The sequence below is a fragment of the Ptychodera flava genome, assembly GCF_041260155.1.
Source record: "Ptychodera flava strain L36383 chromosome 3 unlocalized genomic scaffold, AS_Pfla_20210202 Scaffold_25__1_contigs__length_14229661_pilon, whole genome shotgun sequence".
NCBI classification, from domain to species: Eukaryota; Metazoa; Hemichordata; class Enteropneusta; family Ptychoderidae; genus Ptychodera; species Ptychodera flava.
The window spans coordinates 13,598,548-13,670,636 of NW_027248279.1; the positions used below are offsets into that span (position 1 = coordinate 13,598,548).

The 72,089-nt window shown below is 37.6% G+C and overlaps 3 protein-coding genes and 2 long non-coding RNA genes across 5 annotated transcripts; 1 reads left to right on the forward strand and 4 right to left on the reverse strand.

Annotated features, from left to right (window-relative positions):
* Positions 1-15,841: 15,841 nt before the first annotated feature.
* Positions 15,842-26,162, reverse strand: LOC139125486 (uncharacterized). Its single transcript, XR_011550245.1, has 3 exons — positions 25,383-26,162; positions 24,572-24,652; positions 15,842-16,379 (listed from the first exon to the last, which is right to left on the reverse strand). It is a non-coding gene; the product is annotated as an uncharacterized lncRNA (long non-coding RNA).
* A 2,110-nt stretch (positions 26,163-28,272) lies between these two features.
* Positions 28,273-32,879, reverse strand: LOC139125487 (uncharacterized). Its single transcript, XM_070691552.1, has 4 exons — positions 32,711-32,879; positions 32,480-32,560; positions 30,541-31,833; positions 28,273-29,721 (listed from the first exon to the last, which is right to left on the reverse strand). The coding sequence occupies exons 3-4, from the start codon at positions 31,502-31,504 to the stop codon at positions 29,561-29,563; spliced, it is 1,125 nt and encodes a 374-aa protein (XP_070547653.1). The 5' UTR covers positions 31,505-31,833; positions 32,480-32,560; positions 32,711-32,879; the 3' UTR covers positions 28,273-29,560.
* Positions 32,880-33,049: 170 nt separating this feature from the next.
* Positions 33,050-38,193, reverse strand: LOC139125451 (uncharacterized). Its single transcript, XM_070691533.1, has 3 exons — positions 38,126-38,193; positions 36,272-36,351; positions 33,050-34,331 (listed from the first exon to the last, which is right to left on the reverse strand). Exons 1-3 carry the CDS (start codon positions 38,191-38,193, stop codon positions 33,145-33,147), a joined length of 1,335 nt encoding a protein of 444 aa, XP_070547634.1. The 3' UTR covers positions 33,050-33,144.
* Positions 38,194-43,894: 5,701 nt separating this feature from the next.
* On the forward strand, positions 43,895-44,294 carry LOC139125215 (uncharacterized). Its single transcript, XR_011550159.1, has 2 exons — positions 43,895-44,080; positions 44,257-44,294. It is a non-coding gene; the product is annotated as an uncharacterized lncRNA (long non-coding RNA).
* An 18,755-nt stretch (positions 44,295-63,049) lies between these two features.
* On the reverse strand, positions 63,050-63,421 carry LOC139125452 (uncharacterized). Its single transcript, XM_070691534.1, has one exon. The coding sequence runs from the start codon at positions 63,419-63,421 to the stop codon at positions 63,050-63,052; it is 372 nt and encodes a 123-aa protein (XP_070547635.1).
* Positions 63,422-72,089: the final 8,668 nt, after the last annotated feature.

The following is a 72,089-nucleotide window of genomic DNA, read 5'->3' on the forward strand; positions in this document are numbered from 1 at the left end:
GTAAAGATACTTTCATGTTATCCCTCTGAAGTTCTACCCTTATCTTCGCAACCGTCATGCTGCAAACAATTTTATAGTTTCTGCAATACGGTCATCCGTAGGGGCATCAAGAATACCAATGTTTGCGCTTGACACCCATGCAAAGCACTTTGAACAGTTTAATTGCAGTACAATTACGTATACCCAATATTTAATTGGATTGTTGTTGTTTTTATAATTAAACATATATACACCTTGCTCCTCCAAAAGCAATCTTTTTCACTAGTTCTAATCCACTACTTGACATAAAAGTTCTATACTGATGGGCATGTGCATTTTTCCTTGTGTCTCGGAATGAAACCAAAAGTACATTGCAGACTAACCTGTACTGTTTTGATAACTTGTACAAGCTTTTATTGGACTATGAAAAGAAACATACCAACAACCAAAAATGTATGCAGACAAAGAGCTACAACTGCTAGGTGCCCATGTTTTGTCTTGTTGTGGTGCAGTGGGCTACATGCTAGCCATTTGAGCCGCAACACACTAAAACAGCTTCTAAAAATAACGAGCGTAACAATTGGCACGTGCACATATATAACTTAGACAAGAAAAAACGAAAACAATAAAATATTGATGAACATGTAATATACGCATAAACATTTTCAGATTTATACATATCTCTTTTTTAATACTCTGTTGTCGTTGATTTCGCAAAAGCTTTATTGTACTTTATGATCAAGATCCCAATTGGGATACGACTTCAATAAAGGCTTACTTTACTTCACTTAACTTTATATATATAATATATCTGGTGGTTTCACTAGGGTGAAATAAATAAAGAACGGTATAGTGAACATAGATCCAAGGTGTCAAACGGATTTCGTTACTTTGGTTGGCTGAAAAATGATTCAGTCAAATCATTTTTCACTTTAACATATAGTCAAGGCTAACCAGTTTCTTCAGATGTGCATGAATTCATTCCTAATGGATGTACAGGTGACCCTCCATAGGTCCACAGGAAGTTACAGGCGCTCTTTAACTGAACTGGCTGTGACATTTGTATTTTATGGCAGTACAGTATAGCAAGCAACTGCCAATATAAATGGCCCTGCTAATAACAAAAGCGATGAAGATGATGTTGTGCCACAATCTTACCAAATCTTACAGTTCTGGTCGTAAACTTGTAAATGTGTATTTTGGTACATTGTTATAGATAAGTATATAAAACGTGTCACCAAATAATAAATGGTACGTAAAAAGTACATGTAATGGAAAAGTGTGTTCATCGATACCTAAAATGCGGCCTAAAGATTAAGAATCACTCTTAAAGATGATCAATGATAATATAAGTTAAGGCTACATGCATGTTTGCAACTCTTTTGGGGGCATCGATGATGCTTTGACTTCACTTTTGATATATGTTTGATTGTACAGTTATATGCAATTGACCCTTCAAATGTATCAAAAGACACAAAAGTTGGTCTTGTGAGCTACTCAGTAAATAGAGACATGATGTAATATTTTGACACCATTATTAGCATTATCAGATAAACTCTCTCTTTTTGTAGTGTTCTTGGAAGCTTTTTTCAGGTCAGATAAATGGAGATTCAAATTCTGCAACTTGATAAAACATGACAATACTCATCGAAATAGGTCTTAAGCATGCTTGATTGGTAAAGATGCCACTCACAACTTACTAATATTGGTGTTTGTAAGGCAATAAAACTACTCAAAGTGCTCTGAATTGTGTCAAACGCAAGAAGTGGGTATTTCTGCTGCCTATGAACACAGAGTAATATCAGACAGAGTGGCAACAGCTATTGTTTAAGGCGTGAAGCGGTTATGTAAGCAATCCATGTTTGCCTCGCCTCACGAAGCTCTTGGCTCTCTTTTCCGAAGAGTGCCGACCATGCACCCTTCGGTAATTTTCGGATTTTCACCAATTGTTAAGCGAAAGTATGTTCGACAAAGCTTGTGTTGTTGTTGTCGTGTGGTGCTGATCGGAATTGATGTGCTGGCGAAAACGGGAGTGTTTTGAGCTTCAGGAAAGTGGGTTTTACCGTTTTAAAAATTCCTCTAATATTTTTATGAATATATAATGAGTGTGTTTGAACCAAATTTGAAAGTCTTTTATCGATACTGTCTGGTTTTACTCAATGGTTTACGGTCAGTCATACCGTCTTTTACACGTGCGCCAAGAAATGACATGTTTATGAAACTGCTGGCGTGTTATGTTTTGATTGGCGTGAGGCAGTGTTTCTGGCCTGAGAGCTCACAAAGTAACTATGGTTGCTACGCGACTGGCAGTACGATGCCATCTCGTCGTATGTTTCGCATAATCTCGTGTAATTATCAACCACAAACCAAGCCTCCAAAATGTTTAACACCTTTTAAGCTCATTTTAATATGAAAAGCCAATAGTCTACCGAGACGACCATGGAACAAAAGGCATGCAAGTGTTGCCACTCTGTTTATGTTACTCTGTGCTATGAATGACACTATAGTAGAAAACTAGATACTTGTTTGCAGCATGATGATTGTAAAGCTTAAGGTACAACGTCTGACGGATGACATTAAAACTGGTTGTCAAAAGTGGCAAAAGACAAGTATCTTCATTGTCAAATCAGAAAACCATGCCTGTAATGATAAAGGTATTAATAGAAGGCCTCTGCTACACTTGCGGTCATCTGAGTGACAAAGTTGATGCAAAGATAAACAAGACAGATGACTCAGGTTGGCTCAAAGACGACCAAACAAGTCACTTTTATGAAGTGCGAATGCATTCTCAGCAAATTCGACTCGCATAATTGAAGCTCATTTATTGTGGTTGATTGACAAATGATAAAATGACCATTGATGTTGTATGGAAAGATACAGTTCATTATTGTTTAATTTAAATGATGGTTTGACAATTTTGTGGATGGAAATGTGAATTCCATGACCTCTAAAACAGACCAAAACACACACAACTTTGTGTCAAATATGCTGGATATAATTAAGATACGGTGTAATGTTTTACGAAACCATTATAGCGACAATGTGGGATAAAATTAAATCCTTCCATTATAAGTGAGATTTTTTCCAGTTCAGAAAACAAGCAATAAAAACCCTGAGACCAATAAAACCTGACCAAACACAACAAAATAGATCTCAAGAATGCTCGGGGATTCAGATACGACTCAATGTTTTTGTGGCATCCATTTGTGTGGCCATAGTTGATATTAAGTGGTCATTTTGGCTTCCAATGAAATATTTCACATTTAATATAACGAAAGAAACTTATCCTTCAGCCTTGAACCCCTACTATATTAGTCTCTAGGATGCAATTTCAGCTAAGATATACCTTGATATATATCGTGGAAACAAGTTTAGCAGCCATCTTGGATTGTAAGCATCAATTTCAGATTTTCATGGTTGATTTTATAGCAAATATAACAAAAGACCTGTAAAACATGCCGAAAGACACCAAAATCAGTGGCATAGTTTATTGAGATATGACTCCTTACACACTGAAACAGGTATTTGGATTTTTATGCAAATTGTTATGCAAATTAAGGGTTGTTCATGTCAGCCAATGAAAGATATGAATTGTTTGACCCAATATACCTGGCAAAGGAGACCAAAATGACTCCAACAGCTTCTCATTGAGCTGAGATATGATATTTTACCTGTTTTTGGATGTCGTTTTGGCAGCCATCTTGGCTTTTTATGCAAATTAAGGGTTTTACATATAAGGCAATGAAAGATATGAGTTCCTTAACCCCATTTACCTGGCAAAGGAGACCACAATGACTCCAATAACTTCTTATGGAGCTGAGATATGGCATTTTACATGTTTTAGGGGGGATTTTGGCAGCCATCTTGGATTTTTATGCAAATTAAGAGTTGCACATGTTGGAAATGAAAGAAATGAATTCCTTGGCCCTGTTTACCTGGCAAATGACACAAAATCACTTTGATAACATGTCATAGAGCTGAGATGTTACCATTTACATGTTTTGGCGGCCATCTTGGCGGCCATCTTGAATATATTAAAATGCCCAAGGGTGCCAGGGTGGCATCATGCAGATTCTGATTCAGTAGGCTTTGAAGATACAGAAACCACCTAGAAACATTGTGGGGCCGCAATTTTTGGGTTTTGTGTTTCGGCACCAGACTAGTTAATAAGAGCCCTTTGTTGGTCCTCTCAGCCAGGAATGCCATCCAACTTTCTTTGGGAATATCTGATTCCATTGTTAAGTTCTCATAAATTTTGCACTTTTTTGCTGCCATCCCTTCTACCCCTCTCATTGCAGGGGATCATCAAACAAAATATGCACTGATGTACATCCTCTTTCGAAGGTGTGGAATAATCGACCTACTTATAAGATACATGGCATAGTGATTTAATTTCAGGTGATGGCTCCTTATTGGTGCGCACTGAATCTTAAACATGCCCTCTAGCAAAACAAGGTCAGGCTTCCAGTTTGATTCAAGGCATGGTACAAGTGATGTTTGATTTCTCATATCTTTTCATGTATATTTTTGTGGCATTTGATTTTGTGCCTTGGTGGTGCATAGGCCCATCAGCCTCACATATTGCTCTAGGTAATGCAATAGATTGTAAAAATTCAGATATTGGTTCACCTTGCTTGATGAAATGTGCAATTTGACGTCTTACACTTGTATTTATTAATTTTTGTCAGCATCATTAGAACGAACTTTCCTTTTAATTTGTGACTTTGTGTGAATGTCCGTAGTCTCCTTTTTCTCACTGGAGGGTCTGTACTGGGTACACCCAGTATACGGTGTGTATATAGTCTTTTAAAGACTGCTCTCCTACTTGATAAAATGTTGTGAGGTCCTCAAATGTTGCACCAGTGGCCAAGTCATCACTGAATAGTTTTACCAGCCCCCTTGAATCACATAATTAGTCAAATGCTCTGCTAGTCACAATTTTTGCCAAATATTTTCGACAAAGGGCATCATTATTTTCCTTCACACTTTTCTGTTCATCCCTGTACCTTACAGGATTGTATTCAAAACTGGTGGCAGTAACTCTTTTTGTAGATTTTGTAGACAAGAAGCCCTGTGGGGGAGGTAAACTGCCATAGTGTCAAGAAATTCAGGGAAGGCTTGTGGACTGTGGATTTAACACTCAGGTTAATCATTTGCTCATGAGCTTCATCTAGAGCTATCTCCCCTCCATGACGAGCCCGTTATGCTAGCAGTGAAACCCCCTGATTTCAAGTATGAAAGCACACTGGTTGGCGTGGTTAGTAAGTCGAGTAGATGTTTGGGAATTAGTCTAAGATAAGTTGGGCGATCATAGGCATGAAACAATGGAGCCAGGGATTTCAGTGCTGCCATTCTCAAATCCAGTCTGAACTTCTGACTCCTAAATACATGCAGATATATGACATGCCATGTTGGTGAACAAAATCAGACCAAAATTTGAAAGTTGCATCTACTTGACTTCTATTGTGTATGAATTGCATGAATTCCCATGTAAATTAGATACAGTATTGTGCATGGATTTTATTAATGATTGTATGCTTTCCTATATCATTGTTTCCGTATGTAGTTTCTCCAATTTTTCTGTTGTTTCCCATACATCTTGCATTATCTTTTTACAATCGATGTAAAGTCAGATACTGATTCTTTACACTTCATATAGGCATCTATTTGATAGCGATAAAATTCTTCCCATGTGTTCAATATAAATTGGTGACATCTCTTAAAATGTTGGCATTGTATCAGAGAATTTCGAACACCCTCAGTGTGAGAAGCTTTGGCAACCTCCTTCAGCCCAGCCTCAAGATATAATTTAAACAACACAGGTTGTGTATTTTTAGGATGTGCCAGTCACCTGGAAAAGGTAACAGCCAATGTAACTCGTCTTTATACTCATATTTTACCTTATGAAGGTTCTCAAACGTTTTGCCTTCCCCCACAACAACAAGATACTTAAGCTGTTTCCTATTTGAAAAATAGTGTGTAATTTTTCAACCACATGTTTGACTGTATCCAACTTGTCACATGGCTCGTTCAGAACTCCTAAATATACACATTTGATTTCTCTGGCAATTCACTGCCTTGTTTTGAAAGGTATCCCCTAAAGTTTGGCAGCAACAGGTCACTATCAAATTCCTTAATAGAATTTTTTTGAAGTACAGAAAACTTTCTTTCTTAATGTGTTCCAATGCTGAAATTTCCACTGAATTCAATTGAAAGTCCTCCAATTTTACACCAGTATGAACTGGGAAACCAGAGGACATGGAGACCTCTGGGAGGAGACCATCAGTCTCAGACTGGAGACTGACAGACTGAATATCAGAATATGTTGTTTTCCTTCTTTTTGGTTTGGGTGCCTCTGAATCCGACTCTGCAGCTGGAAACAGTTTTACACCAAACACATCTTTCATTTTCCAATTCAAACAGTCAGGGCCATGTATTCTGATGTTTGTTGTGTACCATGGCTGGAATATATCATCTGGTGTGTTGATATCTATGAGGTCAAAGTCATCAAAATTTCTTTCACTGGCCAAGAGTAAACTTTACGCATCATAGCTAAACTGCCTTGTATTTTGACCTAAAAGTGTGTATTAAACTGTTTACCTTGTCACAAAAAAGAATAGTGCACTTAAATACAAAGGACAGGCAGACAATTTCAGCAAAGTCACCTTCCGTTTTTCCAGTTTTCACCTGCTGTGCACGTGATTCTATATCAAACTGATTATCCTCCATTGAGATCAGACTTTCCTCTTCTCTCACAGGAATTGTGTACTCAAAGTAATTACGGTAACACACCCTGAAGACATGAGTTGTTGGCCAAGTGTTGCTCTTATTTCATGAATCAGTTTAGTTTCTAATTCTTTCACACTATCCTGAGGACTGCCATCCTTGTTTTCATATGTATTTTTAACCTGTGCACACCCATGTAGGGCAACACATCGGAAAAGACTGTGTTCATCTTTGCCCGAAATAAGTTCTTTAAAATCGCTATACACGTACTCTTTTTTATCTACCTGATCCCCTCACATAGTCTTCAACAGTGTTTTTAATTTTTCCAGGATTTGGCTCAACTGCTTGATTTATGGTGGCATGTGTACCCCTTTTTTTCAGGGAGGATGCTATGCCAGCATACGGTTGACCAGTGTCAAGGTTATCTAAACTGGCAACAGAAAAGTTACTCGTCGATTGAAGAACTAAATTTCCAGGAATTTTTCTTCAACATGTTATCTCTAGACTGTTTTTAACAGACAAAAGCAAATGCATTCAGAAAGGTGGCAAGTTTTCTAAAACCACTACAAGCATATGCTGTATCTGACAGAAGGCGGTGCAGTAGAAATATGCACTGGCTATTTGAGATAAATATAAGATGACATAAGTTATACGCTGTTTGCAAGAAACGTTTATGTTTAGATATTGAACACTCTTTACAGAATCCCATGTGATGCTCTGTCTACTTGAACGGTTTCTGTCTCATTTCATCTCTGTCACTCTTATTTTAGTGACAATGAATATAAAATTCCATAGAATGGGATCAATGTCTTTCATAACTGCTTGCAAGTTGAGGTTTGAAAGATCATAGCCTTCATACTTTTTGATAAAGTCCTCAGCTTGTACATGCAGCCTGTCATGTATTTCATGAATGACTGTTTCCAAGAGACTGACATAACTTGGAGAATTTGTGTAGTCACCTCATGCAATTGAGCCTCCATTTTGTTAAAATTATCTTCCAAGTTTAAGATTTTACTTTGAATTCGAAGTTGGAAGTAATATTTGTGGAGCATTGCCATGACGTTGCTCCTATTTCTCACAATAGAGTTCCATATTTAGTGCTCACTTTCCCATTGGTTCCCAATGTTGATTACTTGATATGTTGACCAAGCACTTTGTTGAGCTCAGGTTTAATATATGTATTTGATTTTGAGGTAAAATAACTCAAAGGCATTGTATGCTTCATTTGTTTGCAATATAAGTCTGAGGCAAGTTTAGCAAACAGATCATTGACCTCTTGCAACAACAACGGTTCTCTTTCTAGTAATTTTTCCCCAACAAAAAGGGATACTTTTGTGAGCAACAACTCTTCCAAATCCCCATTTATGTCAAATTGTGAAGTCTTTCTCTCAGTTGGGCAAGCGTGGTTTGTAAATCTGAATCTAGGACAAACTGCCACTGTCCTTTAGTTTTTGTTGTGTGATAAAAACGCATGTAGCATTTTTTGCAAAGAGGACTACTGTCATCCAAAAAAAGATTTGGATAATCACCACTTTTTTTTGAAATAATTCATGATTTGGTGGATGCATGACGTTAATATTCTTCTTTGCACAATCTGACACCACACATTTTTGTTCATGCCTATATATCCATTTGGCATAATGACTACGGCACAAATATGTTTTGTGTGGGATATCAGAGGCAGGTGTACTGACATGCAGGTTAAATAAAGCAATATATGCCTGTTTGTCATCCACATTGGCAAGATGAATGCTCTCTTCACTGCATAATGAGCACACTTTACTTGTACCCTCAATATTATCTCTTGGCTCGCCATCACTTTTTCCTTTGAAAATCTCTGTCCAGACCATTTCTACAAGTGTTGCAAAGGCAAATTGACTGTGGTATACCGTGTTTACTATCAGCCCATGTTTTAAAATCTACTGATTTAGATATTATGTGATACCATCTTGGTGTGTCTGCTACACCACATTTCTGACAGGGCCCACAGGTAGTTCTGTCTGGATGGGCTTGTTTGCTCAATGGTAACACTCCACCATGACCACTAATGTGGACGTGAACATGAACCATCTTTAAAAATGGTATCTCAGGGTATAAGGGTCTGTCTTGATAAAATAGCTTAAAGCTATGCATTGGAAGCTCAAGCATGTAAGATATCTTTTTTCTGTAATTCTTGGCTGCAGTTTGTATTTGTTACCAAGTAATATTCATGGTAGTCAAAGTGGACAGTAACACTGATGCCTGGACAAAATGACACGTCTTTGTTTTTGCTGCTGGGCTAAATAATAGAGCTAGAGGTGTGATTTTTGGTATATTGGGATAACTATCGGATACAATTTATTTGACAAAATATCACATGACCTGGATGACCTTTGACCCCAAATATACACATATGTCCATAACTCAGTTACCACAAGGGCTACGCCCGTCATATTTGGTAGGATGGGAGACCTTATGACGCCACATCCTTCACCTAATTACATTTGCATATATCTAATTTTTGGCAAGCCAATAGAGCTGGATGTCTGATTTTTGGTATATAGCGATTACTATGGGATACAATTTTTTTGACAAAATGTCACATGACCTCGATGACCTTTGACCTCAAATATACGTATTTGTCCATAACTCGGTAACCACAAGGGCTACACCCTTCATATTTTGTATGATGGGAGACTTTATAGTTCCATATCCTGTACCTAAATATTAATGCACATATCTAATTTTGGGCAAGCTGATAGAGCTAGAGGTCTGACTTTTGGTATATAGGGATAACTATGACATTTAATTCCTTTAATAAAATGTCAAATAACCTCGGTGACCTTTGACCTCGATTTCACAAAAACTACTATAGCCTTCCATATTTTTGCACATGTATTTCTCTATTGCCCTGTTGACCCAGATGTCTCGAAACCTGGTCATTGCTGCTTTGCAGATATATTTTCAAATGAAATTGTCATTCCCTAAAATATGCAAATGAGCATTATGAGAAAATGGTAAAAAATTTATAACAACCTCTGTTCGGATTGCCTTGAAAATTACTATGCAAGTATCTTGGGGGATCTCATACAGTATTATGCATTTTGTGAAGACTATTAATTTTCTAGGAATGAATTTGTTGATGATTTTCTTCTTACTTTATAATTTGTTTAAATTATGACAAAATTAACATTTAAGTTGACATTTTTGACGTTTTTTTGGTCCAAAATTTCTCTGAAATTTTCTTTAGTCCAAAGTGGTTGTGTTTTTGATTTGGTTATAATTGCCTCGACATTTCGAAGTCACATGCAGGTTTTTTTTGGGTGACTATGATATTACCTCGAAATTTCTAAGTCATATGCAGGTTTTTTTCGGGTGACTATGATATTACCTCGAAATTTCTAAGTCATATGCAGGTTTTTTCGGGTGGCTATGATAATACCTCAAAATTTCTAAGTTTAAAGCTGGTATGTTTAGGGCAGTTATGCTTATGCCTCAAAATTTCTCGGCCACAAGCAGGTATGTTTGAGGCGGTAATGATACAGCTTCAAAATTTCTCAGTATATAGCAGGCGTCTTTTACGTACGCCCACATCATACCTAGCCATGGAGGTAGAAACGGGGTAGGACTACTCACAAATCAACAACACACCAGTTTACACAGTGGTTTGTCTTCGGTTTGACAATGGTATGTTGTAATCATTGGGGTGTTGTCCAGGTACTGTATTGGTAGACCTTAGGTGTACTCCAGTGCCTCTGGATCTGGTATAGTCATACAAAATCTGGTATTTTCATGCATAAATGGAGACCTCCAGATGTCTAGGTTGATGACGATTGGGCTATAAAACATTAAATTCTGGCTCCAAGTTCCTATAGTGCTGAAATATTACATCTGCCCCCCCAAAAAAAACAACAAACAACACAAACAAACCAGGGCTGGTCATTTAGGAGTCATGAAGAAGTATCATAAAATTTTCTGTCACTTTTATTGGACTAATCTAAGGCAGGATGTAGCACATTTCTGTAAAACTTGTCACACATGTCATATGGTAGGAAAGCCAAATCGGACAATTCCAAAGACCTCTTCACAGCCAATTACTGCATTTCAAGAACAATTCAGTAGGATAGTAACAGACTGTGTTAAGCCCCTATCAAAAACAAGATCAGGAAATGCGTGCATGTTGACAATAATGATTACATCTACTTGGTTCCTGAAGCCATACCACTGAGTAATGTAAAGGCAAAGACTATAGTAAGAGGTTTAGTCAATTATTTCACTTTATTCGAGCTCCCTAAATGTGTCCATTCCGATCAAGGCTCAACTTTATGTCTGGAATTTTTCAACAAGTCACAGATCAGCTAGGCATTAAACAGCATAGGTCATCCCCTCTGTCACCCAGAAATTCAGGGTGCTCTCGAGCGATTTCATCAAACTTGAAAAATATGATTAGAACCTACTGTTTGACACAAAGAAGCAGCGGGATGAAGGAATTCATTTTCTGCTCTTGCTGTTAGACAGTCAATTCAAGAGTTCTTGGTTTCAGCCCATTTGAGTTTGTATTTGGACATACAGTCCGTAGCCTGCTTAAGCTTTTTTAAACCCTTGACACCTATGGCCGCCGGATATTTCCGGCGCCATATTGAATTACCATATACCTTGAGTGCCGGAAATATCCGGCACAGTTAAATAGGAGTATTTGCTTCGTTTTTGTCGCTAAAGATCCCGTAATTTCGGCCCTGCACGCAGCGCAACTAAGATTGATGTATTCCGATCTGGCCTGAATGTAATTGCGCCCCCGTACGTCCGAATATGGCCAAAATCCGGAAGCAAATGTCGTGACCCATGACCTCGACCCTGAAAGGTCAGGCTGATCACTGAAGCGTCGCGCTGATTGTTTACAGTTTTCAGAAGTACGGACGATCGCGAAGATGTTTATGGGTTTTTTTTAATGAAATGAAATGTTTATTTATTGAAAACAAATGATTTATATGTAAATATGTTCTATTAACAGCAATATTCGTGAATGAAACTAGAGGAAATACAGTTTTTACTATAAACCAGTGAAATTTTATAGCAGTCATATTATCAATATGACTGGTCACATGACTGGTCATGTGTTTGGTCATGTGATATGTTGTTTCCTAAAATGTATTTTTAAATATTGTGAAATATTTTTTGATAAATCATAACCATTTTAGATGCATGTTTCTGCAAGGAAGACTTAAAGCAGGTGTTTACAAATATAAAATGTGTTGATTTTCAAATACAGAATCATGTCAGATACTGATGTTTATGGTTTATTTACTCTGCCTTTTGTAAGAAAAATCTTCAATAGTACATCTATAAATGAAGTAAAGGGTTGTTATTATTACATATATGAAAAGACAATGCCATGAAAATTGCAACTGTTTTCAAATTTGCATCATTTTATGGATTCATAACACGTCCTGATGCTTCAAATATTCATATTCTCTGCCAACTCTGGTCACATGACGTGTCATGTGATCAGTCACGTGACCTGGAAATACAAACTTTATGTATGAAAAAGTGGAACATTTCATGCTGATTCAGAAAATATATGGTTTATTGGTACTTACTTAATTTTTACTCTAAGCAGTGTTCATGCTATGACCACACCCCAGATTTTATCAATATTTACATAAGGGACCTGGTATATAGGAATACATTGGCCTTGGTGTCAAGGGTTAAAGAGAAACTTCTATCAGATGATCTGATCGTCTGAAAATTTTTCAATATGTGTCAGATTTTCGTATAAAACTCTCTAAGGCAAGTGAGTTAGCCAGAGAAAACCTGGAGTCATCTTAGCAGTCAATAAAAATCAAATACGATAAAACACATCGAAACGGAGCTTGAACCAGGTCAAAAAGTTCTTGTTCTTCTTCCAGTTCCTGGCAAACCTCTCCATGCTTGTTACTTTGGTCTTTATCTAATTGATACGAAATTAAGCGATTAAATTACATTATAATAACACCTGACAGGCAAAAAAAAGACAGTTATGCCACATAAATATGTTTAAGCCATATTAGGAAACGAATAATCCTACTGTTATTTAATCTGTCAGTGCAGTCAGTTTAAACTATTATGAAGATAGCGATAGTGCAACTGACTTGAGTGAAAATACTCTAAATTCAAAGCGGACCTCGGTCAAACTAAAGAATTCAGAAATCCTAGAGAATCTTGAGTTTGCAAAGTTGGCACACCTCTAGCCAATACAATAGCAACAGGTGAAAGAACTGATCTATGAATATAAACCCTGTTTCAAGATGTTCCAAAGAAGACAAACGTCATCTATCACGACATTGATGTGGGGACAGTAAGCCTGTAAAACAACATCCATACAGACTGAATCAAATGAAAGTGAATTATCTCCAGGAAGAGGTCAAATACCTGTTGGATAATGACTTTATTGAACCAAGTAGAAGTAACTGGAGTTCGCCGTGGGTACTTGTGCCAAAATTAGACCTAGTTACCGTTTGAGCATGGACTACAGGAAAGTGAACACTCTATCAAAGACAGACACCTTTCCAATCCAGAGGATAGATGATTGCATAGATCGAGTGAGAGAAGCCAAGTATGAGACCAAATTTGATATACTAAAGGGATTTTGAAAGTCCCTCCGATGGATCGTGCTCGCGAAATATCCGCCTTTGTTACACCAGATTGTTTCAGTACAAGGTAATTCCATTTGGAATGAAGAACTCACTCGCAACATTCCAACGGATGATTAACAATGTCATATCCGAACTAGAAGAATGTGAAGCTAACATTGACGATGTTGTCCAGTACAGTGACACCTGGGAGGAACACATTAGACTCAGTAACTCTGTTACTGTAACTTGTAACTCAGTTCTTTGAAAGACTGAGCAAAGAAATGTTGACTGTCAACCTTGCCAAATCTGAGTTTGGTTTGCCGAGGGTGACATACCTTGGACAAACTGTAGGACAGGGTGAGGTAAAACCTGTTGATGCCAAATCAGTGCCATTTCAAGTTTTCCCATACCAAACTGCAAACGACAACTGATGCGCTTTCTCGGTATGGCTGGTTACTACAGAAAATTCTGTCCAAATTTCTCCACAATTACTGAGCCTTTGACTAACTAACTTAAAAAAAGTAAAGTTTGTTTGGTCAGAATGCCAACAGGCATTTGACACACTTATAGACATACTTCAAAGAGCTCAGTTCTTGTCTGCACCAGATTTCAGTATGCCATTCAAATAAGCTGTAGATGCTAGTGATACAGCTTCTGGTGCTGTTTATTGCAAGAGCATAGTCATGGATAGATCATCCTGTTTGCTACTTTTCGCACAAATTTAACAAATCCCAGAGAAACTACTCTACAATTGAAAAGATTGCTGAGATGCTGAGATTGCTGAGATGGAGGTTAATGTTACAGGAGTTTTTCCTTCATATTAGGCATAACAAGGGCAGAGAAAATTGATTGCAGACTGTCTCTCTCGTATTTAGAGTTAATTGTTGTTGTCAATTTAAAATCAAATTTGTAAAAGAAAGATTTTCTTTAAAAAAATTTCTTTTTTGAAGATGGGATGTGTTATGTAGGTCATTTCCCCCTCACACAACCTGATTTTCTTAGTCTAGAACATTCTCAAGGTCACAGAGCTTTACGACCTCACAACCTCGAATTCAATTAGTCATGTTTGGCATGTTCTGGAATTTAATTAATTGTGTAACAGATAATTTTTGAGCATAAATTAGCATGTCAATAAAGTTCTAGTTCTGTTTTATGCTCTTATATAACAACATAGTATAAATAAGGGGCAGCACAGCTTCCAGATACACATCTTGGATCGCTTCTCTTGCATGTACTTCAAGATTTTGGAAACTCCGGCAGTATTAATTTCAAGACTTTTCAAGACCTTCACAGCCATGCTGAATTTATACTGTGGACTTTATACAACCTCAAGCAAGCAAGCCAAAGGACTGTTCATTCATCAAACTGACTGTTAAACTCTGAGACTGGAGCTTTGCCGTCCCACTGAGATAAGAAGCATGTACACTTTAAAGTTTGTATTTTATCCCTCGACTTACTGACTAATTTATATTTGTAATAAATTTTGTTTTAAAAGAAAGCTGCTGAGCTCACCTTTTGTTCGTTTACTCACACATAACATCTTATATACATTCAAAACTACTTTTTCTATTTGCTGACATCGACAGAGATAAACACGATTAGTGTCCAGTGATTGGTTACCCCTAACTTACCAGTACGATTTGCTGTCTGTGAAACTTCAACGGAAAAAAAGAACATTTCAGTACACATTGGTATTATTTGGTCTTTCTCTTTCATAATTTAAATTATTAATCAATGGCACCTCTTAATTCTTAATTCATTCTGCATTCTGAGAAAATGACTTAAAGTTCTCACCTTTTGTAAAACGTCATTCTTGTAACTTCAGGCGAACTTCTTCTTTGAACTTTTCAAACAAATTTTTATGTGACTTGGCAATATATCCCTCTCTCATGGACATTGTCAAAATATTTTGCAGTGTTTTGCTATGATTGCAAAAGTTTTCATACGAGATTTGATTCTCGAGAATTATGACATTTTTTCTTTTAGTTTGCCAGCGATCTTTTCTGGCTTGTTATGCATTCCATATTTCTCGACTACTATCATATTGTATTGTTCAATCATATCCTCTTCCAAATAATCAGCAATGCCAGAGTATGGAGGCATTATTGTGGGTACACCAGCTGCGGCCGATAGAAGAGTAATCATTCCAAACTGATCTTGTTCAGGTGTGACTAAATGTAGGTGACATTGTTTAAAGTCAACCAATATTGTTGACATTATGTCACGTGTAAATGGTAATGCTTTAACAGACACGTGAAAAGAGTCAGTTGTAGCCTTAACAGCTCTTGGCATTCTCCCAAAATTTCAACTGGTAAGCCACGGATTTTCCACTTAAATCCTTTGACCGATTCGCTTGTTGCAACAGCGTCATTTGCAAGTTGACCAATTGCAAGAGCGGCGACTTCAGAATTTTTTGCGCAGTCCGACAAACTCTTAGCAACAAAATCAAACGAAAGAATTTCAATCTTTCCTTTTACAAATGGACAAGGAACATTAGTATTTAATATTTCATCATCCACTCTAGGAATGAACTGTAAATGGTCCCGGAGTAAATCCATGCCTCGAAAGGCACGAAATCTGTTTGTATAGTGCTCATGTATTCTACGTCCAATGGAAACAATCAATTCTGAAGAGCGAGCATTCTTTAGGATGTCATGTTCAAGTTTTGCAATATCAGAAGGCTTCATGTCAGTATCTTCTGGTATGTTGGTCAGAAACAGTACAAAACTAGCATCTGGAAAGTAAGATTCTTGCATACTCCGAGCACCATCTAGAAGACGATCATCATCAGCATACCCAATGATGACGGAGATGTTTCTGAACTCATGTAGAGTCGGAAAGTAAGCCTTATGAAGTAATAGCCTCTCTGAATATGGTATGTCTCGGGACAATTTTCTAGCAATGATTAAGTCAATTCCATGATCTCTGGCGTCCCTGATTTCATCCTCAGAAACGTCAAACGCGGTTATGTAAACACTATGCCCTGTCGTTTTTAGCAGAGTTGATATATCTTTCTGAATGATGTTCCAGGAAAAGTCAGCTGTTTTCGGCCACCACCCAGTGCTGCTATCAGAAAAACGCCGTCTGAAATGAGAAACTTTAAGTGTGTTATAACATTCATGTCATGCGTACGTCTCATCGTTACAAGTAATGCTACAAAGCATACTTTATGTACATTTGATTTACACAAGCAGAACTACAACATTAGGTAACTATGAACCTGCATCAAATGTTGAATTTGCTGCACATTTCTTCCATATCTGTTAACTTCTACATACAGTACGACCCCTCCCTTTAAAATCAATAACAGAGAGAAATGCCATCATTGTCACTATTAAACGTAAATTAAGATATATATAAATATTGCAAAACAGCAACATGAGTGTCGCCAAGCATACAAATGATACAATTGAACAGTGATTTATTGGCCACGAAATGAATATTACTAAAAAGTGTTACTAGCGTACGTATTTAAGAAGTTTACAAAAGTAAGGGATTTTATTTCATGCAAAGATCATACAGCGCCTCCTTTGGCGGGGTCAAGAGGTCATCGTGTAGGCTTGTCCTATCCTCTTTTGTCCTAAGACAGTGAATGGGCGTTCATTCCATTCACTTTTTTTGTTTTAAAATAATCACAATCATTTAACCTTCATCTTTATTTAAAACTTATGCCATATATTCGCTTTGAAATTCGCAAGGGAGGTGAGTACCATGACTTCATGGCATGATCACCTGGACGGTGTGGTGCTGGCAGGCAACATGCATGGCCTTGATGACTTTGTCAAATGACGTGCGCGCCAAACAAATCTGAGGAATTTGCTCTTGCACTCTTCTGAATCGCACTGGGTCGGACGTAGGTGATTTTGCAAGTATTGATTTTTTTTCGAATTTAGCCATCTTCTTACAGCTTCACAATCCATATGTTGGATTTGCTGTTTTTATTGCTTTTATTTTCAACTTTGTTTAACCTTTCCGCTTTTACAGTAGCATCCCCTTTTATCACTTTTTGGATTTTGCTGCGTTTACGGCCTTACTTATTCACTGCGTTAGCACTTTCTGTGTTCATAGTCTCGCCTCCTTTTTATGCGTTTTTTTTTTTTGTATTTGCTACATTGACAGCAGAGGGCAAGTCAATAAATGGGACACTTAGGTCTGGGTTCTCACCATCTTGCCCATATCAGTTTCTCTATTCACCATATTTGTCTCCAAACCAGGCTTATTAGGACTTCATACCAGTCAAAGTCCATCAGCTTTCGTGCTTGAAATTATGTTAGCTGGAACCATTCACTAGGTGAATTTCTGCTATCTATCCTTTGTATAACTTTACGCAAAATACAGGTATGTAAGGGTAACTCAAACCCCTAACTGGGACCGCCCAACTGGGACTCCCAGTTGGCTCAAAGTGCACTCTGGGACCGGTCCCAGTTGACCTCCAGGATCAGTTCCAGTTGCCTTCCAGGACTGGTCCCAGTTTGCTTCAAGGAGCAGTCCCAGTTAGCTACCAGGACCGGTCCCAGTTAGCTTCCAGGATCCAGTCCCAGTTGGCTTCAAAATTAACTCTGGGACCGGTCCCAGTTGGCCTCCAGGATCAGTCCCAGTACACTTCAGGGACACATCCAATTGTGAACTGGGACCACTATGAAAAAATCTAGTTACTGTTACTTCGTACTTGCAATCTTTTATTGTTTTTCATAATTATAGGTATACCACATTTAATAGATCCCACTAAGGCCAAAGTAATTTAAGTCTTTGTTTTGCATCTGTGTGCACATACTAGGGTTTTTGTATACCCACGTTATGTTTTACATGGAAATAATCCAGAAATATTAACGCGTGTTTTAATTTTTTTTTATGTGTTTTAGTACTGCCTTCCCGCTGTTTCAAAACATTTGAGTAGGCGCATAACTTTGGCGTTACTGTGATGTACTCATTCTTAGCACTAGTACGTCCTGTGCTATGGTGTGTGTTGAAATCTTACTGCACGGATCACGTTGATAGAGAGACGTTGATGAAAAAAGGAGATGAAAATAACTGTGCAATTTAAGACTAGCAACTCATCAAGGCGTTCAAATTTACATTAAAAACAGCAAACAAAACATTTATCGAAAACTCGCTGTGTTTAATAGAATTGCAGTTCATTTGAAGTATATGAGTGATATCTTAATTTGGACGTAGTTATATTTTGAACAGATAGACATAAATAGGAGAGGGGCAACCATTGGTGCATGCATGTACTGGTACAGCAGAATCATTTCATTGTTATGCGAGGAAAAAATAGACATCAATGAGGTGATAATAGTCCCATAACATTTTAAGACAAAGGGTTTTGAATACACAAATTAACAAGTCAACAACACGCACTGCTTCAAAACTTCATTGACAGCTAGTAGCCATGTAGCATATGCTGTCTCAGTGTTTTCTATTTCAGTCTGTATGTCTGTCATAGCTCTATGGAACTACAAGTCCCAGAATTAAAATGAACCTGACTGTCCTAGAATGAAACTGGGAGATGTTAGGTTTCCAATACAAAAAACATACACAATTTTCACAGGGAACATGAATAAACAAGAGCATACAATTGCTACAAAAGGTATATAGTGGGATGGGAAACTCCTTTTCCATTAATATTACGATTTCATTTCACTGACTTCACCTTTGTGACCAGTGCAAGAGTTGACCGGTCCATGAGGCCAACTGGGACTGGTCCCAGAATGCATTTTGAGCCAACTGGGAGTCCCAGTTAGCAGTCCAGTTGGGGTTTTGAGCTACCCTTACCTACCTCCAAAATAATGTCAAGTGGTGGCATGCAATAGCAGCATTACTGCCGAGTGTCTTTCTTTGTACCTTGCGAAAGGTGTGGTTCCTGCCAATGGTCTTAAGCAGCAGACAGTTAACAGCATCATTATCATTAGCTTCTACAACAGTCGCGAGGGCTACAACCTACTTCTTCACAGTCAAAACACGCCTACTTGAGACATCAAAATATCAACAGCAGGCACATCTGCACACTATCCATAACGCGGTCCTTTTGATCAAAAGGCAGATATGGAGTCACGCCGACGTCACTCTATGAAGGAAACAATACCTCACCCACACATGGGGTTGAAGTAGTATAGGATACTTAATTTCACCCTCAGGTAAAACCAGTTTGTTAAGGCAAAAGATGCATGCCCTACTTTTTGAGCATTTATATGCTCTCAGTCGGAGGGATTATATGCGAAGAAATCTCTGTCAGTTCAGTTTATGAGAGCAATAGTAATATAGATAATATACGATTGCGGTGGATTTCATGTACGCGAGAGACTTGTTGCCCAACATAGGGGTACAACTAGTGAGCTTCTTAATTACAAATACTAATGTGTTCAAGGTTAGCTGGTTCAAATTTGTCAAAATTGTAATTCGGAAAGTTTTCTTGCTGTAAATCTCATCGCTGTGGTTGAACTTTTGCTGCAAATAAAATGGCAGCAGACTGAAACATGTGAGTTATATATGGCAACCCTGCTCATTGCATCCCATTAAGCTGGATTTTGCTGGGCTACAGCAAATATCAGGTTCTCAATGTGAGGTGTTACTGTGTCTTCAGCGTTTTAATTTTTTCCCTTTGTAAAATTTAGTGTGTTTTTACAGCTTGGCTTTCCCCTCATGGTTGGATTTCGGCTGTGCTGGTCCACTATGTTGGGTGTTGCTGTATGTTCAGCTTTTTCATTTTTCCCTGGTGGAAATTTCCCTCATGGTTGGATTCGGCTCTGCTGGTCAACTATCTAAGATGTTGCTGCGCGTAAAGCGTTTTCCCTGTGTGAAATTTGTTTTCAAGCTGTGGTTTTCCCCATACCGCTGGATCGGCTGAGTCAGCAGCAGTGTCATTTTATCCGCTTGTCATATGTTGGAGGCTGTGTCTGCATGGTACTGCCCAGGCTCCTTTAATGACTTTCCAATGTTTTGGTTCTGTCTGCCACTCAACCATATTAGCTATGTATATGTATAGAGCAACAACCTTACCGAGCCTAGTTTTCCCTTGTTTCCACCAACAGGCATGGCTCATGGAAAAAACGGCACAAAAAGAAGGAGACAATTAACTTCAGTGCAACTTGACACTTAGCATATTCAAATGCTGGACCAGACAATAGGGGTACAAGGCAACAATCAACAACATCAACTTTATAAAGTGTACATATGGGGTTTTGTTTTCTGTCATTCCTAGGACTATATTAGTTTGTCCTGTCTAAATCAATATGAAGCTATATTCTTGTCCACAAGACTTCCAAGTTATAGTGATGCCTCCTCTATCCTGCTATGAATTGCACATATATTTACAAAGGCAGACTTTCAATTACCAATCACAGGTTTCAGATATTGAAATCTTCTTGCAAGTTGAAGCAACATGCATGGCACAGATCAAATTTTGTGAGCCAGCTTCCCCTTTTAAGTAAAGTCAATGTATCGGGAAATCAGCTTTGTTTTCTGGTTTGACAGTGTGACAATTTTTTAACCTTTCTTTATCAATCCCAGTGCATTACTGCTTCTTTAAGACAGACTCTCTAACAATCATCCAGATGTTTTGGACATATGAAGTCGGTTTGCCTAAATGGCCTTTATGTACAATCAGTAAAGTTGTAAACAAAGTATACATATACGTCAACAGTTTAAGGCCAAGTTTTTATTAGCTACTATAGACTATAGTCTATAGAAGCTATTGGGATGGGTATCCGTCCAGCGTCCGTCGTCAGTCTGTATGTATGTATGTATGTATGTATGTATGTATGTATGTATGTATGTATGTAGTATGTATGTATGTAATGTATGTATGTATGTATGTATGTATGTATGTATGTATGTATGTATGTATGTATGTATGTATGTATGTATGTATGTATGTATGTATGTATGTATGTATGTATGTATGTATGTCTGTTTGTGAGGCGTCCGTCCACTCAAATATCTTGAGAACCGCAGTACTTACCGATTTGATATTTGTTGTGTAGATGAAAAATATGATTTTGAGAAACTATTTTTTTGAATTTTGTGATATTGTTGAAAATAGGCAAATTAATGTCAAAAAAGGTGTTTTTGGTAAAAAATCTTCTTCTTCATAACCGCTGGTCAGACAGCTTTGTTATTTGGTATACAGGTACCTAGGGATAACCCAACTTAGATTTGTTCAAATTGTGATGAAATATGCGAATGTGTATTTTTAAGGAATTTTTTTGTCATTTTTGGACAAAGTTTGACTTACATTGTATGTAATTCTTGTACTGTATAAACCCTATCAATTCACCCAGAAAAAAATAATTCTTATGATTTTAAATAATTGAATTAATTAGGAAATCATCAAAGCCAAAATAATTTTAGTGTGGAATTATCAGAAAGTTCAACTTTTTTGACAGTTCATAGTGAATTGAGGATTAAAACATGTAAAGGCAACTTTCGTGAATCCCAACTTTGATATATTCTGAACCACCATTTATGTTATCTAAAAGAAATTACTCATAATAGTTTGTCATGATAGGGTGGTCAAATAAATAGAGATAGAGAAAGTTCTAATTTCCATTTATGGTTGACTGGTAAGGATAAAAGAAGATTACTTTTTGAGGAAAAAATAGAGTGGTCAATTAAAAGAGTGGTCAGAGTGATAGGGTTTTTATGGTAAAGCTGGGCTGTAAGATTCCTCATGTGCTATTTATAGTAATTATGCAATCTGTTTATACAGTGCAATGAAAGTGTAACATGATTCCTTATAATGCTTTTGATGACCTTGAACTTCTTAAGTTTCAATCATTTGTCTCTTCTGTGTGCTTTCTCTGAGTACGTACAGTCTCAACTATTCAACAGAACTTACTTACAATGTTAATTTGAAAGTTAAAATGTGCTTGGTTAATAGGATGAAATACTCTGATATTAAAAGATAACGAGCTCAAGATTCTTTATAACCTGACAGATATGCTGTTTTTTATGACGTGAATCTTGATTTAAGCAAGTCTTGTTTACTTTAATTAGAATGTAATTAACTCTCGTTTATTTGCTATTATAGACTAATATAGTCTGATGAAATATGCAAATCTGTATTTTTACGGAATTTTTTCCATTTTTGGTCAGGCAATCCTGAAATGAGCTATCAAAGATATCGACCTTCTTCATCAATTCATTTGTCACAAAAGGTTATTCTCTACATAACACAGCAGAGCTCTGTCAACTGTTGAGTCGCTTGTTTTTTTCAAAACCGCTGGTCAGACAGCTTTAATGTTTGGTTTACATGTCCCTAGGATGACCTTAGTGAGATAATTTCATACAGTCAGGAAATACTTAATTTTGTGTCCATGTCTATAGTAGCTTTAGGGACTTTGGCCCTATGTTTTTATTTTAATTTTATTAATAATGACTTCCACAGCTGAGGCCATTTATGGAAGACTGTTAGTAAAAATACAGATACAGAGTTAAAACATGAAGACAAGACGAACAAACTTTAACAAATACTGAGAAAACAATATTTTAAAACATTTTTAAAACCATTTTAATTCACAGAAAAAGGATCAATGTCATTGTATTCGTTTAAAAGCAAATTAGCTTGTCTCGGAATTCTACTAAGAAGAGAGTCACCAACACAATTAACTCTACCAAATGGCACATGAAACAAAGTAGTACGCCTAGTTGAAAACCTTGGTACATGAAGACTAAAAAATGAAGCTAAAGCATTAACATTAAACTTTGCATTTATACATTTGTATAAAAATATATGATCAAAAATAGTCATCCTTGATTTAATGACTGTAAATTGTAAATATTGCACAACGAGTTAGCACAGTAACTGTTTGCAGGGTCGTTGTGCCGTTCTAGCTTATTACCTGATGTCCCTTAAGATGTTCCTCAAGTGACAACGTATAAGGAGAAAATAATGTTTTGTTGGATTGGGAGGACGCTGTTTAGAAATATATTAATGTAGTAAAGGTAGTTTTTAGGGTCACACTTTGCACTTCCTCCAGACTAGCAGATTCAATTTCACATTGCTAACATTTTTTCGCTATCTTCCACGCATTGTGATTCCATTGAGTATACTTTGCTTTTTCAGAGAGAATTTTTCCATCCAAAAGGGGTTTTTAATCTCTGTTTTTGGAGCAAAGTCTCTCTTTGGTTTGTGTTTAGCCACAGTAGGAAATACAGGTTCTCAATTTGAGTTTGTGCCTTGTTTCCCAAGGTAGTAATAAGGAGAGGGGGTCAACCAGACTTGTTTGTAGATATAGTACAAAATGTAGTTTTCAGACTTTACAATTGTTACAGCTTTACCTCGATTGCTGCAATAACACTGATGGTAGTAGCATAGCCAATCAAAATATATATGTAGGATGGTTATGTTATTGCTAGATAGATACTGGTATTGTGCTAATATAAATGTAGCATGCATCTGTGCAACAGGCATGTGGCACAGTTCATTTGCCAATTTCTCAACACAGCAGAAGTCAATGTAGCGACCAAGACAGGCCACTGTTCTCGAGGGCTGCAGTGATGTAGAGTTTATTCTTGCTGGGCCGACACAAGGTGTGTCTTGTGGCGTGTTTGGGCCCCACAAGATCGGGGCGTGATTAAGTGGGTTACCTGTGTAGGTAAATTCTTTGTTAGACTGTTAACTGGTCACCCATTTTGTGGCCCACTTTATGTATTTTACAGTAATGAGCATGTTAATCATTGTAATGAAAATTTGTTTATGAGTGAGTTTATTGGTCATCCATTTTGTGGCCTAATCGATGTATCTCACCTTTACAATTTTATCACACGTATAAGTAGGCTAGTTATTGTAAGGCCGCACGTTGTGTACTATGTTCGTGTGTCATCAATTAGTGGCCTGTTTGATGTATTTTACAAAAATTACAGTTTTTTCATTAAATGGTCACCCATTTGGTGGCGCATTTCACCAACAAAGGCCTTAGTTGGGTATTCCTTAATTTCGCCGATGTTGTAGCTGGCTGGGACACAGCATCACTACCAGTGATGTTGGGCCTTGTCTAGCATTTACAGCGTTTTCGGGGATAAATGCAAATTATTATACAGTAAACCTGCAGAACGTTTCAAGTGTCCTCTCTTTCCTATATTAGTAAACTTCGAATCATACCACCAATACCATTATAAATATTCTTAACAAAGAAGTTCTTACCCTGTTATTTCAAATGTTTGCTTGATTTTTGATACATCTCAATTTTCTTACACACTAGAATACTTTTCTATCAGCTTGCATCAAGCAGGACGCTGATATTTTCGACTACTTATGAAGATTTCACATAACTTACTCGTCTCAGTTAAGGAGATATCGCCAGTGCCACCAGCAGTTCCAGATTTGTTTACATGAATTCCTGTCGCAACCTTGCCATCTGTGATATATCAATGGATAAAAATAGAGCGTTCAAGTACAAACTGGCAATATTTTGTTTATGTCTTTCATCATTTAACATGCTAAACAATTAGACGGACTACTGAATCATCATTCTGTATTCTGAGGAAATAACTTAAGGTTCCAGACAAGAAATTGACCTCTTTAAGCTACCAATTCTCCAGTACTTAATCAGCTCACAACCCCCGTAAGTTATATATTTTCGGAAAGCTTAGATATAGGGAAAAGGTTGGTTACCATAGATTTTGTCACAATTTTGTGCATAATTATCACGTGACTGGTAATATGCATAACCTTTTCTAAATCTGGTTTCCCTATGTTTTGTTTCAGTGCTTTGAGATATATGGCTGAAATTTGTTTGATTGCAAGCTGTCCTAAGGATCTTCAAAAGTGAGTCTCACAATTTTTAAACCTTCGAAAACAATTTTTATGCCAGAAAAACTTCCAGAGCGGTGAAATTAATCCTTGTTGATTTCTTTAAAATTATACTCCTAAAAACTAACCAAATTAAAAAAATCTGAGACACTCTTTGGAAGAACATTTTAACAGCTTGCATTCTAGAAAGTTTGAGTTAGGTATTATGAAGAATTGAGACAAAACATAGGGAAAACCGATTTTTGAAATGCCATGCAAATTACCTGTCATGTGATAGTTGTGTAAATAATGGTGACACATATTAGCTATGTATATGTATAGAGCAACAACCTTACCGAGCCTAGTTTTCCCTTTGTTTCCACCAACAGGCATGGCTCATGGAAAAAACGGCACAAAAAGAAGGAGACAATTAACTTTAGTGCAACTTGACACTTAGCATATTCAAATGCTGGACCAGACAATAGGGGTACAAGGCAACAATCAACAACATCAACTTTATAAAGTGTACATATGGGGTTTTGTTTTCTGTCATTCCTAGGACTATATTAGTTTGTCCTGTCTAAATCAATATGAAGCTATATTCTTGTCCACAAGACTTCCAAGTTATAGTGATGCCTCCTCTATCCTGCTATGAATTGCACATATATTTACAAAGGCAGACTTTCAATTACCAATCACAGGTTTCAGATATTTGAAATCTTCTTGCAAGTTGAAGCAACATGCATGGCACAGATCAAATTTTGTGAGCCAGCTTCCCCTTTTAAGTAAAGTCAATGTATCGGGAAATCAGCTTTGTTTTCTGGTTTGACAGTGTGACAATTTTTTAACCTTTCTTTATCAATCCCAGTGCATTACTGCTTCTTTAAGACAGACTCTCTAACAATCATCCAGATGTTTTGGACATATGAAGTCGGTTTGCCTAAATGGCCTTTATGTACAATCAGTAAAGTTGTAAACAAAGTATACATATACGTCAACAGTTTAAGGCCAAGTTTTTATTAGCTACTATAGACTATAGTCTATAGAAGCTATTGGGATGGGTATCCGTCCAGCGTCCGTCGTCAGTCTGTATGTATGTATGTATGTATGTATGTATGTATGTATGTATGTATGTATGTATGTATTATGTATGTATGTATATGTATGTATGTATGTATGTATGTATGTATGTATGTATGTATGTATGTATGTATGTATGTATGTATGTATGTATGTATGTATGTATGTCTGTCTGTTTGTGAGGCGTCCGTCCACTCAAATATCTTGAGAACCGCAGTACTCACCGATTTGATATTTGTTGTGTAGATGAAAAATATGATTTTGAGAAACGATTTTTTTGAATTTTGTGATATTGTTGAAAATAGGCAAATTAATGTCAAAAAAGTTGTTTTTGGTAAAAAATCTTCTTCTTCATAACCGCTGGTCAGACAGCTTTGTGATTGGTATACAGGTACCTAGGGATAACCCAACTTAGATTTGTTCAAATTGTGATGAAATATGCGAATGTGTATTTTAAGGAATTTTTTGTCATTTTTGGACAAAGTTTGACTTACATTGTATGTAATTCTTGTACTGTATAAACCCTATCAATTCACCCAGAAAAAAATAATTCTTATGATTTTAAATAATTGAATTAATTAGGAAATCATCAAAGCCAAAATATTTTAGTGTGGAATTATCAGAAAGTTCAACTTTTTTGACAGTTCATAGTGAATTGAGGATTAAAACATGTAAAGGCAACTTTCGTGAATCCCAACTTTGATATATTCTGAACCACCATTTATGTTATCTAAAGAAATTACTCATAATAGTTTGTCATGATAGGGTGGTCAAATAAATAGAGATAGAGAAAGTTCTAATTTCCATTTATGGTTGACTTGGTAAGGATAAAAGAAGATTACTTTTGAGGAAAAAATAGAGTGGTCAATTAAAAGAGTGGTCAGAGTGATAGGGTTTTTATGGTAAAGCTGGGCTGTAAGATTCCTCATGTGCTATTTATAGTAATTATGCAATCTGTTTATACAGTGCAATGAAAGTGTAACATGATTCCTTATAATGCTTTTGATGACCTTGAACTTCTTAAGTTTCAATCATTTGTCTCTTCTGTGTGCTTTCTCTGAGTACGTACAGTCTCAACTATTCAACAGAACTTACTTACAATGTTAATTTGAAAGTTAAATGTGCTTGGTTAATAGGATGAAAATACTGATATTAAAAGATAACGAGCTCAAGATTCTTTATAACCTGACAGATATGCTGTTTTTTATGACGTGAATCTTGATTTAAGCAAGTCTTGTTTACTTTAATTAGAATGGTAATTAACTCTCGTTTATTTGCTATTATAGACTAATATAGTCTGATGAAATATGCAAATCTGTATTTTTACGGAATTTTTTCCATTTTTGGTCAGGCAATCCTGAAATGAGCTATCAAAGATATCGACCTTCTTCATCAATTCATTTGTCACAAAAGGTTATTCTCTACATAACACAGCAGAGCTCTGTCAACTGTTGAGTCGCTTGTTTTTTTTCAAACCGCTGGTCAGACAGCTTTAATGTTTGGTTTACATGTCCCTAGGATGACCTTAGTGAGATAATTTCATACAGTCAGGAAATACTTAATTTTGTGTCCATGTCTATAGTAGCTTTAGGGACTTTGGCCCTATGTTTTTATTTTAATTTTATTAATAATGACTTCCACAGCTGAGGCCATTTATGGAAGACTGTAGTAAAAATACAGATACAGAGTTAAAACATGAAGACAAGACGAACAAACTTTAACAAATACTGAGAAAACAATATTTTAAAACATTTTTAAAACCATTTTAATTCACAGAAAAAGGATCAATGTCATTGTATTCGTTTAAAAGCAAATTAGCTTGTCTCGGAATTCTACTAAGAAGAGAGTCACCAACACAATTAACTCTACCAAATGGCACATGAAACAAAGTAGTACGCCTAGTTGAAAACCTTGGTACATGAAGACTAAAAATGAAGCTAAAGCATTAACATTAAACTTTGCATTTATACATTTGTATAAAAATATATGATCAAAAATAGTCATCCTTGATTTTAATGACTGTAAATTGTAAATATTGCACAACGAGTTAGCACAGTAACTGTTTGCAGGGTCGTTGTGCCGTTCTAGCTTATTACCTGATGTCCCTTAAGATGTTCCTCAAGTGACAACGTATAAGGAGAAAAAATGTTTTGTTGGATTGGGAGGACGCTGTTTAGAAATATATTAATGTAGTAAAGGTAGTTTTTAGGGTCACACTTTGCACTTCCTCCAGACTAGCAGATTCAATTTCACATTGCTAACATTTTTTCGCTATCTTCCACGCATTGTGATTCCATTGAGTATACTTTGCTTTTTCAGAGAGAATTTTTCCATCCAAAAGGGGTTTTTAATCTCTGTTTTTGGAGCAAAGTCTCTCTTTGGTTTGTGTTTAGCCACAGTAGGAAATACAGGTTCTCAATTTGAGTTTGTGCCTTGTTTTCCCAAGGTAGTAATAAGGAGAGGGGGTCAACCAGACTTGTTTGTAGATATAGTACAAAATGTAGTTTTCAGACTTTACAATTGTTACAGCTTTACCTCGATTGCTGCAATAACACTGATGGTAGTAGCATAGCCAATCAAAATATATATGTAGGATGGTTATGTTATTGCTAGATAGATACTGGTATTGTGCTAATATAAATGTAGCATGCATCTGTGCAACAGGCATGTGGCACAGTTCATTTGCCAATTTCTCAACACAGCAGAAGTCAATGTAGCGACCAAGACAGGCCACTGTTCTCGAGGGCTGCAGTGATGTAGAGTTTATTCTTGCTGGGCCGACACAAGGTGTGTCTTGTGGCGTGTTTGGGCCCCACAAGATCGGGGCGTGATTAAGTGGGTTACCTGTGTAGGTAAATTCTTTGTTAGACTGTTAACTGGTCACCCATTTTGTGGCCCACTTTATGTATTTTACAGTAATGAGCATGTTAATCATTGTAATGAAAATTTGTTTATGAGTGAGTTTATTGGTCATCCATTTTGTGGCCTAATCGATGTATCTCACCTTTACAATTTTATCACACGTATAAGTAGGCTAGTTATTGTAAGGCCGCACGTTGTGTACTATGTTCGTGTGTCATCAATTAGTGGCCTGTTTGATGTATTTTACAAAAATTACAGTTTTTTCATTAAATGGTCACCCATTTGGTGGCGCATTTCACCAACAAAGGCCTTAGTTGGGTATTCCTTAATTTCGCCGATGTTGTAGCTGGCTGGGACACAGCATCACTACCAGTGATGTTGGGCCTTGTCTAGCATTTACAGCGTTTTCGGGGATAAATGCAAATTATTATACAGTAAACCTGCAGAACGTTTCAAGTGTCCTCTCTTTCCTATATTAGTAAACTTCGAATCATACCACCAATACCATTATAAATATTCTTAACAAAGAAGTTCTTACCCTGTTATTTCAAATGTTTGCTTGATTTTTGATACATCTCAATTTTCTTACACACTAGAATACTTTTCTATCAGCTTGCATCAAGCAGGACGCTTGATATTTTCGACTACTTATGAAGATTTCACATAACTTACTCGTCTCAGTTAAGGAGATATCGCCAGTACCACCAGCAGTTCCAGATTTGTTTACATGAATTCCTGTCGCAACCTTGCCATCTGTGATATATCAATGGATAAAAATAGAGCGTTCAAGTACAAACTGGCAATATTTTGTTTATGTCTTTCATCATTTAACATGCTAAACAATTAGACGGACTACTGAATCATCATTCTGTATTCTGAGGAAATAACTTAAGGTTCCAGACAAGAAATTGACCTCTTTAAGCTACCAATTCTCCAGTACTTAATCAGCTCACAACCCCCGTAAGTTATATATTTTCGGAAAGCTTAGATATAGGGAAAAGGTTGGTTACCATAGATTTTGTCACAATTTTGTGCATAATTATCACGTGACTGGTAATATGCATAACCTTTTCTAAAATCTGGTTTCCCTATGTTTTGTTTCAGTGCTTTGAGATATATGGCTGAAATTTGTTTGATTGCAAGCTGTCCTAAGGATCTTCAAAAGTGAGTCTCACAATTTTTAAACCTTCGAAAACAATTTTTATGCCAGAAAAACTTCCAGAGCGGTGAAATTAATCCTTGTTGATTTCTTTAAAATTATACTCCTAAAAACTAACCAAATTATAAAAAATCTGAGACACTCTTTGGAAGAACATTTTACAGCTTGCATTCTAGAAAGTTTGAGTTAGGTATTATGAAGAATTGAGACAAAACATAGGGAAAACCGATTTTTGAAATGCCATGCAAATTACCTGTCATGTGATAGTTGTGTAAATAATGGTGACACTGTTGTTACAAAATGTTTCCCTATATCAGAGCGTTTAGAAAATTTACAGTTCTGAGCGTATTAACCACCAGAGATTTGGTAGATTATAAAGTTCATTTTCTTGTCTTAAGCCTTTAAGTTCTCACCTTTTGTAAAACGTCGTTCTTGCAACTTTGTGGGTACTTCTTCGTTGAATTTCTTCAACAAATGTTCATGTGACTTGGCAATATGCTCCTCTCTTACGGACATTGTCAAAATATTTTGCATTGTTTTTGCATTATTGCAAAAGGTTTCATACGAGATTTGGTTCTCGAGAATATGAGAAATTTTTTCTTTTAGTTTGCCGGCGATCTTTCCTGGATCGTAATGCATTCCTAATCCCTCGACTATTATCATATTGTATTGGTCAATCATATCCTCTTCCAAATAATCAGCAATGCCAGAGTATGGAGGCATTATTGTGGGTACACCAGCTGCGGCCGATAGAAGAGTAATCATTCCAAACTGATCTTGTTCAGGTGTGACTAAATGTAGGTGACATTGTTTAAAGTCAACCAATATTGTTGACATTATGTCACGTGTAAATGGTAATGCTTTAACAGACACGTGAAAAGAGTCAGTTGTATGCCTTAACAGCTCTTGGCATTCTCCCAAAATTTCAACTGGTAAGCCACGGATTTTCCACTTAAATCCTTTGACCGATTTGCTTGTTGCAACAGCGTCATTTGCAAGTTGACCAATTGCAAGAGCGGCGACTTGAGAATTTTTTGCGCAGTCCGACAAACTCTTAGCAGCGAAATCAAACGAAAGAATTTCAATCTTTTCTTTTACAAATGGACAAGGAACATTAGTATTTAATATTTCATCATCCACTCTAGGAATGAACTGTAAATGGTCCCGGAGTAAATCCATGCCTCGAAAGGCACGAAATCTGTTTGTATAGTGCTCATGTATTCTACGTCCAATGGAAACAATCAATTCTGAAGAGCGAGCATTCTTTAGGATGTCATGTTCAAGTTTTGCAATATCAGAAGGCTTCATGTCAGTATCTTCTGGTATGTTAGTCAGAAACAGTACAAAACTAGCATCTGGAAAGTAAGATTCTTGCATACTCCGAGCACCATCTAGAAGACGATCATCATCAGCATACCCAATGATGACGGAGATGTTTCTGAACTCATGTAGAGTCGGAAAGTAAGCCTTATGAAGTAATAGCCTCTCTGAATATGGTATGTCTCGGGACAATTTTCTAGCAATGATTAAGTCAATTCCATGATTTCTGGCGTCCCTGATTTCATCCTCAGAAACGTCAAACGCGGTTATGTAAACACTATGCCCTGTCGTTTTTAGCAGAGTTGATATATCTTTCTGAATGATGTTCCAGGAAAAGTCAGCTGTTTTCGGCCACCACCCAGTGCTTGCTATCAGAAAAACGCCGTCTGAAATGAGAAACTTTGAATATGTTATAACATACATGACATGTATGTGTCCATAGTTACAAGTACTGTTTCAAAGTATACTTTATTTACATTTATTGACAAAAGCAGAGCTACAAATTGGTTAACAATGAAAATGCATAACATGTTGGATTTGCTTCACAGGTCCTTCACGTTTGTCATTTTCTACAGAGGAATAGACCCGTCCCTTTACCATGGATGACAGAGAGAGATTTATTAATTGCTTGACGCTACTAAATGTAAGTAAAAATACCAAAACAAACAGGAATTGCAAAACAGCAACACTAGTGCCGGCAAGTATACAAATAACACAAACTGATCAATGACTTATCGGCCACGAAATGAATATTACTTAAAAGTGTTACTGGCGCACGTGTATTTGCATATTTTCCTTAAGTACACCAGCAGAGCATTTTAAGTCTCCTCTCTTTTCTATATTAGTAGAGTTTGAATTCATAGCGTCAATACCATTAAAAATATTGTTAACAAAACACTTCTTACCTTTGTTATGTCTAATGTTTGTTTGTTTTCAGATACATCTCTATTTACTTACACGCCAGACTACCTTTCTGACATCAACCAAGACATTTAATATTTTTGAATACCTATATCGTTTTCAATAACTTACTCGTCTCAGTTAAGGAGATATCACCGGCTCCACCAGTATTTCCAGATTTGTTTACATGCTTTCCTGTCTCAACCTTGCCGTCTGTGAAACATCAATGGACAAAAATAGACCGTTTCGAGTATAAACTAGCATCATTTTCTTTATGACTGTTGTCATTTAACATAATTTAACAATAAGAAGGGACTACTTAAGCATCATTCTGCATCCGAGGGATAAACGTAACATTCTCACCTTTTGTAAAACGTCGTTCTTGTAAGTTTGGGCTGACTAGTTCTGTGATATTTTTTGACAGATTTTTATGTGATTTATCAATATATTCTTCAGCCAACTTCACAGTAATGGAGATATCATCGGTGCCACCAGCCGTTCGAGATTTGTGAAACTGTTTTCGTTCCAGAAGTCTGCCGTCTGTCAAACGTCAACGGAAACAAAATCGAACATTTAAGTACAAACTAGCATCAGTTTTCTTTACGTCTTTTAATCATTTTTACATTATTTAATAACTAGACGGGACTACTTAACAATAATTCTTCATTCTTAGAAAAAAAAACTCAACATTCTCACCTTCCGTGAAATATCTTTCTTGTAACTGTGCGTGAATTTCTTTGAATTTTTTCGACAAATTTTTAGTGACTCGTAAATATATCCTTCTCTTATGGACATTGTCAACTTTTTTTGCAGTGTTTTGGCATTTTGAAAAAAAGTTTCATACGAGTCTTGATTCTCGAGAAATTAGCAAACGTTTCTTTTAGTCTGCCGGCGATCATTGTGGGATCGTCATGTTTTCCTAATCCCTCCACTACTATCTTATTGTATTGTTCCGTCATGTCTTCTTTTAAATATTCGGCAATGCCAGAGTGTGGAGTTATTACTGTTGGTACACCAGCTGCAATCGATAGAAGAGTAATCATTCCGAACGGATCTTGTTCAGGTGTGAATAAATGTAGGTGACATTGTTTAAAGTCATTTGATATTGTTTCAATTACGTCACCTGATAATGGGCATGCTTTAACGGAAACATGAGGTGATTCACTTTTGATCCTTATTTTGTCTTGGCATTCACATGCAATTTCCTCTGGTAATCCACGGATTTTCCACTCAAAACTTCTTACCACGTTGTCCATTGCAAATGTATCGCTAGCAAATTTACCGATTGCAAGAGCGGCAAATTCAGAATTTTTTATGCATTCCGACACACTCTTAGAAGCGAAATCGAAAGATAGAATTTCAATCTTTCCTTCTACAAACGGACAAAACACTTTGGTATGTAATATTGCATCATCTACGCCGGGAATGAACTGAAAATGTTTTTGAGCAAAATCTGTGCTTTTATTTGTACGAAATTTGTTTCCGAAGTACGAATATATTCTCGGTCCAATGGAAATAAGCAATTTTGCAGAGTGAGCGTGCTGAAGGATGATATTAGTATTGTTTTCAATATCAGAAGTTTCCTTGTCAGTATCCTCTGGTATGTGGGTCAGAAACAGTACAAAACTAGCATCCGGAAAGTAAGATTCTTGCATACTTAAAGCAGCGTCTGAAAGACTTTCATTATCAGCATATCCAATGATGAAGGAGATATTGTGGAAATCTTTAAGAGCTGGAAAGTAATTCTGATGATGGAGTAGCCTTTCTGAATAAGGCATGTCTTGCAACACTTCTATAGCGTTGATTAAGTCAATTCCATGATTTTTTGCATCCTTGATTTCTTCCTCAGTTGCATCAAACACGGTTATGTAAACACTATGCCCTGTCGTTTTTAGCAGAATTGCTATATCCTTCTGAATAATATTCCACGAAGGATCACCTGTTTTCGGCCACCAGCAAGTGCCTGCTATCAGAAAGACGATGTCTGAAATGAAAAAATTAAATATGTTATAAAATACATGTAATGCCTGTATCCCTACGGTACAAGTAATCATACAAAGCATACTTTAGGTACTTTGATTGACACAAGCAATGAATTTGCTTCACATTTCCTTCACGTTTACCAATTTCTGCAGAGGGTACGACCCTTCCCATTAAAATTGAAAACAAAATGGGAGATACCGTTATCGCTTGACACTACTAAACGTAAGTTACATAACCAAGACAATTAGAAATATTCCACAACAACAAAATGAGTCCCGCCAAGTGTACGAATGATACAACTGATCAATGATCTATCGCTATGAAATGAATATTACACACTACGGCTCAAAGGCGCCCTATTTTGGGCAATACACTTTTCGCCATACATACGTTGAGTACGCGTACAGAGAGTAAAATCCACCTCCCGCGTCGTGTTGAAAATTTCGCCGGATTTCCTCGCTGCACAGTTAAACATTGATGAAAAAGTTACCTATTCCATTTCCTTTATATGTTGCCCTTTCAATTATGATATTTTGGCAAGAATTCCACGGACAAATTACTAAAATACCTAAGCGATAATAGTCATATGCAAAAATAGGTGAAAACACAGCCAACAGCACAAAAGATCGTTAACTTGTCATTTCATAAAATAAGAGGGAAACTCAAAAAAAACATAAAGTTTTAGTTAACCGTCATGAGATGTGTTATCTCAAATATTTTAAGAAATAACGGCGAAATGAAAAAGTTAAACCAACGATTTTTTCAGATGTATTTTTCATTTTACGACGCGGCAAATAACCTCGATTTCCGATCGAAAACAATGGCGTCTAATGTAAAAACATATTGCACACTTCTCGCCGATTTAAATTCCTCAATCTGAACCTATAACGGTGCAAAGTGACACGGTGATCCTTTGATTGCTATACAGACTTCATTTGGTTTTAGATTTTTAAACTTCTTGACGAAACTTGTTTTATTTGCATTGTATTTATTCCGATCACTGAAATTTACTCCTGCTGTCAATAAAATGGCGATCTGACAGCGTTTACATATACAGAACAAGGGTTTTAAATGAACGCATTGTAATCAGTAAGCGTCTCGTAATTTGTATAGACCAAATACCTGTCAAGTTACTGTAGTTTATCCAAATTTGGGTGAAATTTGCAGAAAATTGGAAAAATAACACGGAACGGAGATTAACGGGCACAGTCTCCACTCTAATCGTGTAGTGAACGTTATCGATCGATATTCTTTATCCGAAATTGATACACGGTTGTCTTGCTCACTTGCAGGCTGTTCCCTGCTCACAATGGCGCCAAACGTGGAAAAAGTACGCAAAAATATGCTGAAACGTAAACGTATCAGAAAAACTGAAAAAAAAGTGTCGTCGATTTAATTTAAGTACAAGAAACCATCAGATACGTTGGCAGTATGGCATAAACGTCAATATATGAGTAAATGTGGAAGTATTCACGAGGTGAACCGATTACAGGAGCGGCACGCGAGCAGATTTCGATCGATATACTATTGGAAATAAATTGATACACCGCTCGATGTCGTCAATAGCAACGTTAACCGACAGAAAGCACTGTCAGGTAGGAATTATGCTTCGCGGAATACTGCCTAATTAGGCATCATTTGGGCCCGCAGTGACAAAACAGTGTTACTGGCGCATCATATTCGCTGATTATTGCTAAGTAATCCTTCAGAACATTTTAAGTCTACTCATCTGTTGCTATCTTTTTATACTAGTTAATTTCGAACTCCATAGCGTCAATACCATTAAATGATTTTAACAAAGTAATTCTTATCTTTGTTATTTAAGTATTTGCTCGTTTTTAGACAAATATCTATTTACTCACATACAAGATACTTTTCTGTTAGCTGACATCGACCAGGAGACTTAAGATTTTCGACTTCATTACGTTTCTCCTAACTTACCGATCTCAGTCAGGGAGATATCATCTGTGCCACCAGCCGTTCCAGATTTGTAAGATGCTCTTGTTTCCGAATGTTGCCGTCTGTCAAATATCAATGGGAACAATATCAAACTTTTAAGTACAAACTAGCATCGCTGTTCTTTATATCTTTTAATCCTTTAACATAATTTAACAACTAGACGGGACTACTTAAGCATCATTCTGGAGTCTAAGGAAAAAACCTTAACATTCTCACCTTTTGCAAAATATCTTTCTTGTGACTTTGCGTAGACTTCTTTTTTGATTTTTTTCGACAAATTTTATGTGACTCGTAAATATATCCCTCTCTTATGGACACTATCAATTTTTTTTGGAGTGTTTTGGCATGATTGAAAAATATTTCATACGATTTTTGATTTCCAAGAAGATGAGATATTTTTTTTGCAGTTTACTGGCGATCTTTGCTGGATCTTCACCTATTCCAAATTCGTTCACTACTATCTCCTTGTATTGTTTCCTCATGTCTTCTTTAAATATTCGGCAATGCCAGAGTGTGGAGTTATTACTGTTGGTACACCAGCTGCAATCGATAGGAGAGTAATCATTCCAAACGGATCTTGTTCAGGTGTGAATAAATGTAGGTGACATTGTTTAAAGTCATTTGATATTGTTTCAAATGCGTCACGTGAGAGTGAGTATGCTTTAACGGAAACATGAGGTGATTCACTTTTTATCCTTAATTTATCTTGGCATTCACATGCAATTTCCTCTGGTAATCCACGGATTTTCCATTCAAAACTTGTTATCACAGTATTCATTGTTACAGTGTCATTAGCAAGTTTACCGACTGCAAGAGCGGTAATTTCAGAATTTTTTATGCAGTCCGATACATTCTTAGCAGCGAAATCGAAAGATAGAATTTCAATCTTTCCTTCAACAAACGGACAAAAAATTTCGGTATTTAATATTGCATCATCCACGCCAGGAATAAACTGCAAATGATTTGGAGTAAAATCTGTTTTAGTAATGGTACGAAATTTGTTCCTAAAGTGGGAATATATTTTATGTCCAATTGAAATAAGCAAGTTTGCAGAGCGAGCGTGCTGAAGGATCTTGTTGGCAATGCTTTCAATAACAGAAGGTTTGTTGTGAGTATCCTCTGGTATGTGGGTCAGAAACAGTACAAAACTAGCGTCTGGAAAGTAAGAATCTCGAATATTCAGAGCAGCGCCTGGAAGATGTTCATCATCGGCATACCCAATGATGACAGAGATGTTTTGGAACATTTTAAGAGTCGGAAAGTGATGCTGGTGAAGAAGTAGCCTCTCTGAATAAGGTATGTCTTTCGACCCTGCTGTAGCGTTGATTAAGTCAATTCCATGTTTTCTTGCATCCCTGAATTCTTCCTCAGATGCATCAAACACGGTTATGTAAACACTATGCCATGTCTTTTTTAGTAGAGTTGATATATCTTTCTGAATGATGTTCCGGGAAAGGTCACCTGTTCTCGGCCACCACCCAGTGCCTGCTATCAGAATGACGCCGTCTGAAATTAAAAACTTTAAATACGTAATTCCACAGATGATATGCATATGTCCTACATGTAATGTTACAAAGCATTCTTTAAGTGTATTGTATTGACACAAGCAGAGACCAAGTAGTTTAACATAGCCATTAAAGAACAATTAAATATTGCATGTACATTTCAAGTAAAATTAAAACTGTTGAGATAATTTTAGTTAAATATTAAAATGTCCGATGAAGAAGTGGAAGAAGGAAAAGGATAGCTATTTAAATGTATACTTGCCTTCTCTGACTGCACATATACGAGCATTCTTTTTGCATTGTCTATTTTCTAATTCGATTTCACCCTCACTTTGCGAAGGTTGTTGTGTTGGCTCTTCGCATCGGATTGTAGTCCCGATGAAAATCGTCCAATAGCATTCTATAAAACAGTATAGTATTAATTGTATGAAATGGGATCAAAATGGCATAAAAGGAAGATTCTTTAAAGGAAATGTTTCCAGCAATATCGATCTTCCTCCTTATGGTGTAAGTATTCACCAGTAGTATACAAACTGCCGGTTGTGGACCGCATCTCCTTTTTAAGCCCTCCATTTCACACAGGAACCTCACAACATGCAACTCCGGCAGGCCCCAAACACGCAACTCTCGCCAATGGTAGGTTAAGCAGGAGAAGACTACCGGTTCTTGAATTATAGTGAGAACGCCCTCCCTTTACCTCCTAACCCTTTGCAGAGTGGCATACTTTTTATAATCTGCAGTTTTTGTACTGTAAGATATATGATGAAGCGTATACCTTATTTGATGAAGGGAAAAGACGTGTGCAAGTGGCTACTGATGGGCTCTTGGCAGCTGTGGGGCCGGAGCTGCATGAACGAGTTTTGTAGAATCCATCGTGCTAGGCTTCAGAAGGGGTGGCACAAAAGCCTGCCTGAAGTGCAGGGAGAGTGTTTGGATCCAGCTTTCTCTGTGTAGGGGTTGGGGGTATGCCAGTGAAAAAGTGAAAGCTTGGCAGAGGAAACAAAGTGAGATGAAGACACAGAGGAAACAGATATGATAGTTTGGAAGAACAAGTTGCCATTTGGCTAGTTATGGCAGGTATGTGCTGTGTAAGAGTGAAAGACTAAGTGAATTTATCATTGAAGTCGCTGTTGGAAATTATGGAACACACTTATTTCCAATCACTAAATGTTGTTATATTCGTCCAAATAAATATATGAATAAGACATTTTGTATTCATCGTTACATAATGGAGAATAGAATATTACATCTGGCTGCAGTGTGAATAACTTAATTCACCAGGTTTTAAAACTCGGCAAGTGACCGTTCGGGCTGGGACGTCCACTGATTCAAAGTATTAGTCAAAGTAAACGGGGACGCCATAAACACTCAATATCGACCGGCATAGATATAGTTATGTCAAAAAACGGGAGTTATGACCTTGATTAGCTTATTAAGAGTCAATTAACGTTAAAATGAACCAAATGATAGCACACAATTACATACAATCTACGTCAACTGTAATACGGGAATCATGTAGTCATGTAGTCATCTGAGTAACATTATGAATGACCATTTAGCTACCTATATATAAGGTATCAAAGAGTACTCCGAACAACATATTTGTTCAAAACACGAGTCGGACTCAATTGCCTCTGCGATGGGACCCCGGGATCCGCTGACATGTAATTCTGAATTTACGTGAATGTTGATCGGGTGTAGTTGTGTATAACTGTCGACAGCATTGATAATTATTTGCGGAATCTATTTAGTCTAAAATAAGCGCAGAATGTGTATAGTGCTACGTGAGTAGCTTCTTTCACACTGACCTTGCTTCAGTTTGAACATGGAGGTACCTTATACCTCTGTGGCTTGAACACCCTAGAGTGCGAGCACAGTGACTCTGCTATGGAGCATGGGGAGACTTTACCTCTATGTCAGGTAATCGTCACGCAAAAGAGCAGCCTTGAACTTTGGCAATGTAACTCTAGATTAAGGGCAGTTTTGCACGATCAAAGACTACAATGATTCTATAGTTATACCTACAACTACAATTTAACTCAATTCTAATACGTGCTTACACAGCTTACGCTGATCATACTTTTCGAAGTTTGAAAATGAAACCTCTATGAGAAAAAAGCTGCCAGGAAGTTATCAGTCTGCCCACAGGTGCCTGGAGTTGCCACTTTAATAAAGGCCTACATAGCTTCAATAATTGTAGTCGGGGGCCGGGGCTGAATATCCAACACGGCAAACAAAGCCTTACATACAGAACTATATAAATTATCGTTATGGCAAGTTAGCCGATGACGCGTCATCAGACCATGAACAACGGTTTCCCGCAGTTCTGTGGAGTGACTGTAGCTGTTGGGAGGAGACGTTTATAGAGGTGCTAATTGATCCTCGTAATTGGGATTAGCTGATAAAAATAGCCTGGTTCTACTAGCTTCTAGCTCGATTACGCTCACTTGTCGTATAGGGAAATAATATATTTAACGTTTGACATGCAGGGGTTTGCAAATAATTTTTGAGTCACTAGTACAGGGGCTTACAGTAAAAAAATCATTAGCTCAACCTGAGTTTCACTGGCCTGCCAGTGAAACTCAGGTTGAGCTTGTTAAATTTTGCAAAGTTAATGGTATCGTGCATGCGTTCCAATAGCAAAATGTAAAGGAAAAATTGCGTTGGACATCACGATGTTGCCTAAATTAACGAAACTTGTGCACCACTATACTTTTGTCTGTACCCTCCTACCTCAATATTGTGAATATCGCGTTGATCTCAATGACCCTAGGCATTTTAATAATCGATACCCATGTAAAAGTCGCGGAAATAAATGGAATTGCAACAGATAACACATGAAATATAACGTTTCAAATTGGTGTCGATTGCGATATTCGATGGCAGTTGAGTTCGAGTCCTTTATGTGTAAAGTAAAAGCATGACGTGTGAATGGCTATGTGAGGAGATTATTTTTGTAAGGAATGCACGAATATTAGAGAGGTCTACAGACTCATTAGGGTAGATGACATTATCTTTTTAATGTACGCAAGCAGTAAAGAATTGCAAAGTAATGTGGAATGGAAGTAAAAGTGACGGAACTGAAAATAAATTAATTTTTGCGGTATTTTAATATACTGCCCCTGTTCGATAATAGGAAAGTCATCACATACATCACAGTATGCTTGAAGTCCCCGTTTAACAGTACAAAGAACAGATGTCAGTATCTTCGATAACTCTGTTGTTGAACATTTGAAGATCCTGCTCGGAGTAGTATAAATCAAATGTGGATATTAAAAAATTCGAAGGAACTCTTGGAAAATTTGAAATCAAGATCAGTTTCAAAAATAACATATATTAAAACTTTCGATTTTTCCACATTGTATACCACAATACCACATGATAAATTAAAAGAACGCTTGAAAAACATCATCAACCAAGCATTTTTCTACAAAAACGGTTCACGCCGTTACAAATATGTGGTATTAGGGTATAATTCTACATATTTTGTTAAAAATATTACTAACGCTAAAGTGTTTTATACCGAGAAAGACATTATCAGTATGCTTGATTCCTAATTGACAACATATTTGTTGAATTTGGAGGACACATTTACCAACAGTGTATAGGAATTCCCATGGGCACTAACTGTGCTCCCTTACTTGCCGACTTATTTCTGTTCTCATTACTAATACTATTACTATTACTATTACTAATACTATTACTAATAATATGGGCAGCACACCTGGGCTACGTCCCTGAAAAATGTTTTGTTTTCCTACGGCTTTGGGTATGCCTGGATAATCCAGGAGAATGGTCATAAAAACAAGTTTTTGCTTGAATTCGTGTCACGAGTGTCAGCTTTGTGTGAACAACAAAGGCAATTTAGAAATAACTCAAAAACCAAAACTTCGCACCTACACTTATTTCAAAACTTTACTAGAATCAGAGAAATACCTTTCACTTGACTTTAATATTTAATATATTCAAACTTTTGCTCGTTTTCGTTGTGGAATTTTACCATTAGCTTTACTCAATCTCTGTAAATGTATTTTCAAAGCTTTTTCCAAGAGGAAGACAATACATGCTAAATAGTGTGTCGCTACAATGTGTATGACTTCAACTCATTGTATATATATATTTTTTTCGAATCTTGTATATGGACCAGAGGCCTTTGAACGCAATAAACTATTATTATTATTATTATAACACATCACTTTCATGCATAGTTTCTCCTAGTTTAGAGAACAAATTCAAGCTGTAATTTCTCTGACATAATAACTACTTTCTTTTTTCTTCCACAATGGCATTCGTGCGTTGATACTGAAACTAGGTAAAGCATTTTATGTCAACTTGGCTGGCATGGAAATTGTCCCTGAGTAAGCTTCTCTTTTATGTCATTGCGTTTCTCCATTTAGTTCGATGTTGATTGATTTTGTACTAATATTAATTTACACTAGCCCATTACAACTACATTCTATATGACTTCAAAAGATGGAACTAAAGAATCGGCAGCTTCAATCGCAGCCACCTCCAAAAAGAGAACTTCCGTAAACTCACATGTTCAATCACTATCACATTGACTTCGCACTGATAACGTCACAAAACCAGAACCAACAGTCACTAATCAGAAAACCGGCAGGATTTGTAAATATCCATACGTCCACTTTTTCTACGAAAAAGAAAAGACCAAAGACAACTTTAAGAAAGTGATGTGAAGTGCGGAATAAATTTAAACTTTGTACATTTGGCGAAATAAAAACGAATGTGCCTGAGATACGAAACAATCGGATGGCTTTGGTTTAGCATGGCGCTAATTTTTTAGCTCCATAGGTTTAGAGGTGTGTTGCTCTCATTCTTGTTTGATGTTTAATGGTATGTTGTACATGGACAGTATTAGCCTAGTAGGCCTAAGGAGACAACATTTGGTTTGTGTGATCAGTACTGCAGTACTGTGTGATCAGTACTGCTGTATGTTATAATTAAAAACTCAAACAAATCGAGTTTGGGTGTTATATTTGAGTGGCCTCGATTGCAAGTGAAGCGGTCTGTGACACTTAGCCACCGGGAACTCGATGGACGTCACATAAGTTGATATCTTGTGCCTGTCCTTGGAAATATATAGTATTAAACTCTGTGACCAGCGGGAAAGTTAAGGCAGTTTGGTGCTTTAATCTGTGTTTATAAAATAAATTAAAAATGGCATCACCGATCATAAGAAACCTTGAAACAGAAGACAACGGAGATCATCTTCTTTCAGTATAGTCCAGTCTAACTTGAATAGCAAACTTGCGATATCTGAACCTGAAGAGTAACTCTAATACTTGTGGTTTTGTTCTTCTCTTATTATAAGGCTAGTTAAATTTCAGGAAAGTATCTTTACATTTTCGATATCTATGTAGCGCCAATGGGCAACAAACGCCATATCCGAAAGACTTCAATTGGTTCCCGCCTGTGTAACCCCCCCTCTCCAAGTCTAGCCATTCTGATGTCTCATTTGAAGACATTACATGTATTTACCGGTTCTCGGTCACTGTTCAGTGTTGACGTCAATTTCGGCTATCAGGTGTAGCCTCTTTTGGCGCTCCTAATGTTTTATTCCTGCCGTGTCAATACTAAACTGAAAACGAGAACATCGCTAGTGAATGTGATGGGCCTCTTTCAGTCATGGTCATAGGCGTTACCATCGGCCTAAATTGAATACATCTACCTCCAACTGCCATGACAAATTTCATGAAATGCTTCTTTTATTACAGAAGCCTTTAGGTCTCCATTACATTCGTACTTCATTATTTGCTCTTTCCATCAAGGACTTGAGAAGGTTGCATGCCTATGCATTGGGATTGTCTTTGACAGATCCGAACAAACAACCGTACAGACTGGTCAGTATTATTGCTGATATTGCACTATACAGACTATACAAGCCTGTTCGTGCTGAACCTATGACTGATGATCATCGTCATTTCATACATCTTCCATTTACTAACAAAGGAATTGATGCCATTAATATCAGCAATATACTTCACAACAAAAAGGTTACATCAACTATACCTGTATACTTTAAGAACCAGTCTGTTTTGAATTGACCCTTCATGACCCTTACTAGATTTTCAGAAGATCGCCCTCTATCTTTCTTAAGGCCCTCTGACACAAAGGTCAAGAAACTTCTTGATAAAACAATTAAAAGGTTAAAGATTAAATTACACCTACGCAGACACGTTTTTCTTCCACTGTCTTAAAGCAAGTAGACATGCCACGTGGATCTCACTAACACTCCAGCCAAAAGTAGGACTGTAGGCGCAACGATGTAAGTTGATTTCCTTTTATGACTTTCCAATTATTTAGAGGACCATTTTGAATGCAGTATTTAGATATTTTAGTAGAATTTAGTTCTTTTATTCCGTTTACTTTGGACTTGATTTACCTCGACTCTCCGATGTAGACAATGAATGACCTTGTATTTTAATCTCTTTATTTACCCAGTTTTCACCGCTTCTTGAATAAATCTACTCTAAACTAAAGCAACTGAGGGTGGTTATTTCTTGGAGTGGTTGGCACTTAGCGGATACAAAAGTAACTGGACTCCGCCACACAGTCTGTACCTATTCTGTCATATCGGTACACCAAGACAATCTCCAATAAAATATTCAATAACAATAAGGCATTGCGGCACTTAAAATTGATGAATTCCTTCAAACACCAGCATCCTGCGACTGCTCTACATCTCCCTTCAAATATACTCCAGTTGGCCATGTCATCACCGGTGATCTGAACTTGGTTGAACATCACCACCTTCGTAAGATATTATCTTGTGGACCCAAGTTCAGAGAACCTCGCAGGATCAACTGGAACCATTATTTTAAGATCATTATGGACTCTGTTGAAGAATATGCCAGGAAATGGGCTAAAAGGGAGGATGTAGAGCTAGACACACTGTCGGAATGGGTCAAATCTGTGAGGTAAATAGTTCGTGGCCGTATTGGTCGACTAAAATCACATGTTTGCAGAAGACTATGGGGCGCCGAATGTAAAATAATTAGTTTACACATTTAAAACGTGCATTACTTATCACATCATAGTCTCTGCCTGGATACATCAACACACACACACACACACACAACACGTACACACATACAATTGATAAACACACACACACACACACACACACACACACACACACACACACATACACACATACATACATACATACATACATACATACATACATACATACATACATACATACATACATACATACATACATACATACATACATACATACATACATACATACATACATTCAAACATACATACATACATACATACATACATACATACATACATACATACATACATACATACATACATACATACGTACGTACGTACATATGTACACATCAAACATACATACATACATGTTTGTATATGTAGACACATACGGACATACATATATATACGAGTTAACGTACACACGGTATCTGTGAGAATACACGAGCACATATACATTCAGTACAGGACATCCAGACGACATTGGTGGAAGGTCGGCTCATGAGACATACCAACAAAGGACGCACAAACTTATACACAAACACATTCCCACAATTACTGCACACTGTCAACATTGACGACGATACGTATCACGGAGATACAGAGTACATGCAGATTTCTCAAACACACGAGTGAGTTCAGCTTCGCGACACACATGTGAGCTTCGCTACACAAGTGAGCCGACACACATACAATTCAAAGATACAGATATCACTGAGACTGAATGCGCATGCGTTGAAACAGCGACGCATACAAGTGAAGTTCTCAAACACACAAGTGACTTCAGACACACAGGTGACGGGGGATCCCACTCATATTCTAGGAAAACTGCATAACACACAAGTGACTTCAGACACACAGGTGAAAATTATTTGGAAGCGACAAAATTGGCTATTGTTAACACACCGATTCGAAACACAAAAAACAACATGACACGTGCAGAAAAAATAGCGTTGAAAACGCTATCAAAAATAAGAAGATAACCATCAAACTATAAATTTGATAAAGGATGGGGGACAGCAATTTTAAACACTGATGATTACATAAGAGAATGTCAACGTCGCCTAAACGATCAACGATACTACACAAAATTGGCAACAGATGACACAAAAAATACAATACAAGACATATGCAATCTCATAACAGAAATGTACAATGAAAGACACATTGACAATTACACATATGAATATCTGAATCCAGTCAATAGAAAATAAGAACACCACTCTGGTACCTTCTACCGACAATTCACAAAGTGCCGCCACCAGGAGCTATATTCGTAGGACGGCCAATCATAAGTGGATGCTCCAGTCCAACATTTCACATATCAGAGTTCATTGACCATTTTCTCAAACAAATCGTCAAGAAACAACCAACATACATCAAAGATACAACAGACTGTATACAAAAAATTGAGACAATCAAAATTCCGGCCAATACGACACTAGTAACACTGGATGTAAATTCCATGTACACGAATACACCACATGATGAGGCAATTGAATCAGTCGGCAGAGCATTAAATCAGGAAAGATCATCAAACAATTACATAATCAAGCAACCACCTACGAAATAGATGATAGCTCTGCTAGAAATAATCTTAAAAAAACAACCTTCGAATTCAACGATGAATTCTACCAGCAAATCTTGGGGTGTTCAATGGGTTCGCTATCTTCGCTACAGTTAGCGGACATCACATTCCACGAGACAGAAATGAGAATAATACAGAAACATAAACAACAAAAATCGACCTGGCTGAGGTTCAGGGACGATATTTTTCTGATTTTCATCGGAACACAACACGAACTCAATGAATTCATATCAAACATAAACAAACTGCATCCCACTTTCAAATTTTCGTTTGAAAGCTGCTGTCAAGAAATCACATACTTAGACCTGACTATCTACAAAGGTCGTCGATACAACAAAGAGAATATTCTCGATGTCAAGACACACAAAGCCAACAGATACATTCCAATTCTTACAAAGAAGCTCATGCCATCCGGCAGCAACATTCAATGGTCTGATCAAAGGTGAAACATTACGATTCATCAGAGCATGTAACGACGAAACCGATTTTACCTAGAAAGTCAAACAATTTAGTGCAAAATTACAAGACCGACAATATAAGAAAAATGAAATAGAACGCATTATCAGAGAGACAGATCATAAAAACAGAAAAAGACTGTTTGAACAACAAAAAAAAAAAATAACGCCACCAACAATACAATAGTCTTCATAACAACATACAGCCCTTACATAGAAACGAAAAAATGAAGCAAGCCCTGACAGAAAACTGGCGTGAACTTGAAAAAAGCGAAACACTAAAAAACTGTTCCAAAACAAACCAATAATCGCATATAGACGAACAGAAATATTGGCGACACACTTATAAGCGCTAGACTTCACAAAAACTACAATAGCTCAATTTCAGGTTCACAAGAACCTATACAAACACAACGAGATCAAACAGTAGATATTTTAGCCTCCTTATTTGAACGAACTCAAGTGGAACAACATATTACAAAATAAAAACAATCAACCATTCAACACGTCTCACCGAACAAAAATGAATTTTAAGCGACTGATGAAGAAAACTCTGTTTTCGAAACGTAGCGCCAAAGGATCGTAGTGTCACAATAGTCTCTCCGCCCAACTCGCATTAACACAAGACACGTAGATTACGGGTACGTCTCGCCATGGCTAAGCAACAATTTACATAAAACAGCCAAACAGGATATACACTTATATTGTACACAATATCATACAAAAAACGCAAACAACCCAAATATGAACGATGTGTGGAGTTGCTTTCCCTTTACTACCAAGTCTTTAATGTCCGGTCAAAAAACACACCCCCCACACACTACTGTGTACACTTCCTCCATTGATACACCTGGCAAACCTGCTGGAGTCCCACAAGCCTTAGTGTAGGGGGATCGGCAAGACAGTCATGAGGGTCGAGACGCCAGAAAAGGGCAAAAACAAACTTGCCTTCAGGAATAACCACAAGCAGCTTCCTGTGCCTTCTGTGATCTACACTGACTTTGAGGCCCTGATCACTAAGTTGGAGGGCCATGAGGTCAACCTCACGGCCAGTAACACCGAGGTGACCAAGCATCATGAGTGCTGTAACTCCTGTATTATGGTCATGAATTGTGATGGCGTATCAACCCTTGTGGAGTACAGCGGGCCAAACCCACCAGGACTTTTCCTCAGAGCTGGCCAAGCAGAGGAGCGCAAGATCAAGCAAATCATTGCCACCCCGAAGACTTGCCCTTGACCTTGGAGGACTGCAAGTCCCATCATTCTGCCACGACCTGCCACATATGCCAGAAGCCTCTCACTGGACACTCTGTGCAAGACCACGTCAACAACACGGGGCAGTATCACAGGGCGGCCTCCATGCTTGCTTGCTGAGCCCAAAACCACAGCCATACTGGTCATCTTCTTGTGGAGCTATAACTCCCATCTCCTGATCTATGCCATCTCGAAAGTACAGAGCAAGAGCAGGATCACATGCATCCCAAAGAACATAGAAGAAAATATGTCCTTCTAGCTTGGGCTTCTCCAGTCTATCGACAGCGCCCAGTTCCTGTTGACCGTTGTAGACAACCTTTTGGTGGCCAACTCGCTAAGGCCTTCTGCATAATAGAGAAATACGAGCCCTACAAAGAGCAACATGCCGTCTATCTTGCATCGCAAACTACCCTTACAAGTATATGGATGACTAGGAGCACTTCATTGAGACCCAGCTCTCATCAAAAGAGGCCTTCCACAGCAAGCATTCTGACTCAGACACAGAAGATAATGACTACGCCTATGCTAAATAAGTCTGGGAGACCATTTGCTGCCACACTTTGGGGGACTACTGTGACCTTTATAACCACACAAATATCCTCCTCCTGGCTGACATATTCAAGAGCTTCTGAAAGACAAGCCTGCGACAGTATGGCCTGGGCTCTGCCCACTACTACACCAGCCCTAGTCTCTCATAGGACATACTTTTGAAAAAAACGGGGGTCGCGCTAGATCTTCTAACTGACAACAACAAGCACTTCTTTGTCGAGAAAGGACTGCTATGAGGGATCTTGATGGGATGAAAGGATACGCAAAGGGAAACAGCACTAGAGTGGATGGATACGAACCAGCCATGCCAAACAGCTACATCCTCTACCAAGACGCCAACAGCCTCTGTGGCTGGGCGATGAGGACGTTGCTGCCCATGGGGGCCTTTTAATTGGTGGATGAATACGAAATGCTCTAGGCGACCATCGGTTTCAATTTTCCAACGTACAAGATTTAGATCATTCGGAAGGATATTGTGCATAATTTTAAAATTAATCTCTGCAAGCTTCCTGTGGTTCGTTAAAGCTTAAAGTAAAGGCTATGACCATTACGCAAAATATTTTCGTTTCGCCAAATAATTTGATTTCTATTATCTAGGTGGCTTTGCTTTGAGAGGATCATCTTCCCCCCTCCAGCCTCGTGCCATACCTGAACAATATTCCTGTAAAATTAATTTGCAGTATTTGATATGTGGAAATACAACGCTATTTTGATAATTAAAATGGAAGATCAAGAAATCTTGCCCAAAAAGTTTCAATGTTTTAAAAGGTATATCTTTCCATTTTGCATCGTCCAATGTACCCGAGATGCTGTCTAATGTTGCAGGCCATAATTTCTACAGCGAGATGAAACAACAGGGCCGAAAGAGGACATCCCTGACGCATACGCCTGTGTAATTTGAAATATAGAGAGCTCCATTCATTATTGATAATACTACTTTCACAGCGATTATAAATGGTTTTAATACATCAAACAAACTTTGGCCTGAAACTAAATTTGGTAAGTACTTAAAACATAAAATTCCATTCCAGAGAGTCAAAGGCTTTTGAGAAGTCGAAAAACAGAATCGCGCCAACAATATCTTCATCATCTGCATAATCAATAATATATTTTATTAAATGAATGTTTTGTCCAATATAACGACCTTTAGTGTAGGCAGTTTGATGTGTCAATTATGTGCGGTAGATAATCTGTAGTCGGCGAGCAAGTGATTGGGCTACACAGGCGTTTCAACTGTAGTAACTTAATTGGAGGAAAGAATACCAAACAATTAAAATTCCGCTCTGTCGAACAGCGCCCTCTAGCGGCCAAACGTAACATATAACAGATAGAAGAGCCCTGGAGGTTACAGTAGTTATTGTTTTATGGTACTTGTTAAAAGAATTGTCCTGAATAATTCACAATATATCTTGACTTATGATTAAAATAAAAGTTGAAATTATCATTGCAATGCAATTTATGATATATATCACGAGGGAAATTTTAAAAGAATCTGTTAAACAGTATTTTAGCACACTTTAAGTAGTGGCATTGAGTGCAAATTCAGAGCAAATATTTCCATTTTTTGTATAAATGCATACTTTGTAGAAGTTAGTGAGACAAGAAATAAGATGAGGAGAAACACTCTTCCTCTGTCACTTTCTGAATTGAATTGCATAGAATACACTGTCTTCTACTAAAGTAGGTACTTCAACCTGCGTTATGATATATTTGGGTCCTGAAACGTTGGGTATCAATTGAGACTGAAGCATTTCTATTTCCTTCCACCAGTGTTAAGTTCTGAAAAATTGTTTCAAAAAAGACTTATTGCTTGTTTGGAAAAGTGTATTCTAATATCAAACATAGACGGTACACAATGATGTGTTTATCAAAAAAGGAAAAGTGCTGAATCAGCATTTTCCCACAAATGCCGTTGAAAGATGAAGCAACAGTTTTGAGGTTTTGTTCTGTTGTTGTGAAATCTGGCATTTTGACACAAGTTTTTTTAAAAGCGTTTTTTAAATAATTGTTAATTTCAGTCTTCAGCTAAGATGTGAACATAACTAAAATATTAAATTGCTGGTTTTTTTGCATTTCTACATGCAAAGAATGGAATGTGCAGTTAAGATTTTTTGCGTTGAGGTAAATATTAGCCATCAATACCCAATACACACTATTTTCCTAATAAAATACATTTATATTATATTATATCATTCTTCATCCATAATGAAATAGTTAAATGACATTTCACAGAGCAAGGATAAATACTGCATATTTGTGTTGTGTCTGCATTATAAAGAAATTTCCTCAAAAGAGAAAAATATTAACCAACACCTTTGAGGAATGTTAGATATATCATTATAGAAAACTAGGTGTGTATGATACAGTATCATTGCCCACCTATTGTTGTGTCTGCAGTATTAGGTATTAATTTTTCATTTCTGGAATGAAACTCTGAAATATCACTTGAAAAAACTGAAATGGTACGCGATTATGTAATTGCGGTTTGTGTCATGTCATAAACATGTCTCTTAATTATATGCATCACATCATGGTAGCCATCAGAAAAGTAAACATAAAAAGAACAGACAGTGGCTACACTATGTTAAAATTATAACCCTGACGCTACACTTTAATAAAAGTGAAATTATACAGTAATCAGTTTGCCCTGTTGTAGAACATTCAGTTGGCTACCCACTGAGTATTTATTACAACAGTATGGAGTGTTATTATTTGTGTTTATCCAAAAATGTTTATCCAAAAATGTGATTGCGTGAGTCTAAGAAATCCTTTACTTAGTATATATAAGCCTTTGTGTTGTCCAAAAATTAATGACATGCTCAAAAACACTGTACATGTTAGCATGGACACATTCCCATCCTTCTCCAAAACATTTTTGAATTCATTGCAAAGTAGATTTGGAAATAACCCACTCTGTGCAGTGTGAAACAGGGAATAATTTCTAAGAATTTATAAACAGTTGTGAAAAATATTTTAACATGTTCAAAGTTCAAACAACAGGACGAATAGTCAGGTGACAATTATGAGGGTAATTATTTTAGAGTACCAGCTGTGACACAAAATACAAAAATATTCTTATGAGAATAAGCGTTAGCTTGAATATATATAGGTGACATAACTTCCATCCCTCTGTTTGGTAAACTACTGAAACAGCAAGGCTTATATTATCATAATGACCTTGAAAAGGGCATAGCCAGTAACCAAAATATGGAAGGTTAAATTTAAATTTTTGAATTAACATTGACCGTGTTTCAACTTTGTCACTTTCTTCAACGCATTTGGCAAGTAAGGAATGATCTACCATAGTTACCTGCCAATTGACCTTTGTTTTGCTCGAATAAACATGCCACTGATTGCCACTGAGTTTTAGGCAGACATGTAAATTATATTCGCGGCCGCGATGTCTTAGACTTGTGGCTGTCCATTCAACCACGGTCACTCCACAACCTGATTCTGACTCGGACAGCTATTATTGTAAACAATTGTACATCGTACCACTGTCATATCAGTTACCTTGGTCATATATTATAAGCGGACACACGTTATTTTTGAACAACGTTGAATAGCATTTGTGATCTCTGACCCAGTTTTCATGATTGGACGGGACTGCACGGGGAGGCGTCATACGACTGAAGCAATGTAAGAAATTCCGATCAATTCGACCACACTCAACATAATAAAAATCGACAAAAACCTGAGAAATTATGATTTCAATAAGATTTATTTGATTTTGAGCGTAAATTTGACAGAAAATTTTGAAGTGAACAACGTTGTAGTAACGTATGTACGGCGCATACGTCATGTTCGACCGTCGCGTTCGACGCGTTCACAGCACTATTGCCGTGCAACATACGGCGCTCCATAGGTTTACACGTAAAGCACGATCGAGAAAAAAAAGCCCAAAGCACAAAAAAATCACCCCTACATTGAGACTACACTAAAAATGCTCTTCCGATAATAAGGAACGTAAGAAAATTGGTTTGAGTACGATAAAAATTGATCTACTATGGTAAATTTAGCTGCAAATTTCACGTCATACACCCGTGGCCCTTGACAACAATAATCGAACAATGGCGCCATACGCGATGCATACCCGAGCATTCCGATCGAAATTTTTTGACTTTCTAACGATCAAATGCTAATCCATTGTAAAACAAGGCATTTCAAAATATGTGAAATCAAGCGATTTCAGTGATACTTATCAGGGACTTTGGAATTTTGTGCAGTTCACTCCAACTTCCACGACCTTCGCCACGCTTCTGAAGACTGAAAATAGCTGTCTCGTTCTTTCTCGCATAACTAGGGCCCTCTCGCGAGATGTTCGCGTTCGATTGTTCATATGTCGTTTCTCCAACTAAGTTATCTCATCCCGTACGTACGAAACGCTTGTGGCTAATATTTTATAGTCTGTGTTGAGGAGACTGATTGGCCTTCAATTGTTTGAAAGTTCATGATCATTCTTTTATTGTATTAAAGGTATGGAAATCGATCCCAGGGCTTAGGTTGGCACATGTAAAACAGTGTGTATCTTTGCGTCAGAGGTGGAATAAACTATGAGTGTGTCTATTTATCCAGGAAATCTTAATCCCGATTGGTATGTCTGTACACACAAAAAGCCAGTCGACATTAGGGACACAAAAAACCAACACGATGAACAAACAGCCAGTGGTTTTGAACAAAATCAATGTACCCGGTATTTCACCTATGTCTGTAACTCCATACATGAAAATATTCGTAGCTTGACGCACTTTGAACATAGCTCGTAACAAGGGACAATGGAAAGTCCATAGAACTACGTGTACACTATAATAGCCACTCATGTAGTTAGTGCACAGTGGAGATTTTTCTGATCAACAACATTGAGGGATTATGGACTGCCAAATAGCTGCGATCAAGATCATTATGAAAGAAGCATTATTACACCTCACGTATTATTCAGGTACTGTGATTGGATGAGCCTCACTCACGTGATATAGAACAAAAAGTGATAGAACATGGCTTAGGTGATATAGCCCTGTCGCGTGCGCTGATATAGCCCTGTCATGTGCAGTGATATAGCCCACTACCACGTTCTGGAATACCGCGCGTCCTTTCTGCGCGTACCACATCATCGTGTACATTTGCTTGGTACTTTGTAAAGCAATGGCTTTTGAAAAGGTACAAGAAATTAGCTCGACCCGAAGTACATGACGCCGTTTAGTACATTAAATGAGAAAAGCTAGAACAACACTGTCTTCGTTTTTAGACGTTAATTCAACTTTATGTAGAATTACGATTGAGCAACTAATAGAACATTTCACTATTGTGAGTCTTGATCGACACTTGACTGCATTCTGAGCAAAGTTTCGAAAACAAGTGTTTGTTCGGTGTAATAAAATTAATGACACACGCTAGCGCGGGCAAGATCATGATTTGTTGCCTGCCCTCGGGCTGGTTCTCATGACGGTAATATTGATGATACCCTCGCCTTCGGCTCGGGCATCATCAATATTACCGTCATGAGCACCATCCCTTGGGCAGGCAACAATCGTGATCTTGCCCTTGCTGGCATGTGTTATTATTTAATTATTGACCGCAGTAGTAATATATATGTGTATAACTGGGACAACTTACCTGAAACAGCTACAGGGGAGGGGAGGAATTCCCCTCCCTGTAGCCCCAGAACATGTCGCTACATGTCAGTACGGTAACCATAGCAACCCTGTTCCGATAGGCTTTGGAATTTCCACTGGTATGGGTAACAGATGGTGATCTAAAAATAATCCAGTGGGGAATTCCGTGGCATGTATAGACATGTACATGATTGAAATAAAGGGGAATTACGTGTGAGTCATCACCATCAAACTAGTCTATATAAAGGGCTTTTACCCGTGTTGTCAGTCAGTCGACGGAAGCACACTAACGTAAGTACACTAACGTAAGTAACTACCTCTTCAGAACCGGAGTCTAGCTGATGTAAGTATGTGAAGATGTGATTTTTTTTCCTACGGCATGACTGAGGTCGCAGTTTCTACGGAGTTTTTTCGAGTCCCTTCAGAGACAATTTACATTTCAATTAAAATAGTATAGAATATTATCTATTATTCTTAACATTGACCATTGCATCACTGATAACATAAACATGAGCAAATATATTATCATCGCGAGCTTCGATTTTATTATCATCGCGAGTGTCGACACCCTTAACTGAAGTATCTTTTTTCAGGATTTCAAGTTGTATGCCATCTTTTGTGTTCATTACTTTTAAACCATTTCCATGAAATTCAATATCTTTAAAACTACGCAGATCGATAAACAAACAAAATTTATTCTTCAAATAATCGACTTCATCTATATCAATTTCACACCAATCTTTATCTTCAGTAAAATACCGTCTTGTTTCTGACCAAAATTGTCTTGGTAACATCTTCTGAGCATATATTTTATTTGCAATGCCTTCAATCATTAGAGACACAGATTCAATGGATGGATTAAAGAAAAAATCGCTAATAAGTTCTGACTGATTCTGATTTTTAGTGAAGAGTATAACAATACCTTTCATGCTACGTCGTGGTACATTTATATTTTCATTGATAACCGTGGTTGATTCTTTAAATGGGATTGTTCTAAAATAATGTAAATACTCGTAAAGGTAACTTTTACCGTTGTTGTAATAACCAGCAGTTTGTCTCGCGAGGTCGGGATCAGATATTGTTTCGTATTCCATTTGAATGTTTTTTAATTTATAATTGGGTGTAACAACATGATTACTGACAAGTAATTGGGTGGCAGGTGCAAGCGTAATTTCCCATTCAATATGACTCCCTAATGCTGATGGATATGCAACTCCATGACCTGTTATGAGGGGATGAGTCAGACGAATAACATATTTTGTTTTATATGTGTCAAAAAGTAAAATATCACCACGACGGTGTGATCTGCATCTTTCGCGCCACTTCTCAATTTTCTTAGATTTTCGTTCTGAATTCCGTACAGTGTCATGTTTGTTCTCTCCTTTTTATGTTTGAAGAGATCGCGATAACATTCAATAAGATTATATTTATTCAAATTGAAAAGTGCCTGCCCCTCAAATGTGAGAACCATACGCTCCACCAAATTTTTTGCAACATTTTGTACTACTCGGTTATCTTCATGTCCCATTACTTCGAGATCAAAAACTAGGTCGAAAGTATCTGGAACTAGTACTACTCCGCTTTCTAACTTTGGACATCGTATGATAAGTGTCTGGCCTGGATCTGCCTCACTTGGATTATGAGCAACCACATGATGAGTTCTTTCTGACTTCGTTCCATTCGGTATTCGGTTGTTGAAAGTCGGTAATAATGATCTATCGTACCCCATTTTCGTGTAATGTATATAGTAGTGTAGAAGAAAAAATTACAGTTAAAAAGAAAATAAATCACATCTTTACATAAATATTTCCGTCTGATTGAAAGATAAACCGATTACCTGTGTCGCGCATCAATCGAAAAACCCAATATTCTTGTAAATGTTGGACTTCCATTTCATCATTATCAACCTCCTGAAAGACGTTTATGAATTCTATTGCTTAAAGAAGTTAGTCTTTTGACATTCTATTCTTCACGAAAGCTAATATGTTATGACATAGATTATCATCTTTGAGTCGGACACTTGGATTTGCCAGAAAAATATGCCGATTTACTCGTCGGAGTTTACACCATTCCAATTCGACAGAGAGAACCAAACAGGTCTTTATTTTTAGAAAGAAACCTTGTAATATTCTTTTCACCAAACATGCTTGGTCATATATTAATACATAATTTTATTTATTATGACTAATGTTAAACCTGTCAAAAATATCCATAGCTGTTCTCCAACAAATCCAACAAATCCAACAAATCCATCCATTCATCGATTTTATTTTCAAAAGCTTGTATTTTATCTGCATTACCGCTAGCATCTTGCCATAAGAATTTAAGTTCATCTTTGTATATACCCATGTCTACTGGTGTCATCTTCTCAGCCGGTATTTTATCGTTTTTCACATCTTCAGAATGCAATGTAGAACTTACATAGTCAGGCTCTGTGCTAGAGCGGTCCCTCGTGTTAACCAGATTTAATACTTTATTTACAAATTCAGAACCTCCTTTTATCTTTTTTAATGTAGATTTCTCTAAAAATCTACTTCCTTTTTCTGTTGTAACTCTGATGTTTTTATAATACAGATCATTGCCAATAATATTAGCATTTATAATCAATTCGTTTCGTGCATCCGGATTAGTAATCCTATATTTGTCTAAGAGTCGTTCAGCCATTTGCTTTACAAGTTCTACTCTCTGTTTAGTTAAACGATCCACCTGTGGGCTATCCACTAAAGGGTCGGGGTTTGCATCATCATAGAAAAAAGTTGTTTCAGCAGTAGCATCATCATCATAATTTAAATTTGCATCATCGAAATCCTGGAGTGGTATATCTTCTCCTCCTGTTGCCATATTGTCTTTCTATATTACTACAATTATTTTTTATCATCCCTTACATATACAGTAAAAAAATGCACGTCTCAGTTGTTGAAAGCGTTGAACAGTTAGCTGACTATATCGAAAGAACTAGCGCCGCATATCGCCGCAGTTATAAATTAATGGGCCGAATTGATATGGCTCTTAATGTGACTAAGGGAATTCTTGTAAGTTCTGCTGTCATAGCAGCAATTCCGACAGTTCCAGTTCTTTTAGCTTTAACTCCTATAGCAGGTGTCATTATTGATGTGATACAAGGAAAAACAGGAGTATCAAAAAGGCGAGAGAAATATAAACATTATTACGTTCAATATAAACAGTTGCTTACACAAATACAAGAAAAAGGCGCAACAACAGAAAACGCCTCAGAACTTTTTCAGGACATATTTCATCAGGCACTAGAAATACAAAAACAAGAAGGATTTAGTCCACCGCTAGAACGATACATGCGACATTACGGATTAAATGGATATGAAAGTTAACTCCGTTTCTATTCCGAAGGGGAACTCCGTCCTATCGGCCATGTTTCTGCCAACCATTCGCCCGTGTCTGGATTGTATAACTGTACACGTTTGATATCATTTGGCGCCATCATGATTTTACTACGCTTTATACTATGGATTTCTCCAGGTTTTTTCCGTACAAACTGTACAAATTGTGCCCGCTCGGTCTCCTTCCTTCGGAATTTCCCATTTTCAAACAGATCCTTATAGTCTTCAAAGTTCAAATGTTTTCTAACACAAACTTCTTTTATCCCTTTATTTTTTTGTCTCCGAAGTTGGAGTCCGAAAAGCATACACTTTCGAGCATATGTCGACAAATCAAGAATAGGTTCTCCATTCAACTCATCTTTAAATTTACCTATCACCTTTTTATTAATCTTTGGAAAATCGGGGGCCGATTACCGACTTTCAACAACCGAATACCGAATGGAATGAAGTCAGAAAGAACTCATCATGTGGTTGCTCATAATCTAAATGAGGCAGATCCAGGCCGCCATCCCACTAGTATCATATATAGACTTCTTACCATTCTGTTCTACATCTTCTCGGACTATATCATTGAAAGTTGTGTCTGCAGAAGGAAGAGGTACACTGTAAACAAAACTGTCAGTATCCATGTAGGCTAATCGTATTCCAGGGAACTGCTTTCGAAAGTAATTGTAATGCGTCTCATACATAAGCAGCTTAGAAAGTTCAAGTACTGCCGCGCCAATGAAAACTGGCTTTTTATATTCATATTGATCCCTTTTCAGTTCCAGTAGGACACTGTCGCAGGAATCACCATCCTCTTTGGAAGTTACGACTGCCCTGCCTCGGAAATTCGTAGTGATGCGGAGCTAGAGGTAGATCGGAATGTTCTTCATGTAATTCGGTAGGGTATTCTAAGTCTACTTCTAGAAAACTTGGCGGAAATCTAGCGCCGGGTCCCCAATCCAAGCCTGCTCCGCCATTCTGAGCAGACCATTCTAAATATTCTTCCTTCGTCATCCAATGAAGTCCGCCCACTGGCATTGGTTGACTCATTGCCCATCCGTAAAGATTATTAGCATCGAGATATTTTATTTCGGTTAACGGTTTCTCCGGATCGTAATTCCCGCAAGGCTCGTCTGTGGCATAAGCTGGATGATTTGTCTGTAAGTAATGAATATTACACTGACTGATACCACCTCGAATTCCCCTCTGAATGAAATTCATCTGCTCAGCATCTTGAATGAGTTTAAATTTATTACCTGTATAAAGTAACATAGCATCCCATGTCAAGCCGGGCGCTGACATATAGTGGGCTGGATCTAACTTATATGCTTCTAAACATGTGTCACGGAAATTTTCGAATATATTCGCAAGAAGGAGAACGTCCATCTCACAATAGAATTCCATATAATCTTTAATCGTCCAACATCCAACTTCGTCCCATACTCGCAATGCATGTTCGTGATCGGACTCCGAAATCCCCTCTTCTGTTAATTCGCTATAAAATTTGTGTCTCTCCGGGAGCTGGTCCTCTTCTAGTCTGTCAACCGAGTCTAAATATTTGTACGGGAAGAAACCTTTCGCCCGCTGAATGTCCGGGTACGAAAGTGGTACTGCCGTCCATCCATCCTCTGGCACAGTCTTTGCCAACTTCGCGAGCGACCCAGACATCAACTGAGCACTGTCCATAAACTTTATAGAAAAGAAACATTCTTTGTCTCCCTCTCCCATCGACAACAATTGAGGTACTAAAAATAGATGTTTTCATAAGACACATAATTCCACCATTGCCCATCTTAGCTATGATATTTGGCTGTGGTTCGTCAACATCCCTGATTTCATGTATTTTTTGTAAAATAAAAGAACCATCGTATCCCTTGAGGTTGTGAAAGTAGATAGGAATGGTTCTCGATGGGCGGCACTTTTCACAATAAAAAGTATTTTCATCCTTCACTATTCGGTATCCGGCTTGATCTCCACATGCAATACAGTCTGGATCGTTGTAATTAGAAGTATCTTTCATCGGTTTTATTTTCCAATAATACGATTTCGAATAATTCTCAGCCCTTTTCTTCATATCCTTTAGAAATTCTGTAACACAATCTGTACCTGTGAATGTTCTTTTACTAAAAACTTTCGGCTTGTTGCCTGGCCATCGTTCAATCATAACATACGAAATACAAATTGGAATGTGTCGGCCGGTGCCCTTCTCAATAATTGCCTCAGTATCTGCATACACGACGTAGGGACAGGGAACCTTTTTCCGATGGCCTTCGAATTGACACACTTCCTTAGGAAAACTGGCTGAGCTGTGTCTGTCCCACAGTACACCAGTATTTCTAATTCTTTTGTTGACTTAAAACCCCGCTTACAAACCATACAAATACACTTCTGTCTGCGCTCATTCTTTCGATTACTGTTAGAATAAGAAGGCGATTTAACGCAGTAATTGATACATAGTGACCCGCGCGTTCGCCGACTATCAGTAAAATATTTGCTATTTTATCACTATCGGCTAATCTAGGGCCTTCCGTTCCGATACAGCCACTATATACTTAGTTATGCCAGACGGATCGGGATCATTTTCGTAGATTTGAAATACCTGAGGTCTAACGTCCGGATTTTACTGCTCGAAGCGCTTGAATACAGTCTCATCAGCGGGCGTAGGAAATGGTATTCCATCAAAACAGTAATCGGCGACAAATTTGTCATACGTCTTCCAGTTCCTCCTTACCCGACCACATTTCTTTTTGCGAAACGCTTCGTCACCTAACTTTAAACTTGAAACGACGGCATTCTGAAAACAATTCTCGCTGCCGAAAGGAAGAATAAGATCGCTCACACAATGCTTATTTTTTAACCATTTTGGAAGTTGAATCGGGCTGGTGCGGCCGGCCCCGAGTAAAACTTCTACTAGAATTACTTCAAAATTAAGTATCTCCTCGAGAACGAGACCAGAACCCTCAACATTTTCAATTGTATCAAGCATATGGTCGTAGCGATCTATTAATTGTTGTTTTATCTCCGATCCTCTTACATCTTTTGTGTATGTATCTTTTAATTTAACATGCAATGTACGAATTTGTGTATTACCGTTTTTCGGATCCAATAATTTGACTTCCATATCTGTATAAACAGAGTACATCTTTCTTATTTTGGTCATACCTTCAATATCGATCGTTTTGATATCCTCGACTCGCTTGACTTCAGGAAATTCTTTTCGTAAAACTGCCTCGTCGAATGCTTTTCGTAAGCGGCGGGAAACGTCCATAATAATCTTTATAATATATACTATCCTAAAAAATTTTTAAAAAGAAAATATTCTATGATAGGTCATCAAAATCCACTATAATATTTTTGGCAGCATTTATTTGTTTGTATATCTCGCCTAATCTTTCTAAGTCAACTAGTTCTTCCGCATCTTGAATTTCTGGTTTATTAGGCGTGGCACAAAATAACCTCTCTACAGTGAAAGAAAGGGTACGCTTATTTAAGCGCGGTTTAAATGCTAAGAATTCTATCTTACTACCTTTTCGGATATTACTAGGTACAATAGCAGGATTTTCTCTGGCTGGCAATGGGCTCACTGCTTTAAAACCACAGTCAATTTCTTGAACTATATCAATACATGTAGCGAAATCGTGATTTCCCCTCTTTTAAACCGAAATTTAAAATACTTTGTCTGTGTGTCGCTCCCTCGCTTCTGATACACTTTAGAAGGATTGTAAAATAATCTGCAGGAATTCCCTTCGGTTATGGTTCCGATAGGATTCTTGGAGTGAGCGGCCAGGCTTGCAGCATAACTTTTAGCGATGGATGCATCGAAACATTCACCTAAGGTACGGAATACTATTAAATCAGTAAACTTTTGAAGACTTTGTTGCCAACGGACACACATTTCATCACATGTAGCAGGATCTTTTGAACCATATTTAGGCCCGATGGGGAAAACCACTTCTAGCTCACTGTCTACATATATAATAGGATCTACATATTCACCAAATATGAGTTTGCCGCCACTGATTTGGGTTTCTCCACTTTCAAGTATTTTTATTGCATCTGAAATAGAAAGGATTGCCATTGTCTTATCGTAATATATCTTTATAAAAAATAATTTAAAAAATTTTTTTCTATGATATAGATAGCACAAAAATGTCATACATATTTATAAATGGGCCAACTGGAAGTGGTAAGAGTTACGATGCAGTAAATTTGGCGGCGACTCACGTACCAGAATTTGACACTAGTTTTTCTAGCGAAATTGCCGACTTTTATAAAGGGAAAGTTTCGATTGCCGATTTAAAAAACCAGTTTATAGAACATACTCTTAGTTTAAAATGTCGGGCTGGGAAAGCCCACACAAACTACATTATTTGTGACTCTTCCATAATTCAACATCTGACTTTTTCTCGAATCCGAGGCGTTTCCGTTTCGTCGGAAGAAAAAAAGATTGTTTCTAAAGCATTTGACCATTTACATAGTTTCATTATCATATTCAAAGATATGCCTTTTGATTATTGTAGGCGGAATATTCTGACTCGAGCCAGACAATATGAAATAGCCACCTTAAAAGAATTAGAAAACATTCATAAGCAGTTCAAACAGACTTTCTTAGAAATTTGCGATGACTACAGACTTCCATGTTTGATAATTAGTCAACCTCTTACGCCTGAAGTTCTCAAGAATATACTTAATCCAACAATTGATACCGAGACAGTCGGGCCAGTAGATTTTCCACGAGCTTTTGACTTTGGAATTTCCTGGAGCGTTGGCAGCCAGGGATTTTAATAGACGGTTTCGGCAAGGAGGAACTTGAAAAAGCTTATTATCCACCTGGTCAAGAACAACTAGAACAACCTCAAGTCTCACTCAAAAACCTACACAAACTTCTTAATGCTTGTAAATCTGTGCACGCTTGTAATGCTCCGTTTGACTTACAGGCACTTGATATAATGAAGGGACAAGACTTTGAAGTTACTTGTCTATGGCTCATGTCAGTTGTGTACATTATACTTCAGCCAGAACGTATCGATAAAGCTGAAAAAGGGGCACTCAAAAGAACGGACAATGGCAACATGAAAAGTCGCTTTGAAGATCTTGCAAACTTAATATGTTCAGGACCCGGGGTACCACCTCATCCACATACAGCCAAAACAGATGCAATAAGTGAACATTACTTACGACAAGACATGATAAATACTTGGCCGGGCGTTGGAAGCGGGGGTGGTGGTAAACTGACACTTTCTTCTTTCAAGAAATTAAGACTTCTTCCATGGTACTTATTGAATAACTTTCGTAATTACTTACGTTAGTACTTGAGTAGTACTTGACCAAGTACCAGCACAGGAACTACAGAGAGTACTTATGAAGTTCTAATAACATTTTCCTCTGGCTCCCAACTATTGAAACTTTCTGGATAACCTTTCCATTTTATCAGATAATATTTCTTTCCTCTAATTTTTTCGTCTTCAAAATTCGTTCTACTCTGTACAGCTCATCGGCACCAGCAGCGCTCTGAAGTTCATCGGAATAGAAAGTGCCGAGTATTTCCTCTCCATTCAGATCTTTTATCTTATAAACAGGCGGAGTACCCAGTCCAGCTGCGTACACCACTTTTGAAACTATGAAAATCTCCTCTGTCCAATTTGGTAAATATCCTTTCCTGAAAGTGGTCTTGTATTTTGTAATTCGGACCCGTTCTCCCGGCTTGAATTCAGGGGTGGTGCCCGCGGCCGCCAACTCAGGACCGTAGAGTGTATAAAATGCCTGCCAATCGTTGTCCTCTGTTACATCGACGGGTTTCATTTTGATACTTCCGTGTACGGTGTTATTGTAATTCTCGAGAAGTTGTGGTAGAATGGGGAGCCATTTTCGTGTCTGTCTGTATGTGAAGTATTTCCACATCATCGTTTTAAGAGTACGATTAAAACGTTCCACAACACTAGCTTTTTTGTCACTGTAGGTGTGAAACCAGTGAATTCCCGACTCCTCCAACCATTTCTGCATTTTTCGGTTAGTAAATTCCCGCCCCTCATCTGTCTGAAGTTTGTCAGGTTGCCTCCCGGATTTCTTAATTATGTCTTGTAGCGCCTGCAGAGTATCATCTGCCGTTTTTGACTGTATAGGCCTGGCCCATGCATATTTGCTGAGCACATCGATTACTGTTAGCATGTATCGAATGTTTTTATTCTCTTTTGCAAACGGTAAAGGGAATTCCACGAGATCCGCTGCCAAAACTCGTCTATCGATGTTACGAAAACGCGCCTCCCACCCGTAGCACCTCGAGTACGAGGTACGGGTTTATGTAGATTATAAGTTAGCTGAGTTTTTAACCAGTCCTGTACCTCTTTCTTAGTAATTTTTAGTCCGCTGGTGCGTGCTGCATCATATAATTTTTGTACACCTCCAAAACCAGTTTTCGGGTTGTAATATAATTCTCTAAGAGTTCCTTTGGTAGAGCCTTCGGGCAAAGCCATGATTAGCTATATTATACGAAAAATTGTATGTCGTACGGATGCCGTAAATGAAATACTAGTTTACTGAATGGTGTATTTTTCAATTGTCTGATTAGGGAACCCACCTCCCGTTCTGACACCTCCATTCCATATTCTTTTATAATAGTCTTGTTGTCTGTCTTGCTTGGTGTGTAAAATAGTACTAACATCTGTATGTTTTCCCTAAATGGTTTACTAATACTAGTATATTGTTGAGTCAGAACCCTGACAGATAATCCGTCGTGTCTTGCGCTGAAACCAAGTTTGACTAAAACGTCACAGCGCTACTTCATATCTTCGGACGAGGTGCAGTCATCGAGTATTAATAAAGTGTTCGTACCGGCCCATTCCTTATGTACGAAGGCTAGTGTATCATCCACAGCATCGAGTCCGACCGGAAATATAAACACATTATCATCGGTGAAAATGAATCTTTTATTATACGTTTTATTGTTCATGAATGTCGGACAAATGAAAACTATATATTCAAATTTCCCTAAGTACGGACCGGTGAGGAGATTCATTACATATTCCGTTTTGCCAGAATTTGTCGGTCCAGTTATAATCATGTTGAATGGTATGGTCGCATACATCGGATCTATATACTGTACATAAATGTAATGAATATGGCTAAAGATAACAAACCAATTTTGCCGTATTCGTGAATAGGATCCGCGCCGGCGACTGTATCTGCTGCCTTCCGTTCCGAAGGTGATAAGGGAATCTGACTTGTGTCATTGTGAGGTGGCTTACGCGTTAGCTCATCCTGCCACTTCACGGCATCCTCTTCCCATCCATCTCATGTTTAGCACTTTCTCGAATTGCCGTGTTTATATCACCATTCACCCCGAACACCATAGATTCAGTTGCGTATTGCAATTCATTATTATAACCTGTGATTGCCAGGCCCGAAAGAATGACCATTTTAGATGGCAAGAGAAGTAAATTTGGCGAAACAGCCATATCAAGTTTTACACCAGTATTCGTTATTGTGTCTTGATATCGCCGATAACTGAATACTTTGTCGGTATTGCGAATTTCATCTTCGAGGAGAACGCCGAATTCTTTTCGGACTTGCTCTGTGCTGCTAGTATCGCCCACTATGGTACTGCGAATATTAGCTTTTGCACCGAATATGCAATGTACGTAGGCTTCAAGGCTTTCATTGAGGCGGGGGAGACCGGCCTTTGTTAGTCCCGAGTCTCCCTTCAGAGGGATGAAACTATTGTATTGCCCCTCTGATCCATCATTTCAGAAGAAATAAAATGTGGTCTGTCTTTGTCGGGCAGTACATGTTTTTTCTTTCCAAAAATGGTATGTGTATAGAAAACGCCACTGTCGGCGGAGAGGAAAAAGTCATGACCATTGTATATTGCTTTTGGCTGTCGCACGGGACCACGATTAGTGTAATATTCATAACCATAACCAAGACCTGAGTTTTGACCGAAACGATGACGAAAGTCAGACTTTGTTGGGCTTATATTTCCAAATTCTGTACATAGAAGTTCATATTGGACGAGATTGTACGGATTGTCACCGGCTTTGAAGACAGTATCGTCTGGAAGTGCAACGCCCATTTCATGAAGAATCCGACGTATTGTAAAGTATACATGAAAACGACAGAATGATCGTATTTGTGGTGGAAATTTCTTATCAAAGAGATGGGCGAATGATATACCACAACCAGTAGTGCTACACCATACGGCGAAATTTAATTGTTGGTCCCAGTATTCATGTGCGGGCGCCCAACCTTATATTACTTTCTTTAGCTGATCGATGAGTGATTACGTTATCTTTGAACACATCCCGCAGATGAAAAGTAAATTTATCTGTCGGCGTTACATATATTTCTAAGTCAATGAGAATAGGTTTTATGTCGTTCGGTTTAGGGGGAATATCAGCATGCTGTACTGTCGGTATATGTTTTTTATTCAATTGAAAAGCAACTGGGAATAGGTCTGTACTCATGATTCATGTTTCTATATACAGATAGATTTTAATGGAGGAGAATTTTACCTTCGGAATCGTACTGACATTCCAGACTATGTTAATACTATATTTCGGATTCAGGTTTAAACGAATTTTTTATTTTTTACTAAGAATAGATAACATACTGCAAACAATGGAGAATTTGATAAAGACATCGGCAGGAAATTCACATACAAATGTACCTGACTCACCAAATGATACTTCTATGCACAGTGACAAGATGTTACGAATCAAGATTACATCAACAATAGCAGTTTCCTTTTCTATACGGTGAATATATCTAAGCTTCACATCCATAATATTTGGGTTTTTTGCTGAATTAATTGTCAACATGTTTGTTGGAAAGCATTTCAACCGAGAAATAAAAACCATTGTCATGGATTTGCACATGCATATTTGATCTGCACAATTACAACGTGGTCTTTCCACTGCAAAGTATTTGACATGACCAAAGTGAACTGTATTGTCAGCTGTTCGATATACTTCACTGTGTAAGAGTCCTTGCCTGTACTCTATGGTAATCTGTTGAATGAATTATTTGGTTGCATAATTTGATGCGATTATAATACACTAAGTTCTCTGGAACTTTGCCCCCAACAAATGTACAACTTTCTGATATTGATTTATGGGTAACACTTTACGATAGTCTCTCCCAAGAGAAAATATATCAAAATCTAACTGCGATGTTAATTTTAACTTTTCCTTTCTCTTCAGTTTCTGTAAAACAGCATACGCTTTTGATTCAATTGGAACTCGCTCTGTCACATACGGTAACATTTGTATAATGTTAACAGAACTGATAATTTGAATATCAATGGATTGAGTTCCATGATATAGTTTAAGTAATTCTCCATTTGCATCTTCAAAAGGGAAACACGAATAAGCCCATAATGGTCCAAGGTCCCGAACACAACCAGGTAAATGTAAAAGGGAATGTAGATTTAGGGTCAAATACCTTGCTCCATACAAAGGCTCAAACATGTACACAAAATAGTTTATTAACCTCTGACTTTGATTTAAATCAACTTCTGATAGGGAGTCCTGGGACAGAAACCAGATGGCTTCAACAAATGTGCAATAACGGTAAAAATAATATTCTGGCATTATATCAAAAAGTAAAGGCAGTGAATAGAAAAACAACCAAGATCGAAGTTCAGATGCTTTCCAGTATTTCAAATGCTCACTTATTGACCGAGGTAAACGTGTGATATTGTATGTAGGTCGTATTTCTTTGAGGCGATTGTCTACCAGATCAACAAACGCTGATAGCGAGAAAGGTTGACCAGAATATGATGATGAAAACAAGAGTTTCAAAAGGAGTTTGTAACCCCTAACAATACACAGTGCATATAATCAATGCTGGTACTACACACATAGTCATATGATTTCAGTTTCATGAGAAAACTTGGTCCTTTGATACCATTCACTGCACTCCTCTTATGAATAGCATCCAATGCCAATTGCCAACAACTGTTTGCCTGCCGTGCAGTTCCCAATGGATTTTCTTTTTGAAAGGGAAATACATGTACATGGCCCCTTCTATCTTCCCTTGTGAAAGCTGTTTCTCCCTTTTGAAGACATTTTGGACAACTGTATGACCCGTTGAACTGAACAAAATTCATAGCCATACTCTTAGCTGGCAGATCAGCTGTACCACAGATTAAAAAGGCTCTGCACATTACATTCTGAGTATTTACCAAGACTTCAACTCCCTTTCTTCTAGCATGTTTAGCTTTTCTAGTGTAGGCTGTGCAAATGTTGTTATCAGAGGTTTACTATCTCCAAACCAAAGACTGCATAAAATCAAATTTTCCTTCATTTTCCTATGCTTGAATGGAAGTTCATTAATCATTAAGTACATTGGCCAGATGAAAAATTTGGAACTTTTGAAAATTGGCACACCATCAGTATTCCATGTAAATGAAATGTTATAGGAAATTCTGACGACAAAGGTCCACCAGGTTTTGATAATTTTTTATAAACCTGACCATATAAATATCTTCAAAATTGTCAGACTTTTTCTTTTTGCGATTAAATCTATGTTGAAGCAATTGTGGAAAGTCTGAACGTTGAAATAATTTTCTCAATTGTCCATCAATTGGTAACTCAATGAAATATGACTTTGCATTTTTTAAGTTTAAGGCTTTACCACATGCTGTATTTGGACACACAATCATATCTTCCCCAACTGCAAGCAAGCAAGAACTGCAGTAGTAATGTTTAACAATCCCAGATTTCATACTTGAAAAAAAATTCTTGAATTTTGCAATGCTCGAGTAAGCTGGATGGACTGACATTGAATGCAGAGATATCAGAGTGAGAAGATCTTGAAGTTGAATACCAGTGATGGAGTGTGTCATTGAATAAACAAGAATTAAAAGAAGAGAATGTTCAATGGTCAGAAAGTGGCCTGGATAAATGGGTTGATCTTTTGGAGGGATATTTGATTCAAAAGTATTTATCTCCTCCAAACATTCATCATCAGATATCTCATCATTCTCCTCACCTGCTGCAGTACCTTTCATCAATTCTTTCCATTTTTCCTCATTGAAAAAAAATCATTATCATGGAAGTTGTCAAATAAATTGTCATTGCCATTTTGCTCTACAGAGTCATTTTCTGCTGTAACATGTTCATTACAAACAGTTGATGAGTTCACATATGACCCTCCTCGTTGTGGTTCAAATTCGGAATTTGAGGACTGTTCTGGGCATCCAGTCATTGTCAAGTCATTACAGTCAATGTCATGGGCTGAATCATCACAGTCATACTTCGGATTTTCGACAGATGTTCTGTTGCTCCTGGTAGACTGGTCACGGCCTTGTATCAATGTCCCTTTGCTTTGTGTTAAAACTTCTCTTGGAAGTTCTGCTAATGATCTCCGCTGGCTGTACTTGAGCATGTAACTCTTCCTGTAGTGTCTTGGTCTAACATGTCCCAGTGAGTTGACTCTAATTGGCATAGATTTTTGCTCATGACCATTTTCTCCATTCTGATATGCAAATGTAATAATCACTGAAAATAACGTGTCGAAAAAGAACTTTTGGGTACAAAAGAAACTACGAATGAAGGCTCTCTATGCATAAGCCTGAGTACGATCATGGAGCTACCAAAAAGAGCACCACCGTTTAACGAGAGTGCTTTGGTCCTGATTACGACTTTTAGGGAAAAACGGCAAATTAAACTCGTCCGTGTTCATTTTTACATCATTGTTCGTCGTTAAGTGATAGTAGTATAACAGAAGCTACAGCTGAAAAAGCCAAACATCGATACATGTATCATGATTTCGCATGCGTGACTCATACATACTGCACATGTAAACAGCGTTGTATATGTTGTACCTACCGATATCGTGAAAACGTGAGCGAGGAGTTGACGGGGAAACTATGTTGCCGTAACTTCGTTCTTGCCGATTTCCTGATCTTGGAGCAAGATCATCATGTGAAACAGTTGTTTGTAAATTTGACATTTTGGATCATAAAGTACTCTGTCGCTAACCGATTACTGCAGGGTAAGTACGTACGTACGTTAGTGTAGAAATTAGAGTGTACCTGATTTCAAAATGGCGGACATCCGGTACTCTGCATGCTGGTGTTTATCAGTGTTCGATCGCTTCGAGTAACCATCATAACACTTTAAGTTGGAGTAAAAAGTGCCGATTATATCGAATTGAATGTTAGTATTTTAATATACGTTTTAGTAAACACTGCATGAAAACCCAATAATACTTACTGTATTAACATGGATTATTGCCTGTATTTTATCTGAAGAGTGCATATATAGATGAATACAGTCAAGAATCCATTTTTTGTGATTGCAAGCCTGTATTCATGTGGATTCATGTGAATTCACGTGTATTATTCTATAATACAGGCAACTCATTAATGTGAATGAATCTGAATTATTGGGTTTTCATGCAGTGAAAATTATTGACTTTCGTTTGTTCATTTTCTATATTGAGCACGAAGTCACTACGATCGCGCGTGAACGATATTTTACAAGACGCGCCATCTTATTCAAAGATTAGTCTTTGTTCTGTCGGAACGCTGATAAGAGGAGTTAAAATTTTCACCGCCGAAAAAATCGCATTTAACTCTTTGTCTCGGATCCAAGATGCTCGTTATTGATTCTGGAGATGTAGCTGCTGCTGCCAAGAAACTGAAGATTGCACCAAATGAAGAAAACCCGAAATGGGTGTGCCTATATTGGTTGACCGATGAGAAGTTTGGAGTCTCTGAGAAAGATTCCGTTAAGTTCGAAGATGGTGTAGATTCTGTGTTCAAATTTGGGACTGAAGTCAGTGCCAAATATGGAAGGCACTGGTACGCTGCTGTTGTAGTGTTCGCTTCTGAGCAAGGTAATTCTTTCTAACTGACAAATTCTTTTGAAGTGATTTTTCTTAAATCTCATAGCTCGCATTGTGCAGTTGCATTGGCTTTCACATTTTTGATTATTGATTTACTGTTGTACGTGTGCAGTCCTACACCTGCTCGATATGAACATGTCTCATATTACTATTTCAGAAAATGCAGACAAAACTTTGATGAAGTTAGCTAAGAAATTAGATAGCATTCAACAAGTGAAAATTAAGAAAGCAACCCCAACCGCAAAACGAACTGTCAAACGGAAAATTCAGGATGACTTCACCGCGTCACCGCCCAGGGCTGTGAATCAAAAGAAAAGAGGAATGGGGAGCACATCAACTTCAAGCAAGGGACATCCCAATGCTGACGTTGACTTGTCAGTCAGTGATGACGATGAGTTCGATGGACCAACTCCTCCACCTTCACCTCATTCACAAACTACCAAGGCTACGAGTTGTTGTAAACAAAGAGGCAAAAGAAAACGCAGTCTAACAACAGCAAAAAAAGGGATGGAGAATGGTAAAAGTGCTGACAGTCGTGTGGTTGACAAAGCTGGGAAAGGTAATTGTATTCTGCATACACTACTGTATTTTTGTGAAATGTGTGTGATATTTATGAAGACTTGTCTTCCTAAGTGCCCTCCCCAATCTCTCCTTTTTATGTAGGACATACTTCATACTTAACAAATGCTAACCCTGATTAAACACTTTCAAAGTTATGTTTGATGTGCTTCCTCGGGGAAAGTGTCAAGATTACACAGTGTTTAGGTATGAGGGGGCCAATAAGTACATGATAAATTTTTATTCTTTACAGAATTTTATTCAGTTACAATATTTGCTATTCCAACTTGTTATTAATTTTTTTCATCTTTTTACAGAGGCTAAAGAGCAGAAAAAAGCTCAGGCAAATGCAAGGATTGAGGCTGCTTTACTTGAAGCACAGAAACTTGCCTCATTGCACTGTCCAGTAAGTACTGATCTAGGTGATTCCAATCCATTGCATGTTTCGGTACCCAATCCTCCCAGAATAAATGCACAGCCAAGCATGAATAATTCCGCTGAATATCCCCCATCCTATCAGAGTAGTGTTAATGCATCTCCCCAATGCATCACAACCATGCCAAATCCATCCCGATACCAACCGCCGTGTCCACTCCAAAGTCTGCAACCTCCTCTCTCCCTTGCACTAGCGACAAGCAAGCTAATGACCCGTCATCCAATCAGACCAGCATGGTATGCATTCATTCAGACATCCTTATGTCAAAGATATGCCTAATGCCAATAGCATGCTTTCATCCACCAAGCAGCATGACACCCTGTCTAACACACAAACTCATGCATCTGGCAATTCTCTTCCCTTGCCATATTATGGTTGGTCCCCACAAATGTACCGACCCTATGGTTTTACCAATCCAAATGTCCCACAAACTTCTATCGGTGTAAACAATAGCAGTAATCATGGTAATACTAATAGTAATACCAGTTTGTCCATCTCCGGGGAAACGTTCACTAACTTGCAACCATTTAATTTTCACCCACCTGAAAATAACTTCACACATAACAGCTACACACCATTGGCAAGTAAGCATTCTGACATTGAAAATGGTTCTGCACCAAACTCCTTGCT

Coding starts and splice junctions, on each gene's coding strand:
- LOC139125487 (XM_070691552.1), bottom strand. CDS start 31,504: ATGCAAGAATCTTACTTTCCAGATGCTAGTTTTGTACTGTTTCTGACT. Junction 29,722..30,540: donor AGAACGACGTTTTACAAAAG/GTGAGAACTTAA, acceptor GATATATCACAG/ATGGCAAGGTTGCGACAGGA.
- LOC139125451 (XM_070691533.1), bottom strand. CDS start 38,193: ATGCTATTGGACGATTTTCATCGGGACTACAATCCGATGCGAAGAGCC. Junction 36,352..38,125: donor AACACAACAACCTTCGCAAA/GTGAGGGTGAAA, acceptor GATATTTGACAG/ACGGCAACATTCGGAAACAA. Junction 34,332..36,271: donor TATCTCCCTGACTGAGATCG/GTAAGTTAGGAG, acceptor TTTTCATTTCAG/ACATCGTCTTTCTGATAGCA.
- LOC139125452 (XM_070691534.1), bottom strand. CDS start 63,421: ATGAAACCCGTCGATGTAACAGAGGACAACGATTGGCAGGCATTTTAT.